The sequence below is a fragment of the Theobroma cacao genome, chromosome 2 (assembly GCF_053813885.1).
Source record: "Theobroma cacao isolate CCN51 chromosome 2, ASM5381388v1, whole genome shotgun sequence".
NCBI lineage: Eukaryota > Viridiplantae > Streptophyta > Magnoliopsida > Malvales > Malvaceae > Theobroma > Theobroma cacao.
Window position 1 is genome coordinate 39183260 of NC_142640.1, and position 72089 is coordinate 39255348.

At 33.7% G+C, this 72089-nt stretch overlaps 3 protein-coding genes and 1 pseudogene across 5 annotated transcripts; 2 read left to right on the forward strand and 2 right to left on the reverse strand.

Annotated features, from left to right (window-relative positions):
• The first annotated feature begins 10378 nt into the window (after positions 1 to 10378).
• On the forward strand, positions 10379 to 16028 carry LOC18609319 (transcription factor BHLH094-like; annotated as a pseudogene).
• A 15232-nt stretch (positions 16029 to 31260) lies between these two features.
• On the reverse strand, positions 31261 to 32759 carry LOC18609320 (protein SHORT HYPOCOTYL IN WHITE LIGHT 1; the record flags this gene model as incomplete). The annotated part of the gene is given in 3 exon segments (XM_088803565.1): positions 31261 to 31601; positions 31954 to 31998; positions 32536 to 32759. Coding segments are annotated over 3 exon segments (411 nt in total), but the record flags the coding sequence as incomplete, so codon positions are not given.
• Positions 32760 to 34439: 1680 nt separating this feature from the next.
• Positions 34440 to 53298, forward strand: ALA3 (aminophospholipid ATPase 3). Of its 2 annotated transcripts, none has more exons than XM_007044365.3 (27): positions 34440 to 34923; positions 36968 to 37033; positions 38507 to 38568; positions 39443 to 39524; positions 39740 to 39850; positions 40524 to 40601; positions 40739 to 40835; positions 42123 to 42229; positions 42562 to 42627; positions 42980 to 43101; positions 43214 to 43298; positions 43382 to 43459; positions 43544 to 43660; positions 43760 to 43909; positions 44019 to 44123; positions 45785 to 45927; positions 46694 to 46795; positions 46882 to 46945; positions 47040 to 47252; positions 49471 to 49636; positions 49752 to 49831; positions 49968 to 50207; positions 50707 to 50928; positions 51088 to 51255; positions 51343 to 51705; positions 51791 to 51897; positions 52712 to 53298. In XM_007044365.3, exons 1-27 carry the CDS (start codon positions 34747 to 34749, stop codon positions 53016 to 53018), a joined length of 3678 nt encoding a protein of 1225 aa, XP_007044427.2. In that variant the 5' UTR covers positions 34440 to 34746; the 3' UTR covers positions 53019 to 53298. The 2 variants fall into 2 exon arrangements, with proteins under 2 accessions (XP_007044427.2, XP_017970758.1); XM_018115269.2 differs by having other exon boundaries at positions 34756 to 34923; positions 38512 to 38568.
• A 4559-nt stretch (positions 53299 to 57857) lies between these two features.
• LOC18609323 (transmembrane receptors / ATP binding protein) lies at positions 57858 to 65966 on the reverse strand. Of its 2 annotated transcripts, none has more exons than XM_007044368.3 (5): positions 64663 to 65956; positions 61881 to 62994; positions 60587 to 60889; positions 58784 to 60352; positions 57858 to 58586 (listed from the first exon to the last, which is right to left on the reverse strand). In XM_007044368.3, exons 1-5 carry the CDS (start codon positions 65142 to 65144, stop codon positions 57906 to 57908), a joined length of 4149 nt encoding a protein of 1382 aa, XP_007044430.2. In that variant the 5' UTR covers positions 65145 to 65956; the 3' UTR covers positions 57858 to 57905. The 2 variants fall into 2 exon arrangements, with proteins under 2 accessions (XP_007044430.2, XP_017970757.1); XM_018115268.2 differs by having other exon boundaries at positions 58518 to 58655; positions 64663 to 65966.
• Between the last annotated feature and the right edge of the window lie 6123 nt (positions 65967 to 72089).

Genomic DNA, 72089 nt, shown 5'->3' on the forward strand with positions numbered 1-72089 from the left:
GTGTGGTGGAGATTTAAAGCTTAAAAGATAAGAATTTAAAAAAATAGACCAATAATGTAGTGACATGTGGCAAGTTTAGATTGTTATATTATTTAACTATAAAAATCAGCCCACACCACCATTTGCTCTTCATTTTGGCCGGCCATCGCAAGAAAACAAAGGGGAAAAGAAAAACAAAAACCTAGGTGGAGAAATTCAAGGGAAAATTGGTGAAAATTCAAGGAAACAAGTGATAAAAGGTAAAATTTCTTGATTTTGACTTGTAATCTACCTTTCCCATGCTTTTCTCCTTATTTTTCATGGTTGGATTTCATGTTTTCATGGTGAATTCATGGCTGCCCAAATGGGTATGGAGAGAGAATGAAGTTAGATTAATTTGATTTTAAGTTATGTTAATGTTTTAAGTTAATTTAGCATATTTAGGAACAAAACAATAAGAAAAGAATTTATTTTCCTCCATTACCATTATTGGCTGAATTTTCTAGGGGAATATTGGCTGCTGATCTTGATGTTTATTTGAGGAATTATAATGAATAATGATGAATTATGAGCCTAGAAAAATAATGGGAATTTTCGGAGTAAAAATACGAATTTTTACCCACTAGGGGTATTTTCGTAATTTATTATCGAGACTAATAATTTGCGCCACACTGAGGAACATTAAGTCAATTTGGATGCAATTGAGCTGTAGAAACTGAAAAAAATTAATTTGGGATTAAATTGGACGCGTTAGTATTTTAATAGGGTAATAGGCCGAATTAGGTCAGCACTGCATTTAAGCGGTAATCGGATAAGTTGCATATCATATCATGCATATACACCGAGTTTGAATTGATTTTATAATGGTCAAGCATTAATGTGGTGAATTATGTATTGTACATTATGGATAGGTGGTGAGCAAATTACACTGGTAAAAGTACAGAGATTGTGCTTGAAGACTGGGGTTAGGAGTATATCGACTCCTAGAAATGTGAGTGGACAACTTATCGTCTTAAATATCTAGAGTTGTTATACTTGTTTGATGCTTTTATTGAATGGTGAGTTTAAATTATAAAATATTATGTTTTCTAATTAAAATGTTTTTAATAAAAATGAGATTTATATTGATTTTGAAATCAAATATTGTTTTGGGAAAATTGAGTATATGGAGACTGTTGAAATTTATGATTTTATATGTTATTGAAATTGGGGCTTATGACACTATGGTAGCATGATGGCTAAATTTTTGGGGTTGGCATGAAATATATGAACAGTTTTGGATTGGTCTCGGTAGACTGGATTAATTTTAATTGCCATATTATGTTACTGAAAATTTTATGGGTCTGGTGGTATATTAAACGGTCACAGCAGTGGTGGGGGTTTCCATGGACTGCTTATGAGAGGGATACGGTAACCCAATTATATAATTACCTCCGGAGGGAGATGTTGGATGAAGTATCTCCTGAGGTAAGATTTGAGTGCACCTCACGTTCGGGCCACCACGTGAGTGTAAGACTCAGCCAACGCCAAAGAACGACTGTGTGTTAGATGTGAAAACATATTTATGGGTATGGGACATTTAACAGCCTTGGCGGTGTCAATGGGATACCTTGACGAAGGTACCCGCGAGAATGATTCTGGTAGGGGCCAAGTTTAAGAAATTCATAAGCCGGGAAATTTTGATGAAAAGAAATTGTTTGGTATAGATTGAAATAAATTTTGTGTTATGAACATTATTGAGATATAACGATTTTATATTGTCTCCATCTACTCGACTTTAGATGCTTTTGATGGTAATTGTTTACTCACTGAGATTATGTAATCATAATCTCACCCCTCTCCCTATCCATTTTTCAGGCTCAGGACAGTTTGTTGATAGTTGATTAAGACGGGAATTAATTTCGGAGTGCATCCTAGAAAGTAAGGGTTCGTAGCCCTACACTTTCTTGGTCAATTAGGGGCCTACGTGTCATTGTAAAAGTAATTTTATACTTTAGTTATTTAATTTAAAGTATGTATGAATATATTTAGCTTTTACACCATGTTTTTGACGAGTTTCGGTATTTTTGAAGAAAAATGATGAAAATGCCCTTATGAGCTAGAAAATAATATTTTATTATTTTGATTTGGAAATGACTTATGATTTTTTGAAATGTGAGATTTAATAACTGTCGCTCACTGGGGAGATGCGGAAGCTGATGCTAAGCTTTGCTGGTTTTCGATCGGCATTCGGGGTAATGAGTGCCTATCGGGACGTCGCGGTGGTTGTCACGGGCTCAATGGGAGTTCCGGGTCGTGACATTAGGTGGAAGTTTGGTTCCCTTAGGAACCCATACATATCTACCCACTTTATCTCTTTGTATAACAATTCTATAAGAGCAAGATAAGGTCGAATGTCCAAATTTTAAACATGAAGTGCATTTGGAAAAACTATAATATTTTTTATTTTCTTTAATAAAGAAATTCTTAAGACAAGTTTCTTTTTGTGTAAAGTCATAGCCTATCCCTTCTTTGTTAAATAATGCTCTTTGTAATACCAACATGTTATTCAATTTTTGTTAGCTATTTTGAAACCAAGAAAGTTTGTCATGCAAATTATCATCTTTCTTTTTCAACAAGTCAATTTCATTTTGCATATTTTTCATATTGTTTTCTAGCTCAACTTGAGCCTTAACTAGATTCTCATTATCAATTTTAAGTTTTATTATGATGTTTTTGTTTTTTAAAATTCTTTCTTCAAATTCAAACATAAGATCATCATAAGCATCTTGAAACTCATCAAATGTATAATCATTCTCTTTGTGAGTACTATTGTTGATTTCTCACGTAAGTGCACGTATTGTAAACAAGTAATGTAGTAGAAAGTTGAATTCGTTCTCATGTTGAATTAAATTAATTCCTAATGTTAACTACTAAAATTAACACACCTTAATCTTATTCAAACAACCTAATTATTAAAAAGAAAAATTAAAACTAATAACTAAAGCTAATCTAAAATGTAACATCAAAATTACTTTATAAAATTCGAGTGACTACTAGACCTAAAGTTATGATGTCCCTTAATACTTCATCTGAATATCGTTTTTCTCTCTTAATTTAATTTAATGGATTAAGTTGTTAACTTAGAGTCCTAAATTATTTACAAGTCTCTATCGAGTTTCTAAAAAAAAATCTCTCCTAATTAACTTGCTATATGTCTATGCAAATTAAATTGAAGAAAGATTCATTAAGTTCATACTCTAATCCTAGCTAAGTATAGCTTATAGGTATATGTCTACCTTATATGCAAATCAAAATACCTAATCAACTAAGTGTATTCAATCATACGTTATTTTATTCAAGGTCTACCTAAATCTCCTTTGCTAAAGTTTAACTTAGGTTTTCAATTTAATCTAATTGGTGATCAGGCAATCAAAAGCATTAAGAACAAAATAGAATAAACAACTTTTTTTTAACAACTTAAATCCATCAAACATAAGCAAAAGAGAGATAAATAAATCAGACTATGTATTGAGTTTAATTATAATCTTAGATAAATAATTTAGTTCCTCATCAAGTCACAAAACATCATCAAATTAAGTTTAATCATTAAACCAAACCAAGAAAACAAAAGAATAACAAAAAGGTAAAAAAAACCCTAGAGTTGTAATCTTGATCCCCCAATCTTCTTGAATCTTTCAAATCTTTCTCAACTTCAATAATACTTTTTCAATAACTTTATGGCTTGATTCTCAGCTCTCAATCTTGGTGTCCCATTATTTTCCCTAAAAGTCCTCTAAAAGGTTATTTTTATAAGGCTTTAAAGTTAGGCTAAGGTGGGTGAAGAAAGAAGTCAATTCTAATTAGGATTTCCTTCTCAGACTACATGAGCCATGACCAACCTCCACCAAGGCCATAGCCTAGACTATTTAATTAGTAGAAATCGTAATTGCTCTAGGACTACTACAGTAATTTAACTTTGACAAGATTTTTTACCACCTCCCTTAGTGGGAGCTGCGGCCTACCCCCTCTGTTTTTTTTTATATTTTTTTAAATGCATGGTCTTTAAATGTACTTGTAAAATAAATAAAAAAGTTTATTAGTAAATAAATAATTAAATAAATAAAAATAACTAAAAGTAACTAAAGAGATTAAGTTAGAATGCTTGGGTTACCTCTCAAAAAGCGTTTGATTTATAGTCTTCGGCTTAACTTTTTCTTATTCAAATTACGTCGATAAGCGTGATTAAGGACCTTTAAAGATCAAAATCACCACTTCAATAATGCTTTAATCATTGCCTGTTCATCTTGAAGGTTGATTTATCATCAACTACGTCTACTGTTCCATGAGGATATACTTTTGTCACAATGAAAAGCTCAAACCAACTAGACTTCAGCTTTCCAGGAAATAAGCTTAAACGAGAATTATATAGAAGAACATGTTTGCCAGGCTCAAAGTTTCTCTTTATGATTTTTTGATTATGCCATTGTTTTGTCTTGTCTTTATAGATTCTTGCATTCTCATATGCTTCATGACGAAATTCATCCATCTCATTGAGTTGCAAAAAATGTTTTTCTCTGGCTGTTTGAAGATCAAAATTAAGCTTTTTAATTGCCCAATATGCCTTGTGTTCAAGCTCAACTGGACAATAATAAGCTATTCCAAACACAAATCTATAAGGAGACATCCCAATTAGAGTTTTATATGCCATTCTATAAGCCCATAAAGTATCATCTAACTTTTTTGACCAGTCTTTTATAAAAGGACAGACAATCTTCTCCAAAATTCTTTTAATTTTTCTATTTGAAACTTCAGCTTGGCCACTTTTTTGAGGATGATAGGTAGTGATTATTTTTTGCTTGACTCCATATTTGGCCAAGATTGCCTCAAAATTTTTGTTATAAAAGTGAGACCCTTTATCAATAATTATGGCTCTAGGTGTACCAAAATGTGTGAAGATGTTCTTTTGCCAGAAGTTTGTCACTACCTTAGAGTCCTTCCTTATCAATGCAACAGCTTCAACCCATTTACACGCATAATCAAAAGCAACCAAGATGTATTCATTATTGAAGGATGGAATGAATGGACCCATAAAATCAATCCCCACACATCAAAAATTTCAACTTCAATGATGTTGTTGAAAGGCATCTCATGTCTCTTAAATATATTAACTACTCTTTGACATTTATCACATCTTTCAACAAAATTATGAGCATCTTTGAAAAGAGAAGGCCAGTAAAAACTTGATTGTAGAACCTTTGCAGTAGTTCGTTTTCCCCCATAATGTCTTCCATAATTAGATGAATGGTAATGATGAAGAAAATTTTTGAATTCTTCTTTAGGAAAACACTTGCTAATTATTTGATCTCCACAATGTTTGTAAAAAAAAAGGCTCATCCCACGTGTAGTATTCAACATCACTCAAGAATTTCTTCATTTGTTGAGAATTAATCTAGAAGAGAAGAGTTTACTCATAAGATAGTTTAGAAAATCAACATACCATGGTAAATTTTTCTGCTTTTCAACATGAAACAATTGCTTATCAGGAAAGGTTTCATTGATCGCTGTTGAATTTCCAACTTGTTCTCCATTCACTAATATGGATAAATGATCTATCACTTAATTTTTTGTACCTTTCTTATCTCGAATTTCCAAGTCAAATTCTTAAAGTAAAAGTACCCATCTTATCAAGCATGGTTTTGCATCCTTTTTCTTGATCAGATATTTAATGGCTGCATGGTTAGTGTAAACAACGACTTTAGTACCAACAACAAAGGAGCGAAATTTATTAAAAGCAAAATCAATAGTAAACAACTTCGTTTCAATTGTAATGTAATTTGCTTGAGTCTTGTTCTATGTTTTGCTAGCATGATAAATAGAATGCAAAATCTTCGTTTTCCCTTGGCTTAAAATTGGGCCAACTGCATAATCAGCAGCATCACACATTAGTTAAAAAGAAAGATTCCAATCAGGAACAATGATTATAGGAGTAGAAATTAAAGTCTTTTTGACTTCAACAAAAACATCATGGCAAGCATCATCAAAATTAAAAGGAGTACAATTTTCTAACATATTAAAAAGTGGTTTAGAAATTTTAAAAAAATCTCTAATGAATCTCTTATAAAATCTAGCATGTAGCAAAAAGCTACGAATGCTTTTAATAAAGGTGGGAGGTGGAAGTTTTTTGATCATTTCAATTTTTGATTTGTCTCCTTCTAAACATTTACTAGAGACTTGATGGCCATGATGCCTTCTTGCACCATAGAGTAACATTTTTCCCAATTTAAAACTAAATTAGTTTCTTCACATCTCTTAAGTACTCTAGCAAGTTTAAATAAACAATCATCAAAATTATCCAAAAAAAAATGAAAAATCATCCATAAATACTTCCAAAAACATTTCAACCATATCAGAAAAATTGCCACCATAAAGTGGCTGGAGCATTGCAAAGTCCAAAAGGCATTCTATGAAAAGCAAAAGTTCCATAAAGACAAGTAAAGGTGGTTTTTTCTTGGTTTTCAAGAGCAATAACAATTTGATTATGACTAGAATAACCATCCAAAAAGCAATAAAAATCCTTACATGCTAATCTATCAAGCATTTGATCAATACAAGAGAGTGGAAAATGATCTTTTCTAGTGGCTTTGTTCAATTTTCTATAGTCCATACATACCCTCCATCTAGTCACAGTTCTAATCGGAATGAGCTCATTATTTTCATTAGAAACTACAGTCATATTTCTTTTTTAAGGGACTCATTAGACTGGACTTACCCATGAACTATAAAAAAATAGGATAGATAATACCAGCATCTAGCCACTTGATAATTTCTTTCTTTACCACCTTTTTCATTATCGGATTTAGCCTTCGTTGATGCTCAATGGTTGCCTTGTGATTTTCTTCTAAAAGAATTTTGTGCATGCAAATTGGTGGACTAATTCCTTGATGTCTGTAATGGTCCACCTAATTGCTTTTTGGTAGTCTTTTAAAACTCGAAGGAGTTTATTTTCCTATTCATCAGAAAGAGAAGAAGAAACAATTATTGGTAGTGTAGAAGAATTTCCCAAAAAAGCATATCTTGAATGATTAGGCAGAAGTTTAAGCGCAAGTGAAAAAGGTTCTTCCATTGAAGGCTTGATTGGTTAAGTTGTAATTGAGAATTTTAAAGACTCAAATTGGGATTTAGGAAGACGTGATGGGGCATCGAGATGGTTAGCGTATTGAAGAACGTTTTCATCTATAATATCACATGAAAAAAATTAAAGATGCTTTTAGTGGATCATCATAATGATTCTCAATAAACACATTATTAGTAATGCTATCTACCTCATTAATCGAGAAACATTCATTATGATAATTGGAAAATTTTAAAGCTCTAAAATACTAAATGTTACTTGTTGATCTTCAACCTTTAAGGTAAGCTCACCTTTTTCCACATCAATTAAAGCTCGAGCAGTTCTCATGAATGGTCTCCAAAGAATAATTGGTAGTTCACGATCTTCTTCCATATCAAGAATAATAAAATCTACTAGAAAAATAAACTTACCTATTTTTACCAAAACATCTTCCACAATACCATAAGGATAGGAGATGGATTAATCAGCAAGTTCTAAAGTAACAAAAGTTGGCTTAATCTCTTCAAAACCTAATATTTTATAAATGGACAAGGGCATCAAATTTATATTTGCACCTAAATCACATAAAGCTATAGCAAAACAAAGAGCACCAATAGTGCAAGAAATAGTAAAACTACTTGGATCTTTAAGCTTTGATGGAAGCTTATTCTAAATAATAGCACTGCACTCTTTAGTAAGTGCAACAGTTTTAAACTCTCCCAATTTCCTCTTTTTAGATAGGACGTCTTTCAATAATTTAACATATCTTGGCATTTGTTCCAAAGCTTTAGCAAAAGGAATATTAATATGTAACTTTTTAAACATATCAATAAATCTCTAGAATTGTTTTTCAAGTTTTTTCTTTTGATAGCTTTGAGGAAAAGGTGGTAGAGGAGTAGGAGCATATTTTAATTGTGATTTTTCTTCTTTTAAATTTTCATTAAATTGTTCAACCACAATTTCCTTTTTTGCATCGTTTTTAGTTTCTTTCACATCAGATAGAATTGAAATTTCAAAATTTAAATCCTTACTACTTACCTTTTTTCCATTATGGAGATTGATTGCCTTACAATGTTCCTTACCTTCTCTTCCTGGGTTGGGTTCAGTATCACTTGATAAAGTACCATGAAGTCTGTTATTTAGAGCATTGGCAAGTTGGCCCACTTGTGTCTTAAAATTTCTTATTGATGTTGTTTGACTTTGAATGAATGCATCAGTCTTTATCATGAATTGCATGAACATCTTCTTCATTGAAGGCTTTTTCTCTAGCATGGGAACTTTAGATGGAAATCCAAGGGGAAAGTTTGACTTAGATGTTGATGAAGACCCTTGGTTGTAGCTTCATCAGAAATTAAGATGATTCCTCCAACCACGATTATAAGTGTTGGAATATGATTGTTCCGTTGCCCATTTCCAACAAATTGACAAGAGTCAGAATAGATGGGACAATTATCATTGGAACGTCATTCTCCACAAAATTCACATGTCACAAAAAAGCTCTGAATAGCATTAACACTTAATTTATCTATTTTGATCAGTCATTGTCTTACTTAAAGCAGAAACTTTTTTATTTTTCCTCCTAAGTCTTCAAAAAGTCTTTTCAATTTTTGGATCAAAATGAACAATTTCTAAATTTCGGACTCTTTGCATACAACAACCAAAAGTACCTGAAAAATTAAGGAAAAGAAATCTTTGAATTAAGATTAAGAATGCTTGGTATTAATATTAACAAGAAAGAATTAATAATCAACTCCTCAGCAATGACACCAAAAACCTGTTTTTGATTTCTCACATAAATGCATGTATCGTAAATAAGTAATATAGTAGAAAGTAGAATTCGTTCCCATGGATAATTGAATTAATTCCAATTGTTAACTACTAAAATTAACACACCTCAATCTTATTCAAACAACCTAATTATTAAAAAGAAAAATTAAAAAAATAAATAAAACTAATATAAAATCTATCAACAAAATTACTTTATAAAATTCGAGTGACTGCTAGACCTAAAATTATGATGTGGCTTATTGTTATATATATTTGCATGTATCTATATGAATGATATAAGATATTATTTGTATACTTGAAAAAATGTCATCTAAATCAAGAAGGAAACATGACGAGGATAGGCCACCCTTCTTTATACATAGCCAAAAGAAAAAGGTTACAAGTGAAATTTTTTAGGATAATTAATGTGGCAAAAAACTTGAATCATTCATCATAACATACAACCATACATTGATCACATCAAGATAGTTCAATACAAGGCTCTTAAATTTGAGTGGGTGATGGAAGAAAATGAACACATGAGAGACATGTTTTAATGATAGGCCAAGGCATACAACTATCAAGGCAAAAAAGGCCTCCAACTTCCATTGTCCTCATGCTGCACTTGTTTTATTTATTAGTTGGATTGGCACGTGGAATTACGAATTTTGGATTTGGATGAAAGGTGAAAAAAATGTACTGAGTAGTTTTTTTGGGATTAGACATCAGTCATTAGTCAACAAGCTTTCTCTTTTATTTCTAGTTTCAAGTTACCAAAATATTGCATTGATAAAAGCTTCATTTAATATCATTTTCTCTACCTTTCGGCTAAGATGATCCAACATCATGCTAGTGTGACTTATAGTATAAGAGGAAAATGAGTTGTAAGCAAGCCAAATAGTCAATGTGAATAAACCTTTATCATACTAGTACTAGTATTTGTTGGGAAATTGGATTGATCGCATTCATGCCGACTATCTTGCCAAAAGTCCTCCATCACTCATCTATTTTGGTGGAAATTCCTTTTCTGGGCATTCATGACATTATTCATTTTGTTTGGATTATTTGACTTATATTTTAGTATTTTACTTGCTTTTTTTTTCTTGTTAGATTTTGGTTTTTTTACCCATTACAAAAAGGATTTGCACAATTTTAACATTCAAAGTATTTGATAATTTAGTTAAGTAATTAAATAAAGAAACAATCCAAATAGAAAGAAGCAATATGGACAAATTCAATCAACGTGTGATTAGCATAGTATGAAAAACTCCACATCCACTTCATCAAATGACATTACGCATAAATCCCCTCATCATTATCCATTAACTTTCCAACAATTTGACACTTAAGTCCAATCATTTGATGACAGAATAGAGAAAAAATAAGAGATGACAGAATAGAGAAACTTAAAACAAAAGAAGGAAATGTAGTTGCAAACCAATCTCCATTGTCTAAAGAGATCAACGCACTTCAAACAAAACAAAAAAAAAAAAACTCATCTTCTCTCACTTTTCTGTTTTCTTATATTAAACCCCCCACCCTTATAAACCATTAATGACTACTATAATTTAAAAAAGTTTACCTTTTTTTTTCTCTTTTTCTTTTTGGGTTTTTTTTTTTTTGAACTTTAAGAGTGGTTTCTTTTGATGGATCCACCAGCTATGATTAGTGATAAGGGGTACAATTTATGGGAGATTTGGCAGTATCCAATGAGTAAATCTAGGATAAGAAAGTGTCAGTTTGGACCCAAGTTGGGTCAGTTCGAAAACCCAAATTGAAAGGTTTTTGGTAATGATCCAATGAGCTTGGAGCACCAGCAACAGATAGGGGGTGGTGTGAAGAGAAGATGTGATGGGGAGAATGAGGCAACTAGGCTTGTCTCCACTAGTAATGGCAATGGCATGGTACTCATTTTCATTTTCATTTCACTTGTTGTTTCTCTTTAATGAATTACCTTTTTTTATATGAATTCTAATAATTCAAATGGGCACCTCTAATTTTAATTTAACATTTTGCTTGTTCCTATCGATTCTTGTTGCTTTAATGGGATTTCTTCTTTCTTAGTTTCTGATGATTTTTATTATATAGGAATGTTGAGCAGTGCCATTGAGTATTGATCTTGATTGGTGCTAAGTGAGTAAATTTACCCAACTAATAACTACTGTTTTTGTATTTTGTTTGTGATTTTTATATTATGTGTTCACATAAAGGAAAATCAAAATTTTGATATGTCTATGTAGAAATGATGGAAGTAAGCATTGAAAGTAAGCTTTGGATTTAGAATTATAGTTTTGTTAATAATTTGGGTAGAATAATGGTTGTGGGAAGAGACTAAAAGCATTAAAAGGTAGAGATGAGAATCATGATTCTAAAGCTAAAGTAGCACCCAGTTCAGGCAAGCTTGTGGAACAAAAATTGCAACCACCCAAGCCACCTAAACAAGATTACATCCGTGTGCGAGCAAGAAAGGGTCAAGCAATTAACAATCACAATTTAGCGAAAAAAGTAATTTGCTTCAAGATAGGCCTAAAATCATTATGAAATCATTAGGACGAATAATGACCAAAAAAAATTTGGTACAAAGGACAAGCATTTTGATTTTGGAACTTATTACTAACCTTTTTATTTTATTATGTGTTACTATTTTTACCATCATTATGGAGTTTTGGCATTTTGGTCAAATATCATAGCATCTGACAAACTTAGAGGTTTTGAATATGTTTCACTAATCTGAATCATTTCATAGGCAAGTTAAGAGAGAAAAGGTTCGTGAAAGAATGAAAATTCATCAAGATTTGGTCCCTGGTTGCAATAAAGTAAACCATGGAATTTCTAAATTGAATATTTTCTACCAATTATATGCAGATTTGTTCAATATTTTGTGAATAAGAAAAATTAATGACCGGTGTCTTGTGATCTATCTCTATTTTTTAGTTGATAACTTATTTGGTAACCTGGTCTGGTATTTTTCTATTACTCATGTAAAACTCGACCTTATAAATACATGTCATGACATATATGCACTTAGTAACATGTTATTACGTTAGGAAAGTCCTAAGAATAGACGAAATCCGGTATTGTACCTAACGGTACACTTGAGTTGATTTAACCTCGAACTAGTTCAAATAGGAATCGTAGGATGAAATTTAATATTTTACAGTCCAGGAATGACTAAAAATGATTGTTTGGAGTTCGAGGGTTCATTAAGGGTAAAATTGAAAATTTTGATGTTCAGGGGTAAAATCGTAATTTTACCACCTAAGATAATAATTTCATAATGGAGTGAAATTTTTGATCAAGATTAACTATTTGGAGTATAATTTAATGATAGGAAGTGAAAAAGTTTAATTCTGGTGATCTTTGGAGTGTAGGGGCAAAATCATAATTTTACCACCCGCGGACAAAATTTGAGATTTTGAGAGAATTTAGATCAAATTCGACAAATTGGAGAATGGTATGAGTATAAGGGATAAAAACTATGTCTATGGGCAATTTTTCAGTTTTTTGGGTAAAAATGTAATTTTTCACTTTTAAGAGGGTAAAAGTGTAAATTTTAAAAATTACTCCACCGAGACTTTGGATAAGTCTGAGAATTTTATCTAAGCTATGAATATGTGGGACAAGTGTATGGTGAAAATTTGGAAACAAATGGATGAAATTTTAAAAATGGGCTAATGAAAAAGTGACACGTGGTATTTTTTTAATGATATAATATTATTTTAATGAAAAGTCAACCCATTTAAATCCCATTTTAAGTGCTGGCCGGCCATAAGGAAGAACAAGAGAGGAAATAGAGAGGAAAGGAAGAAAAGAAAGAAAACAAAGGGAAACTAGAAAAATTCAAAAGGGAATTCGCGTTTTTCGCCCGTTTACACGTCTAACGGTAAGATTTTTCGACTTTAGCTTGATTTCTACCTTTCCTATGCCTTTATTTCCATTTAGCATGCTTGAGGAGAGAGATCAAAGAGTGACACCATGTGCTGGCAAAAATTATAGGGGAGGAATTTTGGAATTTTTAGGTTTTGATTTTTAGTTAAATTGATAATTTTAGTTAGTTAAATGTGTATAGAAATTAAATTGGGCAAGAAAACATGAAATTTCCACAATACCCACTCTTGGCTGAATGTTCAATGATGTACAATGATGATGAATTGATTTTTATTCTATGGGAAATGAAGAGAAAATGAAGAAAAATGGTTAAATGTGATAGAAAAACAAAGTAGAAAATTAACCGAGTTAATGTCTCATTTTTGGCCGAATTTTCCAAGGAAGAAAGTGAGCTAATTTTGGTGATTTTAGAGAAATATTGGCTGATAATTAATGGTTAGAAATGTTGGAGAGAGAATGGGACAATTTAGAGCTAAAATGGAGTGCGTTAGCAATTTATTGGGTAAAGTGCCAAAAATAAGTTAATACTGCGTTTAAGCCGTTTTTGGCTATTGCATTTCATACCATGCATTAGTATAGGATTTAATTCAAATATATAGTGATTTAGCATTAATGTGATGAATTGAGTAAATTTTTGCAATGTGTCTATGAGGAGAGCCTTCCGGTAAAGGCAAGAAATCGTACCCGACGAGTAGTTATCAGGGCACCTAGAAAGCTTTTAGTTTGTACAAACGATGAGTAAACTTATTATTATTGTAAATTATCTAGAGTTTATTTTTAAATACTCTTTATGTATTTTATGAAATGAAAACGAGATTAAAACGGGATTTTTGATGTTTTAGAAATAAATGTGACAAATAAAAATATATTTTGTTGATTATGAAATTGAGTAATTGGAGGCTGTTAACTGTCTTGAAAATTATATATTTTCCTATGAATGGCTTATGAGATATGAGTATATGTGGCTATATTTTGTAAGTGTATTGGGAAATTTATGTAAGTTGTTTTTATTATGCAAGTTGGATAAATAAATAAAAGCCACGTTATACTGTCGAAATTTTATTAAAATTGGTGGGTTAGTCACTGCAGTGACCGGTTTCCGTGGACTGCCTATTAGAGGGGCACGGTAAACTCGGTTATATAGTTACTCCAGTTGTAGAGGCGAGGAGGGTAACTCCCGGGGTAGTATTAGAGCTCACTTCACGTCGAACCCCCACGTGAATGTGTAACTCGGCCAACGCCAAAGAACGGCTTGTTTTAAAAATAAAAATGTGTTTCACATGTAAATGTTATAACAACCTTGGCGAACTCGGTTAGATGCCTCGGTCAAGGTATCCCCGAGGATTAGTTTTAGCTTGAGCCTTATTTTTAATAAAAGACATAAGCCTTAACAACTGTTTTGGTAAATTACAAATATTTTATGGTTTAACAAATAAATTGAAAACATTATGAAATAGTTTGTGATTTGTTGTTTAAACTTGCCTCCCTGTTACTCGCCTGTAGATATTTATGATAATGTCTGTTTACTCATTGGGATTACAAAATCTCACCCACCTCCTTTCCAAACATTTCAGGTCTGTGGTAACTTGTAGATACCCTATTTTGTCGAGGATTCCAGTTGACATCTCTACCACACAGACAGTAGGTTTCTAGCACCAACACTGAGTGTATTTTGGGCCACTTGTCATTGTAACCATTATTGTACATTATAACTTAGTAAATTTTTGTATGTATGAATTTATTTTACTTACACATTACAAAAGATTTCTTACACGTGTTTCTATAAATATTGTTTTATATAAAAATGCTATATTTTAATCAATATTTTGAATAGTGATATTTGTCTATAAATTCTTTTAAAAAAAATTTTCTTTAGATTTATTTGTGCCGGAAACAACCGGTAATTGTTTTAAATGGAATGTTTAACAACGATTGCTCATAGGAAAGGAAAGAAACTGATATGTAAGCCTTGCGGGGTTCCGGTTGGCATTCCGAGTAATGAGTGTCAATTGGGACGTCGCAGAGGTTGTCATGGGCCCGAAAGAGGTTCCGGGTCGTGACAACTCATGATATCAATTATTTTCAATTTCCCTGACTATGGCATATTTTAAGCTACTTTCTAAGTTGGTTTTTTTAGACTCAAGTTATTGGCAAAGCACTTGTCCTTTATGATAATTAATTATATTCACTCACTACAAGGTCAGGTTGAGGTATGAGTCCTTCTAATTGTGTATTACTGTAATTATTTTAGATTATTTGACTAGGACTTGCTTTCTGATAACTTATTGGTGTTGCAGTTCTTGTCAATGAAGCTTGAGACAATCAATTCAAGAATGAACTTTGGCATTGAAGTATTTCCTCCTAAAGATGTAAGTCTTTGTTTTGTTGTTGACTGTGTAGTTTTATTTTAATTAATTTGAATAAAAAATTTATCACATTCCCTTTTAATTGCTATTATAGACAATACCATGCTTTCTACGTTGCGTTGTATTCATCCAAAATTATGTAGAGGTTCATATCAAACTTGATCTATATTTGGCTTAGAATACATGTTTGCTTGAGAAAGAGCCTTCATTGACAATTAGTAGCCTAAAATCAAAGGGAAGGGCACATCCAAACTACTTGAGGTAATACATTATTATAGTTTTATAGATTAGTTGGTGGGCAAACATAATTGTCTATAATAAGGGTAAAGTAGATATGGCTTGGAAAAGATTTGCTAAAGATAACAAGTTATAGCATCATTGTCCCTTATTCAAATTCTTAGCTTTCGTATTCCTACATATACTTTTTGGCTTTTAGTTTCTCAGTATTTTCATATGTTGTGTTGATAGTTAGTCAAACTAATAGCTTACTTATATGCTAATACATCTTACCTAAAGTGCTGTATTGATTGCATGTTTCCCACTTAAGGATTGACAAAGCTCAGAAAGAATAGATGAGTATCTTATACCATGAATCTACCTCATGAATAATCTTTCTTTGAATGAGTAATCTTAAATAGTCTATAAATTCTTTGTGAACTTTTCGTTGCTATTTTCATTTAATGAAATAATTTTGGACATCATTTAGCATTGCATTAATTATGTTAGGGGAAAAAGTTTGGAGTGATTTATTCAAGAGATTCTCTTCTTTTTCTTCTAGCTTATTGGTTATAACAATTGATTTGGCATTTCAGTATGGCCAACAAACATTTGATACTACTAGTATGGCATTTGGTTCACAAGCAACGAGGGAATAAAGCCGTGGTACATCACCATAATGGTTACATATTGGTGGTGGTTTTGAAAGAACAACATAATTTGGAAAAAACCCTTGTCAATTAGTAATAAGAGCATTAATTTGCAATGCTTCCTCATCAGTCATTGCCAAAGAAGTATACTGCATTGTGTTAAACCAAAGAAACACTATATTTCTATTCTCAACAGTCAACACGAGGCATAAAGCTGCTATTGCTATCTAAATAATGCTAAACTTGAACATCTTCATTGTTGTATTTAAGAGAATGTGTTCTTTTACTCCATATATCAAATGGTAGGCTTCATTTCCTTCTCTGTATTAATAGCTGAACAAAATCTCTTAAAATGATTATTGCTCTTATACAAGAAAGTTGCTTGTTTAGAATTACGAATGCCTACATGTTGAGTCAACTTTGTTTAAACATTGGGTTTGTTAAAAAGTTAAAATTGTCATCAATAAATAAAGCCAGTTTACTGTTATCAACTTTTTTAATTTTCCTTAAGCTAACAAAGGTTATATCCTTCTTTAAAAAGGACAAGATAGATAGCTGCTCCTTATCCTTTTCTTTCTTAATAACATACAAATATTTCAATACATTCAAATTTAAAGTTTTCTTGAATGTTAATGAAGTGCTCTGCATATATGGAGATCATTCTTTTATAGCACACCTTAAGTCTTTTAGTTGAGCATCATACCCTGTTACAGATTTGGCAAAGCATTTCCACTGTTGTGCTTTGTAGTGTGTTTAGATATTGGATAATGATGTTGGTCCTAAATAAATGTACTCGATGGGGGGTGAATAGCACTTTTTGGCTCTCACAAGAATTACCTTCTAATTGGGGACAAATGCAAAATAAAAGAAAGATTTAAAGATGAATGAAAAACTAAAAACAGAGTAGACAATCACACCAGAATTTATAGTGGTTCGATTCAAGACCTACATCCACTACCTTGATTGTTCAACCAAGGATTTTCCAAACCAATCCATTATGAAAGGTGAAATTCACAAGCTTTCACCAAGTTTTTACAATGGCTTTTACCAGGCTCAGCCAAAACCTTTCACAATGGTTTTTACCAGGATCAACCAAAACCCAACAACTAACTTTTCTAGGCTAAGTTAGAACCTATACACTCAATCAAGCAATCCAAACTTGAATAAATCCCTTAGAGTGTCTCACACACTCTAAGTGTCACGACTTGGTACTCTCCTCGAGCCAGTGACAACCGTCGTGACATCCTGATAGACATTCATCGTCCGGAATGCCAACTGGAACCTCGTAAGGCTTTAATATCAGTTTTCGCACCTCCCTTGTGAGCAACAGTTGTTAAGTATCATGTTTTAAGAGATTATAAACTATTTTCAAATCAAAACAATAAAAAAATAATTTTTTTTCTCACATGGGCATTTTGATCATTTTTCCTCAAAAATCTCGAAATCCGCTAAAAATGTAGTATATGAGTACAAAACACATAATTCATAATCAAAAATAAGTTTAAACATCTAAAACCTTCATTTAAAATGAAATTATGATTATTTGGATATAAAAAAATAAAAAAAATATTTAATAAAATATTCTATTTTCTTATAAAACAATATTTTTAGAGTTATACGTAAATAATTTTTGCAGCGTAAAAGCAAAATAAATTCATAGATACTGTAATACAGTAAGCCAGAGTATTTAATTTAATTTACAATAACTAGTGGGCCCCCGAATAACTAAAAGTAAGAAAGACTGTGAATCTACAGTTTGGAGGATGCAAATCCAATTGTAGCCTTCAATGAAATGAGCTATCTACTAACTATCCTGAGCCTGAAATGGGTGAAAATGAGGGTAGTGAGATTATAAAATCCTAGTGAGTAAATAAATACCATCTAAAATATCTAAAGCTAAGTAAATGGAGACAGATAAAATAGTTTAACATATTGTAATTCATCACCTTTCAACTCATTTCAACCAAATAAAATCAATTCATATAAATCGAGTAATCAACATGGCTTATGAATTTCTTAAAACTTTGGCTCGTGCCAAAATCATTCTCATACTCAGTTATTAGGGATACCTTGATCGAGGGCTATCCCAACCGAGACCGCCAAGGCTGTTAAAAAGTTATGTACGCATAAATCATGTTTTTATTTTGAAAACATAGTTGTTCCTTGGCGTTGGCTGAGTTCACCCTTACATGGTGGTTGGGCGTGAAGTGAACTCTAAAGTGTTAACCTCAAGAGTTATCCATCCGCACCTCTCACTGAGGTATGAATATAATAGGATTACCGTGGCCCTCTAATAGGCTGGTCCACGGAACCCGTCCACTGCAGCGACTAATTTATAACCCACCAATTTAATAAAATTTACGATAGCATGACATGACAATTATTTTATTTTACAGCCTTTCAAGGCAAATTAACAGTTCATACATTTTCAACACATTTACCAAATCAACCATTCATGCCAATATTATCATAAGCCATTCAATTCAAACCATGATTTATAACACAGCAATTAGTCTCCAATTGCTCCATTTTCCAAAACCATCATTCAATTTCAAGACAATTTTGTAAAATCATTTCATTTAATCACATTTTGCTTATAAAACATAAAGATTTGCCATTTAAACTCATTTTCCATAAAATCACAAAATTGGATAAAAACCACTCTAGATAATTAAGACGATAGTAAGGTTACTCACTATTTCGAGAGTCGAATTCCAAGTACTCCGATTCTTGATCCTCGGATACTATCTCTTTACTTTTGCCAGAAAGCTCACCACCTAGACATAATGCACAATAAGCCATTTACTACATTTTGCTAAATTGTTATAAAACCAATTCAGGCTTTACACTAATGTATGAAATGGGATGCAAATTGTTCAGATTATTATCTAAACACGGTGTTCTACACAAATTCAATTCAGTACCTAAATAAAATGGTATTGGCCTAATTCAATCTATCTCTCGATTAATTGTCCAATATGTCCAATTTAACTCCAAATAATTCCATTTTTCTCCCAACACTCCAAATCATCAAACACAAGTCAAATAACTTGAAATATGGCAAAAATCATCCTCACATTTTCTCTTGAGAATTTCGGCCATAGTGGGTGCATCAATACTATGATTTTTCCTACTTGATTTTCTCACCGTAATTCATCATTTCCTAACCAATTCACTTGAAATAAAATCAAAATCAGCATCCACACTCTACATGGAAAATTCGGCCAATGATGGGTGATGGGAGAAAATGAATTTTTCTTGCTTGATTTTTCATGCTACACATCACTAACAAACTAAAAACACTAAAATACATTGAAATCTAACCAAATCAAGCATCAAAATCTCTCTAAGTGTTCGGCCAGCAAGGGATTCATCATACTTTCATGTGATTCAACCATGGAAAATAAGAAAAAATGCTTAAGAAAGATAGATCACAAGCTTAATTGAAAAATCTTACCTTTTTTTTCACTTGTTTCCTTGAATTTTCACACTTTTCCCTTGAATTTTTCCACCTAGGGTTTGTTCTTCCTTTTTCTTCCTTTGTTCTTGCTTTGGCTGGCCATATGAAGAGAAATGGGTTGATTTTGTGCTAATTTATAAGGAAAATAATAAATGGATGAGATTTTGACACATGTCACCATTCCATTGGTCCATGTGTCATACTTAGTCATTAAGAAATCTCTCTCCACCACTTAAATTTTCTCAATTATCCATGATAATATTGGATAAAATCCATGTGCTGGACAAGTGTTGGGTGGTGTAAAATTACAATTTTGCCCTTGGGGTGACAAAATGACTATTTTACCTTTATGCTAAAAAAAATGCCGAAATTAAAATTTTTCACTTCTCAAACTCAAATTATACTCCAAATGATCAGTCTTAGTCAAAATTTCATCCAACACTCACATCTTAACCTCAGGTGGCAAAATGACCATTTTGCCTCTAAGTCATGAAAATTCCAATTTGACTCCAAATCGGTCCTCGAACTCCGAATAACCATTTTAAGTCATTCTGGAGTTTTAAAATTCTCAATTTCATCTTAAAATCTCTATTTGGACTAGTTCGAGGCTTAATTCAACTTAATTGTACCATTTGGTACATTATCATCCTTTAACGATTTTCCAGGTACCTAGGAAGCAAACATGCATTCTTATGTAAGAATGGCATAATAAACATATTGTAGAGCTGAGCTTGACACTAAGTATACAAAGAAAAGAGAAATAAAGATGTGCCTATGATCACTAACTTGATCTAAGTGGTACAAAGTGAAGTGCTTTAATTTTTTACAAAGATAAGAGTGAAGTGCAGTAAGAGTGCAAAGAGTTTTTGCTGGTTTTTGAGCTCTTTTAGTTCTTAGAAGCCTTCATTACTTTTCTAGTCATTGGGAGCCTCTTAAATACTTGAAAAATCAACTCTGATATGTGTTAGGCAGTTTTTGATCGTTGGAAACAGTTTGGTAGCAATTTTGATCGTTAATCTGTCTTCTAGTACTCAATTCAAATTTTCTGACAAAATGATCTTACTTGACTAACTGTGCTCTTAATTGACTAAGTTGTTTCTATCTTCTAATCCCAGTTTCTGGCAGTGAGCACTTAGTCGACTAACTTCCTTCTTAGTCAATTAAGTTGTTTTTGTCTTGAAGTCTAAATTTTTGGCAGTAGGCTTTTAGTCGACTAACCTACTTTTTGGTCAACTAAGTCTTCTCTGTTTCTCAAACCTTTTGAACCCGCCAACTTCTAATTTGAATTTTAGCTGACTAATACCCTTCATTATTCAACTAAGAGACTTCTGTTTTATTGATCAATTGTAGCTCCCTATTCATATGATTTTTGATATGTGCCTTTGAATGATTAATTTATCATTGGCATACAATTTTTGTCCTGCACCCTTAAGTAGAAATATTACACAAATGAATGGGAATGTTTTATTATCATCAAAAACTAATGGAGCCAACAATCTCCCCCTTGTTGATGATGACAAAACATTCCTTAATTAACAGCATAGTGTTTATTTATTCCTTTTTATTCTGCAAAAAATGGAGGTTTTCCTCCCCCTAAGTGCTTGCTCCCCCTTAGTGTATGCATATTTTATTATTCATTTCAGCAAGTTCTTATTTATGTCATACAGAAAATGACATGTACAAATTCATACTTTTGGCAAAATATATTTATACGGGGTTATGAAACAATTTACCATGGGTGACAAGATGACAGAATATTCAAATTTCAAATAATTTTCTGTCATCAGCATATTGTTATCTGATTTTATCTAGGCCATAGCATATTCAGCATCCATATACATTCTTCAACCACATTCCACTCACAATCTCATAACAAAAATTAATTATCAGCATAACAACTTAATATTAGTACCAAATCATTAAACAACAGCAGTTAAAATGCCATAAACATCAAGAACATATTTGAATGTTTAACCATTAGTAACAAATTAATATAAGCAACTTAACAGCACCATTTTCATAAACATAATACCATAAACATAAACATAAACAACAACGTTAAATTCAGATGTTCAACTGTCAACAAAACAAAAACAACAATAGAAAAACAGTAGTCATTGTTTTGTTCCCAAACTGGCCCTAGATCATTTTTACCCTCTATTTCTCCCTAAGTTTTCTATAATTCTCCCCTTTTTTGTCATCATCAAACTGAGAAGTGTCCACTAAGTTTCTAAAGAGGGTGAAGGGGTAGATTCATTCGTCCAATAAAAAACATTAAGGGGTTCAAGATATGGTTTTGGAGGTGATTTCTATGGTAACGATTCAAGGGATGATTTATCAAGAATTTCAAGGGGATTTTGAGGAGAAGAGATGGTTAATGGTCTAGCTTTTTCAGCTAGTCTGGAGGATTTCTGTCTCTTGAGGAATTTGGTCTTGGTTGCCATTGTCTTCATGCCTTTACCAGATGGTTTAGACTTGGTTTGTGGAGCAGCAGCAGCTTTTTCTTTTCCTTTCTTAGATTGTTCCTCTGTAAATGAAGCTGGTTCAGGGGATTCTCTTGGGGATACTGACTTTTGTGCTTTCCCTTTAGTTACTTCTTTTTCAGCTTGTTCTTCTCTAACCATTTAGTGGAAGACATCTATTATTGAGACTTCCTCTGAATTGGGAGGAGAAGGCTGCTCTTGTTGAGGTTCATGATGGGATGGAGGAATTCCACCAAGTGAGCCAAGCACTTCAGTACCTTATTCTGATTCTGCTTCATTTTGTGGCTTTGATGAGGGGGATTTCCTTGGTTTATCAACTTCAGGTTCATGACCCTCGGCCTGGAAGACAGAGCCTTCAGCATCCTGTCCTGCTAGTGTAGGGCTTGGAGTGGCAGATGTGTCTGCAGCTGTAGGTTCATGAGGCATTTTTCCTTTTTCCTTCAACACATTTTCCAGTTCTGCTAATTTTTCTTCAATTTTCTACATCCTCACAGCCTAGTTAGTAAACTTTTCATCCATTCGCATGAGCAAATTGAAAACCATTTCATTTGAGAACTGTGAAAGGGCTGCCTCTGACTAAGCAGGGAGAGAAGACTCCCCTCCTGAAGTGACCTTGGGGGTTTTAACAAATTTTTCTCCATCAAGCTTATACCCCATCTTAGGCAGACTCCCAAGGTAAATAGCTTGATGCTCTTTACTTTATCCAATTTATACCTAGAGCTCCTAATTCCCTTTTTCTGTACCAATAATGTGATGATATTTCCATAAGGCAGATTGATTTTTTCCAGTCGACAGACTCCTCTTATTCTCTCAATCATGAATCTACCTAGATTAAGTGGAGCACCATTGAAGGCATGCTCCATTAACCATAAGTCATGAAGACTAATGTAGCTAAAACTGCCACCTCTTCCATGAATATTCACAGCAATAAAGTAATGCAAAATTCTAATCTGTGGACTTTTAATCAGACCAGCATTACTTTTTGATGAATATTTTTCTTTCCTCCCTATAATTATCTCCCACAAAGAAGTGGGATCATAGTTTTCAAGCATCTCATAGTCACCATCTTCAATTTCAATTTAAGCAGATTTCCTAAATCAGCAGTAGTAGCAACAAATTCCTTTCCATTTAAAAAGACATTCAGACCATCATCAATATAATCATCAAAATCCTCAAGTTCATCCTTATCTAATGTTATGCTTGCATAAAATTTTTTCACCAAACTAGCACTATAGGTTTGATTCTTAAAAGTGCTAAAATCCTTCAGTTTCATTTCTTCAAAATAATCTGATAAAACAACCTGAATTTCAGGGGCTTCATTAAAGCTGTTCCAGTCTATGAATTTTTCAAATGTAATTGGAGCATTTTTTATTTTCTTGAATCTATCTTCATGGGCTTTATTCCTAAATTTAGAGGATAGATTATTACCTTTCTTGGAGGATTTACCTTTCTCTTTCTTCTTTGTTTTGTATTCTTTCAAGGTCTATTTTTTTTCCAGATTTCTCGATCTTAGAGGTGGACATACTCTTTTTTTTCTTCTTTTGAGATTCAACTTGTCCACTTTCCTCCGCTGGTCATTTACCTGTTTTCTTTTCCATAATTTCTTTAGTCTGTGATGATTTTGTCATTTGGTTTGAGAGATTTATGGATTAAGATTTTGTGGGTTTGAGAATGAAGAATTTTTGTTTTAGCAGAGTCGGTTTTAGATGAAAGAAAATAAAGTGAGAATGTGTTAAGCGAGGTTGAATTCTATCAAAACCGTCTGTCTCCCCCTCTTTAAATATTTTCAGTAACCTTCTATTTTAAAATTTAAAAAATTCCCTCTTAAATTTTATTTTTAGTGAGGCGGTTTTTCTTTTCTGTTCCATCACCCGATACGTAGTTTCTTTTCATTATTTAATTCCTTCTTTCTTTAATTGACTGAGTCTTATTATTTAAAGAGATAGAATGCTCTTAGTTGATCAAGTGACTCCCTTAGTCAACTAAATGCCTACTGTCTTTTGAGAAAATTTCAAAATTTTTCTTAAAGCTCCTACACACTAACCATTCCTAAATTTCTCTTATTCTCATAAAATCTTTCCTCATTCAGAGGCTTCGTGAATATGTCAGCTAGTTGTTGTAGAGTATTGACAAACTCAATCTTAATATCACATTTCACTACATGATCTCTAACAAAGTGATGCCTAATCTCGACATACTTAGTCCTAGAATGTTGTACAGGATTTTTTGAAATGTTGATTGCACTTGTATTATCACAATATATTGGTATGTTATCCATTGTTATCCCAAAGCCTTTTAGTTGTTGTTTAATCCACAAGATTTGAGCACAACAACTACCTAGAGAAACATATTCGACTTTAGCTATAGAGAGAGCAACTGAAATCTATTTTTTACTTGACCATGACACAAGCATACTACCTAGAAATTGGCAAGTTCCACTAATGCTCTTTCTATCAGTTTTGCTTCTAGTAAAATTTGCATCTGAATATTTAACTAGATTAAAGGATGATTCTCTAGGATACCATATCCCTAAAGTTTGTGTATCTAAGAGGTATCTAAAAATTCTTTTAACAGTAGTCAAATGTGATTCCTTGGGTTAAGATTGAAAACGAGCACACAAACATACATTGAATTGGATATCAGGCCTGCTGGCTGTTAAATAGAGTAGTGATCCGATCATACCTCTATAAAGCTTTTGATTAACATCATTTCCCTTTTCATCAACTTCAAGTTTGGTGGATGGACTCATTGGTGTGCTAATTGACTTCAGCTTCAGCATGTCAAACTTTTATAGCATGTCTTGAATGTATCTTTCTTGGCTGATGAAAATTTCTTCCTCACTTTGTTTAATTTGGAGCCCAAGAAAGATTTTAGCTCTCCCATCATACTCATCTCAAATTCACCTTGCATTTCTTCAGCAAAGCCCTTACATAAAGCCTCATTAGTTGCACCAAAAACAATATCATCCACAAAAATTTGAACAACAATTAAATCATTTAAGTATCTTTTAATAAACAAAGTTGTATCAATGCTCCCTCTGACATAACCTTTTTCAACTAAGAACTTAAAGAGTCTTTCATACCAAGCTATTGGAGCTTGTTTTAGTCCATACAAAGCCTTATGAAGTTTGAACACATAATCTGGTTTTTCATAGTCCTCAAATTTGGGGGATTGTTCGACATAAACTTTCTCTTGAATGAAACCATTTAAAAATGCACTTTTTACATCCATTTGAAACAATTTAAAGTTCATAAAATAAGCAAATGCAAGCAATAATCTTATAGCTTCTATCCTAGCAACAGGTGCAAAGGTTTCATCATCGTCAATTCCTTTCTCTTAGTTATACCTTTGAGCCACTAACCTAGCTTTGTTCCTAATGACATTTCCCTGCTCATCTACCTTATTTCTAAACACCCATTTTGTCCCAACAATAGAGTGATTTAAAGGCCTAGAGACTAATGACCACACACGGTTTCTTTTAAATTGATCAAGTTCCTCTTGCATGGCCATTACCCAACTTTCCTCTTTTTCTACTTCTTCAAAGCTCTTAGGCTCAATTTGAGATATGAAAGCTAAAAACTCACATGTCTCTCTAACTCCTCTCCTAGTTTTGACACTTTGAGTAATGTCTCCTATGATCAGCTCTTGTGGACGGTCCTTTACATATCTCCAGCTTCATGGAAGGTCATTATGCTGATTTTCGATTTTTTGCAATGTTTCTAAAGGTGGAGGTTCAATTTCTCTTCCTAGGGACTTTTTTTCACTATTTTTCTTGTCATCTAAATTCATTTCTTCCATTTGTCTTTCAAGATCATCCGTATCATCTTCATCACCAAGAATTTTCTTTTGCAAGGCATTTGATTCATCAAACACTACATGGATCAATTCTTCAATAGTTAAGGTCCTTTTGTTAAAAACTCTATAGGCCTTTGAGTTTAATGCATATCTTAAAAATATTGCCTCATCACTCTTTGCATCAAACTTTCCTAGAGAATATTTTTCATTGTTTAATACAAAACATTTACAACCAAAACTCTAAAGATGAGAGATATTTGGTTTCTTACCTTTGTAGAGTTCATATAGAGTCTTTGATATCATGGCTCTAATTGAGACTCTATTAAAAATGTATGCTATTGTGTTTACAGTTTCTGCCCAAAAATATTTTGGTAAATTATTCTCACAAAGCATAGTTTGAGCCATCTCTTTTAAGGTTCAGTTTTTCCTTTCTACAACTCCATTTTGCTGGGGTGTTCTAGGTGCAGAAAAATTATGATCCAACCCCTTTTCATTGCAAAAGTTTTCAAACTCATCTCCTTCAAACTCACCACCATGATCACTCCTAATACTAACTATGATCAGTTTTTTTTCATTTTCAACCTTCCTACAATGATTTATAAATGCTGGTAGTGCATCATTCTTATGAGCAAGGAAATACACCCAAGTAAACCTAAAGTAGTCATTAACTATCACAAAGCCATATGATTTTCCTCCTAGACTAGTTGTACTAATTGGCCTAAATAGATCAATGTGCAGCAATTCTAGTGGTCTAGAGGTTGACACATTCTTCTTACTTTTGAAAAATGTTCTAACTTATTTTCCTAGTTGACATACATCATAAATTTGATCATATTCAAATTTAAGCTCAAGCAATCCTATAACCAAATTTTTTCTTATCAATTTTGAAATGGTATGCATGCTTACATGACCAAGTCTCCTATGCCATAACCGACCATCATTTTCAACATTGGCTATAAGACATGTTTCACAATTCACTTCAAGATCTTCAAGAAATATAACATACATATTCTTAATTCTTTTTCCTATAAATGAAACTTTGTTAGTATTTATATCTATCACTTCACATTTATTTGAGTCAAAGCATACCTTAAAACCTTTATCACATAGTTGGCTGATACTCAATAAATTGTGTTGCAAACCTTTAACCAGTAACACATGACTGATTCGAGCTTGAGAGTTCTTACCAATGGTTCCAATACCACAAATTCTACCTTTTGAATCATCACTAAAGGAAACGGTACCTCCATTTTTTTTGTCCAGCTGAGCAAACAGCATTTCGTTTCTAGTCATGTGCCTTAAGCAGCCACTGTCCATAAACCATGGTTCCTTCTCTTTTAGTTGAGCTCTTGAACATGTGTCTTTTAGATTCTGCTCAACCTACAAAACAAATTTTTAGTTTTTCTTAATAGGTACCCATACTTTGATGGGTCTTTGAAGGTTAGTTGTAATATAGGATCTTTTTGGAACCTAAATTTTTTTAGTTTTCTGCATGCTTCTATTTCTATAACAGTCATAAGATAAATGTCCATGTTTTCCACAATTATAACATCTAGATGAAGCATTATTATAATTTTTCTTAAAATATGTGTTCCTCCTTGATTTTTTTTCCTTAAACTTTTATGATCAACATTTTCTTCAATTACCTTTTGCAAGGCTTCTGTTCTATTTTCCAATTCCAATTTTAAAGTTTTAATATCTGTTTTTGAATGCTTTAATTCAATTTGCAGAAAATTTATTTACTCAAAAACAGAATTGAAGTCATGTTTTATTTTTTGCAAATCAGTCTCAAGAGATGCAGTTTTTCTTTTCAAAGTTTTATATTTTGATGCAAGTTTCTCAAATTCATCATAAAGACATTCATGCTCCTCTTGTAATTCATCAATTGAAATATCACAAGGGGATGAAGATGCCTCGAATTCATCATCCCTTGCCATCAGACACAGATTAGCTATTTCTTTCACTTTTTCTTCTTCATCATCAGAACTTGAGGTATCACTATCTAACTAGGTTGCAACCACCATTACTTTCTTCAATTTTCTGTTTTTCTTTAGCATTTCTTCCTTCAGCAAAGGGCATTCTAACCTGAAGTGTCCTAACTTCTTGCATTCAAAGCATATAAGCTCTTCATTCTTATTAGACTCGTTTTTATTTTTGGTTTTTCATGAAGAGCCTTGCTCTCTTCTATGCCTTTTTCTAGCCAATCTCCGATTTCTTTGGCCCATAAGCTTTCTGAACCTTTTTGCAACCATAGCTAGTTCCTCATCATCATCACAAGATAAACTGTTCAATTCTTCTTCAAGGATGCTTGCTTTTAAGGCAATACTTTTCTTCTTTTCCTTTGCTTCCCTCTTGTCTTCTTCTTCTTTTTCCTTGAGTTCCAGCTCGTGAGTAAGAAGAGAACCACAAATTTCATCCAGAGTTATAACATTTAAGTCCTTGGCTTCAAGGATGGCAGTCACCTTTGGCTTACAATTTTTGGGTAAGCTTCTAAGAAGTCTTTTAACGATTTCATGCTCAGGAATTGGTTTGCCTAGCTGACTTAATTTGTTTGTGAGGTTTGTGAATCTATCTAGCATGCTGGTGATATCTCAACCAAGTTCGACCTTAAACATCTCATAATTATGGGCTAAAAGGGCTATCTTAGACTCATTGACTTGTGAAGTCCCTTCATGAATAATCCTAAGTTTATCCCACACTTGTTTAGATGTGGTACAGCTTGACACTTTATTGAATTCAATGGGAGTTAAAGCACAATACAGTGTATTGATTGCCTTAAAGTTTGTTTGGACTCTTTTAGTTTCAGCTTCGGTCCATTTGTCCTTGGCTTAAAAATCATCTCATTGGTTACAACATTTAAGGTTGAAGAAATAAAGAGACCATCAGCTATGACATCCCACATCTCATAATTTATTGCTCTAATGTATATTGACATCCTAATACTCCAATATGGGTAGTTTGAGCCATCAAACAGAGGTGGTATATTTGTTGATTGTCCCTCAGTCACTATTGATTTTTGAAGAGTCATTTGGATCTTCTCAAAGGGTGTTAGACCTTAAGAATATGGAACTTGCTCTGATACCACTTGTTGGTCCCAAATAAATGTGCTAGAGGGAGGTGAATATCACTTTTTGGCTCTTACAAGAATTAACTTCTAATTGGGGACAATGCAAGATAAAAGAAAGATTTAAAGATGAATGAAAAACTAAAACAGAGTAGACAATCACACCAGAATTTATAGTGGTTTGGTCCAAGACCTACATCCACTTCTTTGATTGTTCGACCAAGGATTTTCTAAACCAATCCACTATGAACGGTGAAATTCACAAACTTTCACTAAGCTTTTACAATAGCTTTTACCAAGCTTAGTCAAAACCTTCACAATGGTTTTTACCGGGATCAACCAAAACCCAACAACTAACTTTTTTAGGCTAAGTTAGAACTTATACACTCAATCAAGCAATTTAAGCTTAAATAAATCCCTTAGAGTGTCTCGCACACTCTAAGTATATAAAGAAAAGATAAATAAAGGTGTACCTATGATCACTGACTTGATCTTAGTGGTACAAAGTGAAGTGCTTGAATCTTTTACAAAGATAGGAGTGAAGTGCAGTAAGAGTGCAGAGAGTTGTTGCTGGTTTTTGAGTTCTTTTAGTTCTTGGAAGCCTTCATTACTTTTCTAGCAGTTGGAAGCCTTTTAAATACTTGAAAAACCAACTTTGATAGGTGTTAGGCAATTTTTAACCATTGGAAACAGTTTGGTAGCAATTCTGGCCATTCATTTGTCTTCTAGTGCTCAATTTAAATTTTCTGTCAGAATGATTTTAGTTGACTAACTGCGCTCTTAGTCGATTAAGTTGTTTTTGTCTCAACCAATCCACACCAGAATTTATAGTGGTTTGGTCCAAGACCTACATCCACTTCCTTGATTGTTCGACCAAGGATTTTCTAAACCAATCCACTATGAACAATGAAATTCACAAACTTTCACTAAGCTTTTACAATAGCTTTTACCAAGCTCAGTCAAAACCTTTCACAATGGTTTTTACCGAGATCAACCAAAACCCAACAACTACCTTTTTTAGGCTAAGTTAGAACCTATACACTCAATCAAGCAATTTAAGCTTAAATAAATCCCTTAGAGTGTCTCGCACACTCTAAGTATATAAAGAAAAGACAAATAAAGGTGTACCTATGATCACTGACTTGATCTTAGTGGTACAAAGTGAAGTGCTTGAATCTTTTACAAAGATAGGAGTGAAGTGCAGTAAGAGTGCAGAGAGTTGTTGCTGGTTTTTGAGTTCTTTTAGTTCTTGGAAGCCTTCATTACTTTTCTAGTAGTTGGAAGCCTTTTAAATACTTGAAAAATCAACTCTGATAGGTGTTAGGCAATTTTTAATCGTTGGAAACAGTTTGGTAGCAATTCTGGCCGTTCATTTGTCTTCTAGTGCTCAATTTAAATTTTCTGTCAGAATGATTTTAGTTGACTAACTGCGCTCTTAGTCGACTAAGTTGTTTTTGTCTTCTGATCCCAATTTTTGGCAGTAAGCACTTAGTCGACTAACTTCCTTCTTAGTCGATTAAGTTGTTTCTGTCTTGAAGTCAAGATTTTTGGCAGTAGGCTCTTAGTCGACTAACTTACTTCTTGGTCGACTAAGTTTTCTCTGTTTCTCAAACCTCTTGAACCCGCCAACTTCTAATTTGAATTTTAGCTAACTAATACCCTTCATTATCCAACTAAGAGACTTATGTTTTGTTAATAAATTGCAACTCCCTATTCATATGATTTTGATATGTGCCTTTGAATGATTAATTTATCATTAGCGTACAATTTTTGTCTTGCACACTTAATTAGAAATATTATACACAAATGAATAGAAATGTTTTATTATCATAAAAAACTAATAGAGCCAATAAATGATTCCCTTCTGACTACTTATCCGCGAAGTGAAAATGATTCCCTTCTGACTAGTAAATATTCCCTCTGCTTTTATGTCAGTGTTTTTTCTCCTTCCATTGTAGTTCACTTCTTTCATTATTTCCTTTATTTTTTATCATCTCAAATTTTGAAAGAAGAAAGGAGGGAGGGAGGAAGAAGGGGCAGGGGGATCCTGGACCCAAACCCTTGAGTTGGTGGGAAAACACAAAGGCGAATTACCTCCTAAGCCCCAACCATGGCTAGTTAGCTCCATTATAGGTTTTTTATGATATTAAGCGTATATTTAGATTCTGGAGGAATATCCTTTACAATTCAAGCTAGCTCACGTCAGGAAAGCAATGCGTGAAAAAGCTTTATACACATGGCTTCCTGAGTTAGAGTTGGTCATATAGGTCCAAGGAGTTGCAATATCGACAGTAGGTTTTGTTGTTTACCTGAGGTATCGCAGATATGCCTAACATCAAAATATTTTGAAAGCATATAAATTTGGAAAAGTATGTATTTATTTGAGTTTTACAGTCTTATACTTTGTGAGAATTAAAGTGGTGAAAGAAAACTTAAGATGAAGCCAAGCCATGTCACCAATTTGCATTCCTTTCTAGCCTTACACAAGTGAGGTCAGAGTACATGAAGCATTCAATCAATAGTATAAACAAGTATGCTTGTCAAATTTACACTTTGCTAATCACATTTACAAGAGGAAAAACTAGCACATCCATATAAAATTCAAAATCCATACAAACTTTTGGATTTTACAGCATTCCATCCAGAATCTAGAAGAAATGGCTCTAGTCTTTAGCTTTAGCAAATGATGAGGTTAGGTTCATGGTTGTGCAGCATCGAAGGAACTCTCACCTACGTTAAAACTGTTCCCACTTCATTGGAAATACGAAACAGTAGCCCAAATCAAACGTAAGAGTAGGATAACCACAAACACTGTGCATCTAAGGGTGCAAACCACATGTAATCAATAATTAGTTATTAGGAATTTATCTTTATCATAAAGCAAGCTAAAGATACTTTTTGAAGAATGAAATTGGTGACACTGTCAATCCATAACAGTAAGAACTTAATCCAACTCTCTAAATAATGGTTTGGTTTAACCTAGGCTCTCAATAAATTGAATCTTATTTACAAGAGAGTAAAAACTCCTCAGCTTGCTTTCTATCCTATAGAAAATGATAACAACGATAAATTTAAAGGTAGCATCCACCGTAATCTCGTATTCATGTGTTCATCAAGGCTTAAACATAGTACAAGCAGCACTAAAAAGCATCCAAACTATACAGGATTTAGGAATGTTAAAGTGATGATTACCTCATGAAGAGCTTTGATAATGAAATCGTAGCCAACAAGAAGACCCTATTACAAAAGACACCAAAATTTTTCCAAACACCCAACAAGAAAAAAGGGGAAACAATAAGAGTAAATAATGGCACTAACAAGCCAACAAATTTCGCTAATTTTACACTCACATGTGGACAACAACACAATATTGGCAATTCAAGTTTATCTTAAATTAATAGAAAAGTACTTAATGATAATTCGAATTGTTACACCTAACCAAGGCCTCATTAGCATTTACGAATTGATTTTAGAATTAAGCATAGAATTATCATAAATCTCAACCATAGGTCAATTCATAGCATCGAGACTGTTGTATGAACAACTTATTTCTTTCAGTAAATAAAAAAAAGGGTTTTCTTTTTCCTTGCATTTAGGAGCACCACATGACCACATTTACTTAAGAGGTGTTTGACAAGTATACATAGAATATTAATTGGCTTACTTTAATTAGAAAAAAACAAAGACAAAGCAAAAAGTACGCAACAAATCACTCTTTAAAATACATTAACTAACAACATTTTAATGAAATGCAATGGGATTTGAGTATCTCACCGAGTGGAGCGATATTGCAACAGGTAAAATAGGTGAGAGGCCTTATTGGCACGTTGAGAAACCTTCTTGAATATGCTGTGCAGAAACTTGATCAACAAACCAACAAACCAATATTCGTCACTCTCTTCCCCCAACAAATCAACAAAGAAGGGTTCGTCAATCACCTCGGTTTCCTTCCCAGTTGAACCATCAGACTGAAAAAACACACACGAATTAGAGGTGAATTGTTAATCAGCAAAAGGAATAATGGGAGTTTTCATTGAGAGTGCGAACTGGCTACGGCAAGTGGACAATATGGGGGGTTTTGTGAAGGAAAGAAAGGGTTGAAGGTGGGTAGAGTGAGGAGCGAAGGAGTTTGTCGGTGGGTGCAGGAGTGAAACTACTGCATGACAAAGCTAAGGCTTGTCGCCAATTGGGAAAAATCATAAATAGAAACAGAATTTGTGATCAGCAAAAAGTGAAGTTGTGGATATTTGGGATTAAAGGCCATAAAGACCCATAATTGAAAATTTAGGTTGTGACCCATGATTTAGGAAAAATAAAAAAAAAGAGAAATGTACTGAGTTTTTTTCTTTTATATATATATATATATATATATATATATATATATATATATATATATATATTAAATATTGAGCATTTTCTAACCTTCTCATTCTCCGATACATAATATTTAAAGAAGGTTTTGAATTATTTTAAAAAAATTCTAAAAAAGTATATTTTTTTATTATATTTAATCAAATTTTATGTTTTTTTTATTTTGAATCAAATAAATTTTTATAATTAAAGATTAATTAACTATTCTTGATCAAAATGTCATTTGTTATTTTTATACTACGTGATATTGATGTAAAATATTGACATGTTTAATGGATGATGAATATGATGATTTGACTATGTAACATTTTTTATTCTTCATGTAATGTCATGTAAATGTTACATAAATTTAAAATAATAGTGAGTATTTTGACTAATAAAAATTAATAAACTATTAATAATAAAAATTTATTTGATTTAAAATAAATATATAAAAATTTGATTGAATATAATAAAAAATAATAATTTATTTAAAATTTTTTAGATAATTCAAAACTTTTTTTAACTATTATATCATTGTCTAAACTCATAACAACTACACGAGTTATGTCCAAATAAGAATAAAAATAAATCATAAATGATTGTAATTTACTTGTTAAAAATTATGTAACAAAATTTTGCAAAAATTGAATTGGAGTGATCCAAGTGATTTTTTTTTTTATATTTAAGAAGAGAGGAATTCAAATAATAAAAAATTATACATAAATTATTAAGCTAAATGTTCGGATATAAGAGAAGTAACCTTAAATATTGGTGATTTCTTACAGTTTTTTTGCCGTATGATTTGCATTAACTAACAACCGTCGGAGGAACCACACAAGAATCAAGAATGTAGTGCGCTTGGATTGAGTTATAGTTGGGTTACCGTCCTTTTAACAGCAAGCTTTGCTTCCTAAATTACCTACTGGCTCTTAAAATCCATTTGCCCCGCAAATCCGAGCTAAATTATCAGACTCCATACCCATTCAACTAGCGTCAAATGTCCATCTTTCATTCCCCAGCAACCGCCAATCCTTCGTGGCACTTGCAATAGGACAATCCACGAAATGTCGAAGAAACGCCGTCGTTTGTTTACTTTCCATTCAAGAACCAAGTCCTCTTTGGCGCTTTAATCAAATCCCCCAAATTGACCTTTCCACTCCCACGCGCCTTGTTAAAACGGAGACCAGCCAATTGGCTTTTGATTGACCGCAGTGAAGGCAGCCACGCTCCCTAGTGTCTTAAGCAAAATCAACGCGGTTTGATTGATCGTGTCTTAAACTGCCCAAACACACGGGAAAATGGAGAAGAAATATTAATAAAAAAACAAAAACAAATGTAAAAGTTGAAAAACAAAAACTCAATGGCAAAGCGAAAAATACAAGAAAAGAAAGTAAATTGAATTGAAGCAGGGGTCCTCTCTGTTTCATCGTCCGTGGAAACCAGACCTCGCCTTTAAACCAACTCCACGAAACGAGAAGCCAACCGACATAGCCGGAGAAGCAGAAATCATAAACCGATTGGATATTCAATATCTGAATCTACGTTTTCCAATTTTATTTTAAACTTTCCTTTTACCTTTTTGGGATCGGGTGGGAAGAAGAAGAAAAAAAAAATAAAAAGAAAAGAAGGAAGATGAGTGGATGGGATAGGGTTAGGTCATCGACGAGATCGCAGCAGGACCGGAGTCAGAACTCGACCCAACGGGCGCCTTCTCGGACCGTCACGCTGGGGAGGGTTCAGCCCCAGGCGCCCTCCTTCCGCACCATCTACTGCAACGACCGCGAAGCCAATTATGCCCATCGATTCAAGGTATTTTACACATAATTTTTGATTTTTTTACGTTATTTTCGATTTACTATGTACGTTTTATTTTTTGGAGTTTCGATTTCCAGGAGAATAGGAAATGTAGCGAACTCAGTAGAGTGCGAAATTCTTTTAAATGCTCACGAAACTAATGCTACCATCAGGAGGCGCATGATTAGGTTCCTAAATTTTTTTTAAGAAATTTTTCTCACTTTTTTTGGCTTTATCATCAAGAATGGAAGTTGTTGGGTGGTTGGGTAGCTTATTTTAACGTTTTCTATAAAATGTTAATTTGGTCAGATTCTGCGGGATTAGAAATGTCATTGTTGTTTATATTAGACCATAATCTGGTGGCATTTGAACTTTTTTGGGGCAATGCTAAAGTGAAACAAATGTAAAAGCATGAGAGGAGTAATCTTAACTCTTCCATAAGCGAGTGTATATCTAGGAGTTAGCCCTTTTTTCAGAGTTGTGGCTTGATCTCAAACAACAATTGCTTCATGTCATAAGTAACAAATGTTAATTAATTATAAGTGAATGGAGTGAGATTCAGACTTTAGCTATACTAAATGAGTTAATGAGCTTTACATAAAATAATTTAATTATTTCAATGTGATATTTTGGTTAACATTGAATGCTTGATTTGGAGCCCACCATATCTTTATTTTGTTCTTAAATCATACTAAGTCCTATATCTTGTAAAAATCTTAAACAGAGTACAGTATTGGCATTAACTATAAGTTATAATATACGAAATTTTTTTGGAAATGCTACTAAAGTAGTGAGGAAATAGCATGTTCAGTAAACTGTAAGTTAAAATTCTTTAATTATAGTTAAAAATATCAACATAATTGCGTCTTGCTTAACCTTGTCTATTTTTCGGTGATATGTGCATGTCTTATGTGCATATAGTTGTATTGAACATTTTCTTTCAAAGCCAGAAAAGTATGCTGCAATATGAAAAAAAATGCCTTTGTATATTGAACAAGTGGAAAACCATGTCTAAATTTGCTTGTGTTTGCTCGATGATAGAATTGATCTTTGTCCTTTGCTTTGTGTAGGTCATTTTGTTTCCTTTTCATGTTTTATCTTTTCAAAATTTGAGTTTATGTTAGTAGTTTATGAGAGAGTGCAAATTCAATATGTGGGCTTGGAATAATTTAAGATGCTTCTGAAGATTAGTATTTAAGCAACTTCTCTTGACCTTGATCTAATCATTTTCCAGGACTGTCATGTTTTGTAGCTTAAGTTTCTTATGATGCTATGCCACTTTTTCCACTCCATAGGAGTAAGCAAACATTCAATTGAGTCAAACAGTTATACCAACCTCTAGTGAGTTCTTTTTCTGAGGTGTGACATGTGCCATAGACATCTCTGTATCTGCGGAAGTGATTCCTTTTCTCTTTATCTGTAATAGGTTAAAGTAATGGAAGGTGAAATATATTGTAGTGTTGAGACACAAACTAGATAAATTCACATTTTCCATTCATTTTTTCTCTCGTCTGTGAGGGTTTATCTTTTTTATTTATTGATTATCAAAACATTTATAGGAAATTATACTGAAATTTGAATTTCCTTGATTGTAAAAGTATTCATTTTATTGAAAGTTTAGAAAACTAGTTTGCTATAGTTATTTGATGAGATTCCAGATAGTGATATGACCATGGACTATGATATTTTGTGATTACTCTTCTTACAAGTTTTCTATTTCCTATGTCCAAAAAGCACTTATTGTTAGTTCATGTGCTATGCCTATATGGACGAGTCAGGCAAGTTATAAAAATTGGAAAGTTTAATCAATGATGTATGACTTAATCAAATTAATTTCATTTCTTTCATTGATATTTGCATAGACATAAATGCTTATTCCATATATTCAGGCACATGCATGTATGTAATGTATAAAATTGGTTTGTGATTTAATTTGCATTCCTTGTGTCAGAATGTTGCTATTGTCCAGAAATTTTGTTTGTATTCATGCTTTTTTTGCTTGCATCTGATTCTGATGAGTTAGATGTGGTTCTCATTAGTGTGGTATCTATTCTTTCAGGGGAATTCCATATCGACTACAAAGTACAACTTTTTTACCTTTCTACCAAAGGGGCTGTATGAACAGGTAAAAGTATTAGAGTACTCCAGAAGTAAAACTGGTATGGCTGTATGATACTTTAGCATTTCTTGTGTTCTTATTTTAGTTATTTTTTGCATTTTGGCCTCTGATATAAAATTGGAGGCATTTTGGAGCCAGAAGTAGGCATATATCCAATCACTAAGCATCCTACTATTGCTAGAATGGGTAACTGAACAAATAACTGTTTCCAAATAAACCTAGATGATTGTAATTGAAGCTTGATGGTTATGTTTTTGATTATAGGTAAAAAAATTTATGACTGATTAAGAATGGTGACGGTTATGTTTTAACAATGACCATGGCTATAACTGTATACTTTAGTAGACTCAATACGGACTTAAAGTAGAACTGTTAATTATGTATATAAATATGCTTTTCTGTAGAACTAAATTTTTGCAATTGTAATCAGGAGAAAACGCTTAAAAAAGGCTTTTAAAGAAAATTGTTTTGTTAATTGTTATTAAATTAATGATTAAATGGGTAAATTTGTTTCGTCATCATGTCTTAGGTATAGGTTCTGGAAAAGAAAATTGAGTAAATGGTTATAACTATATGCGTATGCTATTACGGCCATAGATAGGTTATACATTTCCATAACCAAACAATCATGCTTATGACTATGAATTTGGCTAATAGTTATGGTTATGGTACTAACAGTTTTGAAATTGCCTTGTTTACATCTCTAACTGATTATTGGCTTGGAAATTTGTGCTAAAGAGGTTAGGGAACACGATATAAGATAAGGTAGTAATCCTATTCTTACCTAACTCATTGTCTGTGTGAAGAAGAGAGTTTTAGGTTTTAGCTGCCACCTTCTGCCAAAGATTCTCCATTTCTATATCAAATTGTACAACCATTCTAGCAACACATTAAACCGATACAATTGCACTTGCAAGAGGTATCTATGATCATTTTTTCCGTGGCTCCTTACCTTTTAAATATGCTTTGTAGTATATCGATATATTTTTACTTCTAAGATCTAAATAGATTAATGGCTCAATCTATTTTGAGTGCATGTTTGGTGGTCCATCCTATCTTGATGAGGAATACCAAATGCAACATTTAAAAATGTTACCAGATTGTTCAAAAGGAAAAAACCGTTATCAGGTTTAATTTTGAGAAAGCATTCCATGTTGACCATTTCTTGTTAAGGGATTACTTCTTCTCTTCAATTCTGTTAAAAAACCTGAGGATGTTTAAATGTGTAAAATGCATAGTCAAGTTACGCATAAGCATAATCAAATAAATTTTACTAATCTGGATGATGGCTTGATTACTGCCATACCCCTGGCCATAATTGTGATACAGTGACTGCTTGCTGAATGAGCCACTGCGTTTTGCCTTTGGAGTATGAGTTAGAAATCTAACTTGATTAATTTTTGTGGATTTGGTTAGAGTTGAGCACTCCCATATTCTGGCTACATCTGTTCCTGACGAAGTTGTGTTTTATTCTGGCAGTTCAGGCGAGTAGCTAACTTGTACTTTCTTATGGTATCGATTTTATCAGCAACTCCATATAGGTGAGTTTTTCCTACCATATAGGTGAACTGAGTTTTGTTACCTTTGGTAATTCCAAAGAGCATACTTCCTAGAGTACTGGAATTATTCCATTAATTTGTTCAACTGTCCTGTTAGTGGTGTTCACTTGATGTAGGGAATATGGCTTCGGCCACGGGTGAATTCTTTCGTGGACATGATGAGACTTATTTGTTGTCTCAGATCTAACAATCTCCAGCTTTGAGTGAAATATTAATAATATTTCATTGGTCTGATGTACATCATTTGTTTATTTTTTAAAATTGATGTTGGAACTGTGAGTGCTGTCCATGCAGAAACTGTTATGGAAGTTAATATTTTATTGTTAACAATACTCTTTTGAATTGGGATGCGTTCCATTTCGGCATTCATCACCTAAGTGAAACTTTTTCCGATTTCCTGCTCGATACATGTTAAAGTTTATAACCTTCCAAATAAACTATTGATATTGCTTCTGGCGATACTAAGAGTTACTTATGCTTCCTCATTCAAATAATTTCTATGAAGTTCTCTATAGCACTTTATTATCAATTGAAAAAGAAAAAGGAAAGTCTTAATAATTACTAAGAGCCCCATACAACTGCTTTTGGTACAACCAAATTGAAAGTGCAGTTTTCACACATTATTATGCATATCCTTTTATACATCTTCCACCTTCTTCCGCGTGTTCATTAATTGCATTTTCTTCATGTTCTCCTATTCTCCTATTCTCCTACATGCGGAACCCCTCCTTTTGCCCTCCCTTTCTTCTGGTGTGATCATAAGGGTAACAATGACTATAAGACTGACAAAATATTTTAGCAACTGATATGTGTATTGGTTAGATCTGTTATGTAACAACTTTTTCTATTAATGCAGTCCTGTGCATCCTGTAACAAATGTGGTTCCTCTGAGTTTGGTGCTTTTAGTTTCCCTTGTTAAAGAGGCATTTGAGGACTGGGTGAGTAGTACAAATCATGCTCGTCATGGCATACTTTTTTTTTTCCTTTTGCTTGGGCCTTATTGACTTTCTTTTCTATCTTTATTTCCGGTTCGGGAGGTTTTGGGTCCCAGGGGGTAGGGATCTGGAGGGGTTAGATTGAGCTTTGACTTTTTAAAATTTGGGTTGAACGCTGAACTCCTATTTTTTTTTCTTTCCCTCATTTTTTTCAACAGAAACGTTTTCAGAATGATATGGCAATAAATAACACCCTCGTAGATGTGTTGCAAGATCAAAGGTGGGAGTCTATTCCCTGGAAAAGGTTGCAGGTTGGAGATATTGTCAGGGTGAGTTTCTGGGTGCATGTTGTTGAGATTGCATATGGATATTGGGGAAGCATTCTACAACGTTCTAATAATATTGTTTACATTGTGGTGTGGATGATGGTTGTCTTCTTTTATCGTGCTACTTTCCCCCCTCTTTCTGGAGATGTGTAGAAAAGATCTTCAAATGTATTTTGTTTTACCTTTTGTTGGCATTTTGAGTTTAGATTGATATGCTTCTGTCTGGCAGTTTCATGTTTTGAAATTTGTGATTGATTGGAAATTTAGGTGACTTATTGAGAGATCCTTTATTCTCACTAATTTGTAGTTACATAAATTCAGTCTGATAGGCTGATTATATGCATTTAGGGCTGTATTTCCCCCACGTTAGTTTTCACCAAGAAGTATTTTGATGTGCCATCAGGTACACTTGGTCGAGCCAACCAATGCACTGGCACTGCATATTACTTGGTTTTTTCTTTCTAATGATTTTGCCATCCATTTGGCTGCTTTAGTTGAGGCAAATTAACAATTTCAGATATTATAATACTGAAAATTAAGATATTGGTAGCTTGTGGTAAATTTTCTTTTGTTATAGTATAATATTATCATGATTGAGGCTTCTTAAGTTGATTTACATGAATATCACCACCTGCATAGAGATATGAGAATATAGTGGAATTTGCCCTTGTTGCAGGTTAAGCAAGATGGATTTTTCCCTGCAGATGTGCTTTTACTTGCTAGTTCAAATCCTGATGGTGTTTGCTACATTGAGGTAATTATCTTTTCTGGACACTATTTGGAGTTATTTTTAACTTTTCAGTCTATTTATGAGAACTGAGTGCCCTTCTCGTGTTATGTATGGTGGAGTGCTTTATGGAAAAGTGAAACAATATTGCCTTTTGATTGTAGACTGCAAATTTGGATGGGGAAACAAATCTGAAAATTAGAAAGGCGCTAGAAAGGACTTGGGATTACTTGACTCCTGAAAAGGCCTGTGAATTCAAAGGTTAAGCTATTCTATTATTTCCAATTTTCAATTTTGAATGACTGATAAACCTTAAAAAACTTAATGTTTCTTCAGAGTTTTCTTGATTCTTCATCTGTCAATGTTACTGGACTTTGATGCTATTGTGCTCATTGTATTGAAAGCTGAATTAAAATAATTAATAAGGTCAAAGTGTCTTGTGCTTACGAATCAATATGTCAAATTATTTTCTTAGAAGTTGTGATTCATTTTCATTCTTTTTTTTTTCTCTGGAAATGATGTTATATCTGACTAGGATGGTTTTTTTTATGAAGGCATAAGATTGTTGACAGCAATTATTGCTCATTCTGGATATTCTTCTTCGATCATATATTTCCGCTATAATATGTCACTTTCCATCTATCTATTCTTTCTGTGTTTCTTGTTTTTATTCTTGTTATGTGTGCTTTCTTTATGTGAATATAGTGAAGTGGAAGAAAAAAGGAAAAACTGTGAAAAGAGAACACATAACTTTTCTGTTATTCGGCTACAATGAGGATATGAGTGAGACATGACCAACAAATTGGAGTGTAAGTTAGTGTAGGGGAACCCATTATTGCTATGTTGTGGGGTTTGTCAAAATTTGCTTTGCCTTTTTGCCATGTCTAAGGCCATAGATTTGCTAAATTATTGGTATCTGTTGCTTTTACATCTACCTCAACTTAAGCCCATTTTTTCCCTTTAGTTTTAACTGCTCTTATACACACACACACACAGAGAGTCAACAATCCTTTAATTCTTATGTTCTGCTTTTAATTGTTTTACTTAAGACTCCTACTTCAAATTGAATGCATATCTCTCCATTGTGCAATGTTTGAAAATTATGTCCTCTTTCCATTTTAACCACTTAAGTTACATATGTTTTCCATATTCCATATTATATTTTCATGACTTTCTTAAAAACTTTTTCGGCAATAAAAACCATTAGACAATACTATTGTTGAAATTTTAAAATTTCTAATATAAAAAGCCCAAAGTTGATGAAACATCCAATATATTCAATTTACTTAATATCGAGTAGAATGAGGGAGTCCTTGGCCGGATCACATGGTTAAGTTACTGGGAAGGACTTAGTGTGTATATATTTTTTGTGTTATTAAAGTCAATATAATTGTCTAATACTCATATATGTACTTAGATTGTTAAAGAAGATGTCTTTCATTTGAGTATAATGGTTTTGTCAGAATTTATGCTTTCAAAATCAATTTGTATCCCTTTGTTGTTTCTTCTTCTTAACTTCTAAATAGCAGCACCTTTTATTAATTGCAGGTGAAATGCAGTGTGAGCAACCAAACAACTCTTTGTACACTTTCACTGGCAATCTTGTAATGGACAATCAAACATTACCTCTTTCTCCAAATCAGATTTTACTGAGGGTATGTTATGATTTTCTTCCTTTCATCAACAGCTCTTTACTTGATGTGTTTCCAGCTTATGCTTTTTTTAGAAATTAACCTTCTTATAGCATTTAATGACCTTTGAAGTTAATACCTTCATATGGCTGCTAGAATATGCCAGGAACATGATATTTGTTCTTTCCCCATTTAGTTATTTTTTTTTTTGTAATTAAATGTTATTTAATACCTATTGGCAGGAAGAGTAATTTTTTTTTGTTGTGGTAAATTTTTCAAATTTCTGGGTCTTGTATATGATGTTGTTTCTCAACTGAAGAACTTAAATGTCACTGGTATTGGCAATTTGATTTCAGGGTTGCAGTCTGAAAAACACTGAGTTCATAGTTGGGGCCGTTATTTTTTCTGGTCATGAAACAAAGGTTCGTTATTTACAGTAAATAATGTTCCTTTCTTTTTCACTTGGTATTTCTTATATGCAGTACTCTGAGACAAATAACATGCTGGAATTTTTTGTTTTATGGGAAATGTGCAATTGTGAATGTTTAAATGTGAAAAACCTTTTCTATTATATTTTAAAATCACTTCGACCCTTTGATACTTAGCATCTGTATTATCATTTTGTAAGTGACTGAGCTCAGAAAATTTTGTGTATGTTTATCCACTATAAGGCATAAATAAATGTGTGATTTTTCTTCCCTTCTTTATCTGTTTGACTCTGATCCTCTCTTCTAAGTTGATGTCATTTTGTGGGAATTTGGGATGAGTTTGCAGGTTATGATGAATTCCATGAATGTTCCTTCAAAAAGAAGTACATTAGAGAGGAAACTTGACAAACTTATACTCACTCTCTTTGGTACTCTTTTCACTATGTGTCTGATTGGAGCAATAGGCAGGTGTGGAAATAGCTAGTCTGCGTGTGTATTACATGTTAATGTTGTGGAGTTTATTCAAATTCTTTAGTCAATATTTTTTGATAAAGATTTTTGTCTGCTTGAAATATTGCAGCGGGGTATTCATTGACCGAAAGTACTACTTTTTAGGTCTCAGCAAAAGTGTGGAAGATCAGTTCAACCCTAACAACCGATTTCTGGTACTATATGCTTGTTATTGTTTTATCTCTCTAATGTACATGCACACAAAATTTGAACTCAATTCTGTTTGTTGGTTTTACAGGTTGCTCTTTTGACCATGTTGACCCTACTTACCTTATACTCAACAATTATCCCTATATCTTTATATGTTTCCATTGAGGTTGGCCTTTTTATCTTATTTATGTGATTTCTTGCTTTATCAATGCATAGAAAGGGTCTTACTGGATTTTACATGCAATTTTAGATGATCAAGTTTATTCAGTCCACTCAATTTATCAACAAGGACTTGAATATGTATCATGCTGAAACCGACACCCCTGCTTTGGCTAGGACTTCTAATTTGAACGAGGAACTTGGACAGGTAAGTATATGCAATTTTGGCCAACTTGAATGAGATGCAGCCAGTTTTCTTATTCTCTAAATTGAGCTCTAAATTGTTTTGAATTGCTGCTATGATCAGGTGGAATACATTTTTTCTGATAAAACTGGAACTTTGACAAGAAACTTAATGGAGTTCTTCAAGTGTTCAATAGGAGGTGAAATCTATGGAACAGGTATGACTGAAATTGAGAGGGGTGTTGCCGAACAGAAAGGCATAAAGATTCAAGAGGTATTCTTTTTTATCTCTCTTTATGAGGAAATGAATATTTTACATTATTTTAATAGATTTACCTATGTTGCAAGGGAATAATATTCTTGTTCTCATAAAATTTTTATAGGTGCAAACATCAACCAATTCCATACACGAAAAGGGTTTTAATTTTGATGATGTCAGGCTAATGCGAGGAGCTTGGAGAAATGAGCATAATCCTGATGCTTGCAAGGTATCTTATTGTGGTCTTGGCTTTAGAGTGTGATATATAGTGGTATTCTTGCATTTAATCTGAGATATTTTTTAATAAAAAGCTTTTATTACTTACCATGGTGGGCCTTATTTTGAATCTCATATTTAATCTGGTGCTCGTTAGTAAAGCTTGTTTCCATCTCATTGTGGGTGTCTTTATCGTTTTGTTTTGAGGGGGAAGGAATAAGAATACTATTTATTTGATAATATATTATTATTATTATGACATTAGTATAAATCTTCACGTCATAAATGTGGTATTTGAATAGTATTAAATTGAAGATTAGGAGCTCTACTTCACCTCGTTTTATTTGAGAAAATTCATTTAAAATACAAATGATAGCAAGTTATTGTAATCTAAAAAATGTCCTTGAGCTTGAGCATAGCCTAGTAGTTAAGCTTGATATTTTGTCAACTAATTGAGAGTGAGCTTAATAGTTTCCAGCTAGATTTCAAGTTGGGATCCATAAAAACTTATGTGAATGAGTTTAAGCAGGGCAGTGCGGGGATTTACAGGTTTGCAGCCACCAGCCTGATTCAGCATTTATCAAGGCTCTTTCAATTTTGTTTACATATGATGGTCTTTTGCATCGACTTTTTCTTGCTCCAATGTTGGGGATTGACTCTATTTTAAAATGTCATTTACTACTTTAAGGAATGGATAAGTGAGCGTTACAAATGAATGGTCTAATTCTTATGCAAGACCATCCTTAAATGTGGTGAAGAGTGATTCGAAGAATTACAGATTGATTTTAACTTACACCATTGTCTAGGGGGAGGTTTTGGTGGTGTTAGTGTCTCCCTCCCCCTTCTCATTTTAGGCAGTTGTTTCTTTTTGTGGTTCTCGATGATTCTCACTTTTGGGTGTTTTTTGTTCAATCTTAAGGTGGGAATTTGTTGACTTCTTGTCCATGTATGGGATGCCATACCATCTGAGTTGTTCTGTTATTAACAGATAGCATAATTGTTGCACTTAATAATTATAGAACCATAGTTCCAAGTCCTGACTTTGCAACGTTTTAAAGTCTTAAGGGAAAAATGGATATATTCAACCAAGCACAGAAAATGTAATATATACTGTTGTTCACTTGTTACATGAGTTTGTATCTATCATACTTTTAGACTCAGTTAGTTAAAGCTGGGTCTGTTTATGGATTTTGAGGAACCCCTTTTTTACCCACTCTTTTGTTACTTCGGCATTTCCTCTATGCTTTTCTGTGATAGTGTGCAGTTCATATGTATGCACTGTTACGGGTGGATGTGTGTGCATATCCTTGTATGCATCAGTTATTTGTAAGCTGTATTGAACCCAGCTAGTAACATATTAGGCAAAATTTTCATTGATAAGTGAGTTTCTGAATGTGATTTGTGGTACTAATGGTCTCAGTCTATATGATATGATCATCAAAGCGACATACAGACACCTATCATGGAAATTTTTCGTATAGATTTTTCAGGTTTCTTTTTTCATATTCCTGCATTGATCATTCGTTAAATGCACTTGGTGTAGTTTAGAAGGAATGCAGAAAACATGATCGACATTTTATCCTTCTTAATTTCCATTAGGATCTATCAGTACAGATTAGAAACCTAGTTATATCATGTACAGCATTTTAAGGTATAGTTTTGTTCTTTTTGCAGGAATTCTTTAGATGCCTTGCCATATGTCACACTGTGCTTCCTGAAGGTGATGAGTCCCCTGAGAAAATCAAATATCAAGCTGCATCCCCAGATGAGGCTGCTTTGGTTTTGGCTGCCAAAAACTTTGGCTTCTTCTTTTACAGGTTAGTGATGCCCTATATCTCATTAAGTGGGAGGTTGTATTTTTTTTAAAAAAAAATTTAAGAATAAGAATATTGGAAATAAATTTAAATTCAATTTGATTCTGAGCTGGTTTTATTCTTTCAAACTCTGTTTGAAACTTTTTTAAATATTGGACTGCATGGATTCCTGTCAGAACTAAAATAAATTGGATTTGTCCCTGATCTTCATGTTGTTATTAGAGACAGTTTTCTGAAGTACAGAATACCTGTCTTGAAGTCAATGGAGCTTTATTAAGTGAACTAAATATTTTGGGCAATCCTATAAATTTCTTTAAAGATGTGATTAAATGGTTTAATTTCCTTCTCTAGATGGTTTTCCATTTCTCAAAACAAGAAAAAAGAAAGTTGTGAAAGCAGCATAACTTGGCAATTAATTGTATTAATGTAATTGATTTTCATTACTGTGAGTTATTGCTACCCTCTATTTGCTGTTTTCTTTTGCTTTTTGGCCTGATAATTGCTGTTTTCTAGAGATCATCACATTAGTGTCTTTGACAAATCAGATGATCTCTCAAATTTAGCAAGTAATTTGGATTGACTTCTGGTTGAGAGTTGGTAGCAGGAAGTGATTGCAAAAAGTGCCAAGTCGTACTTTGTGACATAAATTCTAAGCCAATATTTTGTAGTATGATTGTCTGTTTCTGTTTTTGGTGCAAGTTAGTTGAGGAGTTTATCATTGCTGCATGTGTTTGCAGCTTGATTTGAGGCTTTTTTTTATTGTTGGCAGACGTACACCTACCATGATATATGTTCGTGAATCTCATGTGGAGAGGATGGGTAAAATCCAAGATGTGTCTTATGAGATTTTAAATGTTCTTGAGTTCAATAGGTTTGAATGCATCCTTTCCTCGTATCTCTTTATTTATGAGTTCCTTTTGGTTGGCACTAATGTCTATTTATTTTTTAATTAAATAGTACTAGGAAGCGCCAATCTGTTGTATGTCGTTATCCTGATGGCAGGCTGGTACTATACTGTAAGGTAATCAGTCTTTGGAACTTTTTAAATAGGATGAGTATTATCATTAGTTTCTGGAAAAGCAAATGACACTGGGCCAGAATCGTGCTTTTCACAGGGAGCTGATACTGTCATTTATGAGAGATTGGTGGGTGGAGGCGATGATTTGAAGAAAGTGACCAGGGAACATTTGGAACAATTTGGCTCTGCAGGATTGCGTACTCTTTGCCTGGCATATAAAGATCTAGCTCCTGACATGTATGAGAGCTGGAATGAGAAATTCATCCAAGCCAAGTCATCTCTACGAGATCGTGAAAAAAAGTTGGATGAGGTATATAGTTTGTTTTGTGATGGTATGTTTATATAATTATGTTAACATGTTTTGCTTAGAGAAACTTGATTTACATGTTTTCTTTTGGTATATGTTCATTTGTTATAATCTCTTCATTAAAAGATGAATATTAATTTATCATTTGAATGATTTTATGTTGGCTTCTGTCTGAATAGTGCTGTAGTAATGATTTTTGTTTAATGAGAGTTTAGCGGTAATCTGTTGTTCATGTTATTCTCTCCTAAGCATGCTTTGTTGTCAACTTATCTTTTGGATGATCCGCTTCATTGAAATGGGTATCTCCCCCTTCCCCCTTGTTTATTTCTGCTTCTGGGAGAAAGAAATAGAAATAAAACCACCAAATCGGGCCCTAAAACCATTGAATTTTTCTTCAAAATTCTAGCTCTCGTCATTTGCCCCAAAACAATGTGCAGCTATACCAAACACCTGTTATATAGAATATGAAACCTTTCGCTTTTGTTCCCACCGAGGATATTTCTGCAATCTGCCTCTGAAGTTATATTTTCTTGCTTCACCTGCCTGTTTTATGCGAATTTTCTTGCTTCGCTTGCCTGTTTTATGCTATTGTTGCTATTTTATTTGATGATACAATCTGGGGTTAGTTAATCATACATGATTTGTATTTTGAGAAGAGGGTAGATTGTGCCTGATAGAATTGTACTGATGGAACAAGGAGAAATTCAAACTTCTAAAGCACATTTGACTGAGATGTCTTTTTGCATTTACCTGTAGAACATTATTTAAGTGCAAAGTCATTGTGGGATACTATAATGTCTGATGTCTCTGTTTGAAACAAGTGTTCTGTGTTTAAATAAGTAATTTTTTTTTATAAGGCTGTAGATTTCATGTTGATAGCAAAATTGTTCGCTAGACCTCGTACGTATTTAATTTCAATGTTTATCATCCAAGTTTCTGTAGCTAAGATGGTAGGAAAACTTTGGGAGGTACATCTTGTGGGATGGCCGGTTGGTCAACTGATGTGATTAAAACACCCCTTTTGTCAAGTGACTAAGATCAAGACAATTGACTTTTATCATTTGGATCCTTTTGGGATGAAGGTTGAAGGTTTGGATCTGATAGGTGGTTTTCTTGAGGCATAATATGGCAAATGGTGCAAAGTTAGGCTGATAAGGTTGCATTAAGTGAAGCTATAGGGAGCATATTTTCTGCTTTTAGTGGAAAGGGAATGGCGTTTTGAATTGGATAGATGTTTGGTCAAGAAAATTTCATTTATGAGATGCTTTTTGGCTTTCATTTTATAATGCAATGAGTAGGGAAGTTCCTTCTACAAGCCGTCTAGATTGGTTTGGACCCATCTCTCATTGTTAGCTGTGGGAGGTGGATACCCTTTACCCTCTAAGATGTCTAACGAACTACAAAGCCTGGGTGATGAGGAAGGATGTAAGTGGTGACATACTAGTGTAAAGGATTTGTGATTTCTTTATCAGCAAAGTGAGGGGAGTGCTTTTTTCCTTGGAAAGGTAGATAGTAAGCTTGAAGAGTACTTTGAAAAAGTTGTTCTTAAAATGTTTTGACTAAGGGTAACCTTTTTAGAATCCTAATCATGATTTTTTTTCCTAGTTATATTAGGGGTAACAGGGGTGGTGAATCAGTGGATTGATAGCTATTCCTTTGCCTGGTTGATGCAGGTGAAAGATTACATTATTTTCTTCCAATTAGAAATTAGCTATACCATTCCCCCCTCCCCCCCAGCCCCCTCCTCTCTCTCTCTCTCTCTCTCTCTCTCTCTCTTGCTTCCTTTATTTTCCTGGGTGGGTGTTCTGGGGTTGCCTGAAGTAGTTTTTTTAGTGAATGAACTGGAACAGTTTGAAAAACAGCTTTCCTTCAGGGTGCTTTTTGATTGAATGGAGTCACTATTGCTTGGCACAAAGCTTGCTTGGTTTAACAAATTTACACTTATCTGTTTGTTTATTTACATTCTTTACATTGTAATCTTAAACTGGCCTTTAGTGGGAAGGCTGTTCATTTACATTCTGTATTCTGGAGTTTATGAAATCTTAAAAAATGCTCAAAACTTTAGCTCGTAAGCAGTTCACTTCCCTTTTTCTTTTGTGATGAAGCTTTTGAGTTTAATCTGCTTCAAACTTTCAACTTTAGTGCTGTTGGAATGTTAAAAGACCTTCATTTGGATATAATTTTAATGATTATGTCATGCACATAATTAAAACTTGTGCAGGTGGCCGAACTCATAGAGAAGGATCTTGTTTTAATTGGTGCAACTGCTATAGAAGACAAGCTTCAAGAAGGAGTGCCGAATTGCATTGAGACTCTTTCTAGAGCTGGAATTAAGATTTGGGTGCTAACAGGGGACAAGATGGAAACTGCAATAAATATAGCTTATGGTAAGTATTTAATGGGATATTCTATTTTATTCAAAGTTTTTACTTGAACTATGTGTTCTTTCGTCCAATTATTTACAATCTCTTCATTTTCCTTTGTTTTTTAATAATGCTGCAGCGTGCAACTTACTAAACAATGAGATGAAACAATTCATTATCAGCTCTGACACAGATGCTATTAGAGCAGTTGAAGAAAGGGTAAACACTTAGTTCTAGTCTTGTTTTTAGATGCTTGTAATTTAGAATTTATTATGACACAAACTATTTTTGTTTGGGTAATCTACAAACTATTTATCGTATACATGATTATTCTTTATTGAATCTCTATTATCAGGGGGACCAAGTTGAAATTGCACGCTTTATCAAAGAGGAAGTTAAAAAGCAACTGAAGAAATGCCTTGACGAGGCACAGCAATATTTTAACACAGTCTCTGGACCAAAATTAGCACTTATTATAGATGGGAAGTGTCTGATGTATGCTTTAGACCCAAGCTTACGGATAATGCTTCTCACTTTGAGCTTGAATTGTTCTTCAGTTGTTTGCTGCCGAGTCTCCCCTTTGCAGAAAGCACAGGTAGGTTCCTGATGGCAACTGACCTGAAACATTGTTAATTTAGCTTTCAGTAGAGTGTGTTGTTAAAAGGTTTGCGTACAAAAAAAAGTGTCAATGAAGTAAATTGATGACAATGCAAATCCCCTGACATGATTCACAAGATATTAGGATAAAATTACTGGAATTGTTATGGTGTATTATTTAAACAAAGTTTTGCGATGTTGACAGCTTTGGAGGATGGCACCATTACATGTATTTTTCAAACTTTATCAAACTAAATGATGTTTTAATAGTGGTTGCTGTATTGAGCGGCAATGTCTTAAACCTATTTTCTCCAAATTACTTGGAATACTTTTATGATCTTTCTTTCAGAGCTGAAGTTTATAGGAAACTATTGTCAGAATTTCAGCTTTTTTCAATGTAAAAAATTTGTATCTCCATAGCACTGGAAAGAGAGAGGAAAGTGCTTAAATTTTGGAGTTTTTAAAGTAACATCTAAATTTTCTTTTGCTGTTTGCAGGTAACGAGTCTGGTGAAGAAAGGTGCACGTAAAATTACACTTAGCATTGGTGATGGTGCCAATGATGTTAGCATGATTCAAGCTGCTCATATTGGTGTTGGAATTAGTGGGCTTGAGGGAATGCAAGCAGTTATGGCTAGTGATTTTGCAATTGCTCAGTTTCGCTTTCTTACAGATTTGCTTCTTGTGCATGGACGTTGGTCTTATCTTAGATTATGCAAGGTTTGAGTTTACTCTTCCTTCAAGAACGTTTTAAAATTTCTGGTTGGTGATATGCATGAATGTTGGTGTTATCTTGGATTATGCAGGGTTTGACTTTTCTGTCCTTCAAATTATTTTAAAATTTTTGGTTGGTGATATGCATGGCATCTCTTTTTGCAGGTTGTAACATATTTCTTTTACAAGAATCTTACATTCACTTTGACTCAATTTTGGTTCACCTTTAATACCGGATTTTCTGGTCAAAGATTCTATGATGATTGGTTCCAGTCATTGTATAATGTCATATTCACAGCACTACCAGTGATTATTGTTGGGCTTTTTGATAAGGTAGCCCATTCTTCCCATTTATATCGTATAGAATCTCTTACTGCCTTTTCTATGCTTGATTTATGTAAGACCTTGCTTGTTATCCAGGATGTCAGTTCTTCCCTTTCAAAGAAGTATCCTGAATTATACAAGGAGGGAATAAGAAATATGTTTTTCAAGTGGAGAGTTGTAGCAATATGGGCATTCTTTGCTGTCTATCAATCTCTAGTCTTCTACCACTTTGTGACTGTTTCCAGTTCTACAAGTCAAGGTTCATCTGGTAAAATGTTTGGTCTTTGGGATGTCAGCACAATGGCCTTCACTTGTGTTGTAGTGACTGTCAACTTGCGTCTTCTCATGATCTGCAATTCAATCACAAGATGGCATTATATTAGTGTTGGAGGAAGCATTCTAGCTTGGTTCTTGTTTATTTTTCTATATTCTGGTATTATGACTCCATATGATCGACAGGTAAGTCATGAATCATGTTTCATATTTTTTCTCATTCCCTTTGGAGTGGTGGGCTTCAACTTATTGAGTCTATTGGCTACTGCAGGAGAATGTCTTTTGGGTCATATATGTCTTGATGAGTACATTCTATTTCTACATCACTCTTCTGCTTGTTCCTGTTGCTGCACTTCTGGGAGATTTCCTTTACCAAGGGTAAGAATGAGAAATAACTGAAAGCACTCCTCTGCTGAAGTATGTATGATGCATGGAATGCTTGCTTATGTTCATTATCACTTAAAAGGCTTTTAGGTGGGCAGTTTTTGGTTGGGCAATGGATGTCCAACCTGTGAGAGTAAGCCATCCAACCCCGAGCAATTAAATATGAGCTACTTGACCCTAAAATGTGCCAAGAGGTCAAACCATGTGGCCAGTTTCAATCTGGGTTAGAGTGAGTGGCCAAAATTGGAGCAGCATAAGATCATAGCAAAAACTTCATTAGCTTAATGCTTAGAGTTTGTGACATTATGTGGGAAGATTTTCGAGGGTTTCCTTTGTCCAATATTGAGACGGGGAGTTCTGCTTTGTCATTAAATGTACTGAAGCTAGTTCTGTAGTAAAGTGTACCCCTTCTGATTGCACTAATGTCACCTAGCCAGGTGTAAATGATACAGCAGTAATGTTGAGTGCTTGAGTCCACTGTCTACTAAACCATGTTACATGTAGTCTTTTATCTTTTCAATTAGTTATTATCTTGTCATGCTGCATCTGATAAACATGTGACATGGTGGTCTTATATACCTGGAAAAAGGATGAATAATATACGGTGTAATTGATTTTATAGGAACAAGTGTGACATGCAAGTTCATTCTCCCAAAACACCATCTGTCATCCACTGCGTGTTGATTGAGTGACTTTATTTGTATTCCTCAGTAATGATTTTGTGGTCTTTCTTTTCTCAAGCACTACTTTATATGAATCTTTTGAAGTAGTATTTTGGTTTGTTTTTAACATTTTTCTTTCTTTTCAGAGTTCAAAGATGGTTCTTCCCCTATGATTATCAGATTGTTCAGGAAATTCACAAGGATGAAGCTGATGATACCGGACGTACAGATTTACTTGAAATCGGAAGTCAGCTTACACCTGATGAGGCAAGAAGCTTTGCAATTTCCCAATTGCCACGGGAAATATCAAAACACACGGGATTTGCCTTTGACTCTCCTGGGTACGAGTCATTTTTTGCTTCCCAGCTAGGCATATACGCACCGCAGAAGGCATGGGATGTTGCTCGGAGAGCTAGCATGAGGTCAAAGCCAAAGACAAACAAAAAGAATTAATTCATAGGAACATTGTTGTACAAATATTTTTTCGTTTTTCCTTTTTTTTTTTTTCTTAAAAAAAGTCGATCACCCCATTTTGATAGTCTAACCTTAGAGAAATATGTAAAATTAGTCGATTTGCTCTAGTGTTTTGCTTTCTTTTTTTCTTTTTTGGTTTATTATTAATTTTAATTTTTGTACCATCATACAGCTTGTTTTTAGGAACCAAATTGAGAATCAAGGATGTCACGGATGTACAGCTATATGAATAGACTTGAATGCGAATTTCATATTCCAATTTTAGTTGTTTATTTATTGCTTGTAGACAGGGTCGACTCTATCCCAAAACAATAATGCCACACATTGTTTTATTGCTTATTTTCTAATTTTCCATTAATATTGTTTCAAGTTTTTAACGTACAATGACATTAGAAGGTGCTTTATGATTTGTATGGCATTTGCATGAGCATAGAATAACTACTATTTTAGAGTATTCATATCTTTTGGAGGTAATGAGATTTATGAATTTTAGATTGATATTTAAAATTTATGACTTATCAAATTATTTCCTTAGAGAGTAATGATTTCTTTAATAACATAAAGGATTTAATCCAAGTTAACATTATTCACTTAGTATGTATGTCAAAGTTAGTATTGGAGCCAGAAATTATAAGAATTGAAGTAAAAGATATTTGCTAACTTGTCAATATAATGAAAATTTATTATAATTTATTCTTAATTTCATAATAATAAAGTTGTGATGGTTGATTTCTAAAATCATTTAAATATCAATCTAAAATTCATAAATCTCATTACTTCAAAAAGATATGATACTGTAAAAGAATGTCATAGATAAATAATAGTCTTGTTGAATTTAAAATTATGATGATTAATTGGTTTGAATGCTTAAGTTGAAAAAAGATCCTGACATTTTCTAACTTTTTTTATATATAAAAATCTTAATAATTTTTTTTCATTAGGATTGCTTCGATTATTTTAAATTTCAAGTATGTGTAGTCTACCATTCCTACCTAGGATTGAATGACATGCAATCGGAAAAGGAAACTAGATTGCATTAGGTCTATAAATTTGTTATTGGGGTAGATTTATTCTTAAGTGTGGACGATTTTTAACTTAAAACAAAAAAAAAAAAAAAACAGAATTTGAGTTTACTCTGAAGGGTTCTCTTCCTTTTTATAAAACAAATCACAACAACAGAAAATAATAAATTAAAAAAAAAATAGGGTGATAGCTTGATAGACTATCCACCTTAACACTCACAATATATGATAAATACTTGGTATTCATATTAATTATATGACTTATACCTTTATATAATATGAGTTAAATGATGGATTTATATATGTTTGTGTGTACGCACGTGTACGTATATGTATCACACTAGATGATTGATTAATGTTCATCCAATAAAAAAAAACATTCTAATTAAAAGGGATACTCTAATGTTCATCCAATAAAAAAAACATTCTAATTAAAAGAGATGCTCAAATATTAAAAATACTTCTCACACTAAAAAAAATTCTGGTTTTCCCAATAGAGTGTCACTTATATCTCATTAATTTTAAAATTTGTTATATTTTATTTTTAACCAACAATAATAATAACAAGTCCAAATTGATTGAGTAAAAGTTTTTTAATATATATATACATATATATAAAAGCAACTATTTGATTGAAGATGAGGTATATTTTTAATTAAGTCCAAGTGCATTATACATGTCACGAATTGGAACTTAAACACAACTTCGTGGGATTTTAAATTTTGAAAATAAAGTTTTAGTAAGCTTATAAATCACATACCTACATTTCCAACGCAAAATACATACTTGATAGGTGGTGAAAGACCCATCTTTACATACCCAAGACTTATTCCATCTCTTACTAATATGAAATCTGGTAGCATTCTACTCTACTCAATTGTGGACTTTTACACTAGTCCGAGTTGGCATCGACCTTTATTTCTCTTATGGGGGCCCACGTCAATTAAAATTCGGATCTATTCTAATACAAAATATCATGGACTGAAACTTAAACCCAACCTCGTATAGCCTTAAACTCTAAAATAGAGTTTGAGTAAACCTATAAATCACAAGTCTACATACCCAACCCAAAAGACATACCTGATAAGTGGTGGAAGATCCATGTTTATATATCCAAAACTTACTCTATCTATTGTTGATGTGGGATTCATAATATTCTACCACACCCAATTGTGCAATACTCCCTTGCTCTTTACCCATAGAGGATAGAAACTCTTACACCAGTCTAAGTCTACCTCGACCCTTGTATCTCTTATGGGGCCTCGCATCAGTTAAGATCTAGGCCTACTTTGATACCAAATGTTACGGGCTGAAACTTAAGCCCAACCTAATGCGACCTTAAACTCTGAAAGTAGAGTTTAAGTAATCCTATAAATCAGGAGCCCACGTTCATTACCCAAAAGATATGCTTGATAGACGGTGGAAAATTCATGTCTATATTTTCAAAGACTTACCCTATCTTTTACTAAATCAGGGATTCATAACATTTGTTTGAGAGACAATACCTCACAAGGGTTAGTGTTGATTATGACAATTGATATTAGAGTGGATTATGAGGTACTTGTGATGTGCCACTAAAGACAGTGGGCCCTCATTGAAGTGGAAGAGAATGGCACAATTTTAGCGTGGACCATGTGAATCCCAGATCATAGAGATATGTCCCCAACGGGTAGAGTCGTGAGTCTCATATCGAAGAGAAGCTTTCAACGGAGAGTCAAGGAAAGATGTCATGGTCCTAAAAAGAATCCATGAATCTCACATTGGTTTGTGTACTAGAGTGATACTAGGCATATAAGAGTTCACATCACTTTCAACCTGTGAGGCACCTTTTGTGGGACAAAACTATGAGACCTACAAGTTAAAGTGAATAATACCTCACAAGGGTTAGTGTGGACCGTGACATTTGGTATCGCTCTCATGAGAGATACAATGGTCGATGTAAACTTGGACTAACGTAAGAGCCCCTTTCTTTTACGGGTAAATAGACAATACAACGAGGGCGTTATACAATTGGGTGAGGTAGAATGTTATGGATACCACATTAATAAGAGATGGGGCGAGTCTTAGGTATATAAACACAAGCCTTCCATCACCTATCAAGCATGTCTTTTGAGTTAAGAACGTGAACTCGTGATTTATAGGTTTATTTAAGTTCTATTTTCAAATTTTAAAACCACACAGGGTTGGGTTTAAGTTCCGGCTTGTGACAATACATACTTCGCTATAAACATAACCTTTAAAATATCATTTAATAACTTAATTTTTCATTAAAGTACAAAATCTAACTTTCTTCTCTATAAAAAGAGAGATTCTAGAATAAAAATAATCTTTCTACCAAGATAGAATCATTAGAGAAAAAGTTTACAACTTAAATTTTCTATAGCCTAAAAAATTAATGTGAAAAAAAAAACCTTATGGAGTTAATTTTTCTTTCAAAAACTAAAGTTTTATTATTAATTTAGGGTGATTATTACTAATTGAACAAAAATGATTTACTGAATATAATAAAATTAACTTTCTTCAAAAGAGGTATATTTTTTGGTCTATTATTATGTAGAAATTGTACGAATAATTTAAAAGGGTTAATTCTTAGATGTTTAAATTTTGTTAAAATGTTTGGAAATCAACTAGAGATAAAATTTTGTTAACTTTACCCTTTTTTATTTTAATTATATTGAAATTGAGAACACTGATAATTTTCTTTTGTAATTGGAAAAAGGGAGATTCAAACTTTATTCTTTAAATAGAAAGATCATGTACTAACTAATAAATCAAATGTTCAAGTGCGAGAACAATAGTAATTTGTTTTTCTTTTTTCTTTTCAAATAATAACTAAATATCCCATTTGATTAATATTTTTTTAAAATATTTTATTATTTATTATAAGATAAATTACACTTATAACACATTATGGATTTTTTCTTCATGTTTATAGTTTGTAATTCTATGTTTTTCTTAGAATATGTCACGTCATTAATTTCATCCAAAATAATAAAAACAAAAAAAATATTCTTATTGTAAGATATTTTTATAAGTCATATGTTAAATTTGTATAATTAGTGACTTTTTAAAAGGTCAAGATTTTTGTACTTATTGGGTAATTTGTTGATACATATGGTATAATATTTTGCCATTATCATTGTACCTAAATAACTAATTATTAAGTAAAAATGTTTAATGGTAAGTGCACACAACTTCCTACTTAAAAAGTTGAGCTCAAATCTTCCTTTAAATAAAAAAAAAAATACTAAATTACAATGAATTTCATTTTTTATTTTAAATTACTTCAGAACTTTTTTAGAATGTGATTATAAGTTAATATTTCCTAATTAGTGGTTAGAAAATTAAGTTTCATACTGTATATGTTTTCAATAATTAATTGTGACATATCTTAATGAATATTAAAAATTAACTTATACCATTTTCTAAGTTCGTAACCTAAGTCCACAGCTTTGGTTGATAAAAGGATTTATGTCAAAATTCATGTAATATTTTAACTTTTATGATCTCAAGATTTATTTATTAAATATTGATTGGTCATTATATACTATTTTCTAAGAAGGATAATTCATTTTAAATACAAAATTAATTTAATATTAGTATTTTTCTTGAAAATACATTTTTTTAGTTCACGTTCATATACTTCAATATTAATTGACGCGAGAGAGATTGATGATGAAATCATAATATATACATATATATATATATATATATATATATATATATATATATATATATAAATGTATGGTTTTTATCATTATAATTATTATATATATTTACATGTTAAAGCAGCAAACATTAGAACAGAAAGTAAGCACGTACGTCGTCTTCAATTTGACATATGCTATTGAGTGTGCCAGAAGCGTAGGCCAAACAAACTCAACAGCAAAAGGGCAAACGGAAGAACAATGAAGAGAAAAACAAAGTAGGCATTTGTGCCGCTTGGTACGACTTTTTCTTCCTTATTACTTTGTAGTTGTTGCATTCCATAGCTGGGTGGAGGTGGAGCATCTTCTTCAAAAGAGCTGAAAAACTTTGCTAATCTTTGTGACACAGTTTGCTGGCTCTCGTCCAGTGATTCTTCATCTCCCTCGTAGTCATCATCATTTTCGAAGACTAAATAAATCCCAGCCTTCTTCAGCTCTACGCCCTCAACATATGGCGGGTTTCGCCTTGTCACCTGAATCTTAAAACCGTCGTTCAACATAAAAACCAACTGATGAGTCGCCGGAAATCGACACAAGTGAACATGATCTTCGTTCGTATTGGGTACTCCCATTAAGGACAAGGTGGTCGTATATATTTCTCCATCACCATTGCTGATCTTTGCTAGAATGTCCACAACAGAAGGTAGTTCATATCTCATTTTATCTGGTATCTGATGGTTAAGGGAAATAACTACCGCTATCATCACACCTTTGAGGTCAAGGTTCTTGTGCCTTGAAAAGCGGACCATATCTCGAGAAAACCAATCTGGAATTTTACTCCCAGGCATACTTAGATTTCTCAACTTCTTGAGATAAACCTGCAACAAAAAGTTGCCATGCATCATAGTGTGAATGTTCCTATTAAGAGGTTACAGATGAACAATTTCCTGAAATACATATAATGTGAATGTATCATAGTGTGAACAATTTCCTGAAATACATATAATGCTTCATAGTGTGAATGTAACACATGCATCTGTTATGAAAGAGAGAGAGAGTGAGATAGAAAACCAACCTTGGAGAGTCTTTTCTTTGCTGCTGAAGAGCATGTAATGCAGTTACCCATGTACAACTTTCTCAAGGACTTCAAGGACTCGAGGCCCGGAATATCCACCAATTTCTCACAGTTTGTAAGGTTTAATTCTTCTAAGCTCTTTAAATTGGAAAGATCAGATATACTTTCCAATGAAATACAGTTTGCAAGATTCAACTCCTCCAAACTTGAGGGAAGTGGAGGGAGGGACTCGAGATTTTCACATTGGGACAGCCGAAGCTTTTTGAGAAGCGAGAGGCCCCTTAGGCTGGATGGAAGTTTAGAAAAATCATTTTGACTCAGATTCAGGAACTCTAATGCCGACAACTTCTCAAAATCATCTGGAATTTCACCAGTTATTCTCCATGCACGAGCATCAAGATCTTCTAGCAACGAGAGATTTGAGAAAGATGTTGGCAAGAGTGTAAATGACTCGGGTTGCTCCTGTGTACTGTGTTTCTTTGCCATTTTCAGTACCATTAAACATGAGAGCATGCCAAAGCTTTCTGGTAATTTGGCCACTGCAGTTTCCTCCATATACAAATGGTGCAAAGACTTCAAATTTCCTATTGAGGGTGGAAGTTTACGGAGCCTTCTACACTGATTCAATCTTAACGTAATAAGATTTTCTAACATCCCAAAGGACTCTGGCAACTCGGTAATGCTGGCTTTGAATATGTTCAGATAAGTAAGAGCAAGCAAGCTGCCAATCGACTCTGGCAGAGATTCAAGAGAAGTACAATTCCACATCCGAAGCTTCTCAAGTGATCTCAAGGCACCAATCTGACTAGGGAGACCCGTAATTGGGGTCCCATCTATCTCAAGATTCACAAGAGAAGCCAATCCTTGAATCGAATCTGGCAATTTGCTCAACTGGCTGCCTCCAACAAATAACATCTTCAGATATGATAACGAGCCAATAGAATTTGGTAACTCAGTGATTGCACCACCCTTAATTAACAACTCTTTCAATAATTTGAGATCGCCAACAGTATCAGGAATTGCAGTGAATGATTCACAAGATATCGAACTAAGTTGTTCAAGGTTCTCCAAGGATCCAATAGAATCAGGCAATTTTTCTAATGCAGAATGATTAAGACGAAGTTCCTTCAGAGAAATAAGCTTCCCTACACATCTTGGCAGCTGTTTAATACGTTTGCAACCATCTAGGATCAGCTTTTCAAGTTTTTCAAGACGGTAAATAGAATCAGGCAGCTTCTCTATGCCAGTTTTATCAGCATAAAGTTCTTTGAGTGATATCATGCTGCCTATGCCCTCTGGCAATTCCTTCAATTTATAGCAACCGCTGAGAACAAGGGTTTGAAGATTTTTCATCCCCAAAACATCACTTGGGAATTCAACAAGGTTTGAACAGCCTGTCACGTCCAAGTGACGTAAGGACTTTAAACTACCAACTGATTTGTGAATGTTTATCAGACTCACACAATTCTCAAGAACAATCTTTTGCAGCTTTTCATGTCCAGATAGATCAGGAAGAGAGGCCAGCTTGGGGCAACCACGCAGAATCATAACCATCAAGTTCTCATCCAACTGCAACAAACAAAAACCCAATTAATAATAAATTGCCATAAATTAGTTAGGACCAGCAGAAGAAACGGGCATATGTGAATTAAAGTGACAGAAAGCAGGTAGTGTGTAGAACGAAAGCTTCCTGAGATTTCCTTGCAGTCGTACTCTCATAGTTAAAATTGATTTTATCAGCGATAATCAGCTGAACATCATGGTGGTTAGCTGCTTGTGCTAATGACAAGTATATATCCTTACCTTGTTAGGGTAAGAACTCCACACCCGTTCGATTTTGCTTTCCGAGAGATCAAGGACAGCAAGCTTTTGGGGACAAAAATCAGAAGGAAGAGTTTTCAAAGCACATCCTTGCCATTGAAGCCACTTGAGCTCACGAGGAAGAAGTTTAAAATTTCCTTCCAGCTTTACATGATTGATTTGAAGCAGTCTTAGATTAACCATCGATTCAAAGGATTTTGTGTAGATTACCACCTCTTTCCCAGTCCCGGGTTTCTTTACAAACTTCCTTTTGTCCATGACAATACCCTCGATGCTTCTTGTTCCCTGTATATGGTCAGTTATGTGGAAAATTTAATAAAAAGTGGAAATAATGCCAAGCAGGAGGATTAAAAATAGCCAGCACTATATAGAGTATCATCTAGGAACTAAGGTTAAATTTTGTCATTATATTTCTATTTTATTGAATTTTATCATTATACTTTTAATTTAGTTAAGAAACAAAAATTAATGATAATTTATCACTTGCATTAACAAAACATTCAATTACTTTTTGTTTAAAAATCAACGAAATTAAAATATATATTAATATTAAAATTTTAATAAAATTTAAAACTTGGCAATTAGATCTACATTGAAGCTTTTGTTAATAGCTCTAAATGGTAAGGTAACCGAAATATAGCTAAGGATTAGATTAATATATCCTCCAGGATTCGGAACAAATAGTTTTGCTCAGCAAAATTGCAACTCAGTAACTAAGACCAAATTATAGTGATTGCCTTACTGCTCCACTGTTACACAACAAAGAGGAAGATGGAAATTCATGAATGAACTGTAATTAACTAAGGGGTAATTGTTTATGAAGTTGGTGGAGGTCAGCAATACTCCTCCACCATATATATACCACTCACCACCAAACCCCTTCACAGAGAGGATTCTGGTTATAGAAAAATAAATGCATTTTGGCATCCTGGCTTCAGACAGAAAAAATTGGAGACACAAGAAATAAGTTGGTTTTGTTAGCATCTTTCCTAGATGGGCTTCTGTCATATACAGGACCGCTAGCTAAAGAACTTTCCTCTGGTAGATTTCCAATAAAATTAGATGGAGAAGGGCGTTGTTGAATCCTAGACCTTGAAGAAATTTGACTAAGCTTATGCATTTTCCTTTTTTGGCAGAGAAGCAGACCAAGCGCTTATGTTGGAAACCAAAGAAATTTGACTTCAAACTGGACACTAGTCATGCAGCCACTAATGCATGCATAAGAAAAAAAGTCCAAATATAAGACGAGGCAAAGCACTCTGATCCATATATATACCTTGTAATTTTCCAAGACAGTCATGATGTCATTGCGTGCCCATAGTCTGCTGCGCATTCCAAGATCTCCAGAGTCCTTATCTTTAACAATTTGTCTTCCCATGTCCCTAAGTTGATCATGCATCCACAAAGAGTCATTCCCAGTGAACTTAATCAGAGATTTTTCTTCAAGAACTCTTATTGCTATTTCAGCTTTAAAATCACATCCTTTAAATATGTCAATCATATCCTCTCTCTTCATTTCCATGTTGACAAACAAGCATGCTATATCAAGGAATATGCATTTGTTTTCCCTGTCCAGCCCATCAAAGCTTATCTTTAACACATCCTGAAGCTCGCGAGGACGAATGTCTCCCAGCTTCTTCAAAGCATCTTCCCATTCTGTTACCTTCCTTTTATCAAGCAAAAACGAACCAAAGACTTCCAGAGCCAAAGGTAGATTCCCGGTGAGAGATACAATTCTCTTGGACAATTCCCGAAAATCTTCCGTCGGTTCCTCTCTTCTAAGTGCATGATAACTGAAAAGTTGCCGTGCCTGGTCAACATGCAACTCCCTGACCTCATAAAACTGATTCACATGATGTCCACGTAGAACTCCTGTGTTTCGAGTTGTAACAATAATTCGACTTTTTCCATCATTTTGCCCTTTGAAAGTTCTAGCACCTAGTGCATGAAGTTGGTCTCCTTGGTCAACATCATCCAGGACAAGTAGAACGTTGTTGTCGTGAACAATCCTTGTGATTGTTGAGGCATTAGCATCAACGTCATTCAAGGAAAGCACAGCACCAGGGGAAAGGTCGCCAATAAGTTTTTCCTGAAGGGATACTAAACCATCTTCTTGTTTTGAAAGTTCTCTAACATCTGAGATGAAGCTGCGGAAGCGGAAGTGTGGGAGGATCTTGTTGTAGACGGCCTTGGCAAGGGTTGTCTTACCAATCCCACCCATGCCATGAAGCACCACAACCTTAATGCCATTGGACTTCACGTCTAACAAATTTATTAAGTCTGTCACGCGGCTGTCCAGTCCAACGGCATAGCTGGCCACTTTCTTTGGTGTGTTGTTCAATTCTTTCAGAACCTCTCTCAGCACAACCCGAATCAAATGCTTTTCGTCACTGCAAATAAACGAGATTGCACCATATTAGTGAGAAGAACGAAAATAACCTGATCAAACCCAGCCTCTTAAACAATTCTCGCACGTCTTACCTATTAATACCATATTCAAGCCATAATTAGTGATGAATATTTGTTTCATTAGATTAATTGTTGATATTTTTAATAATTAATGAAACCAAGGGCTCAATATCCTAAGTGACGCCCATGTGCAATAACCAATTACAATTTACTTATAAATGATAAAACAAATTATATGACTTTTGCCCCACTTAACAATCAATCATAAATTCATCTATACTTTTTTTTTTTTGGAAGTAAAAAAAGTTGAAATTATACAAGAACCTGAGTGATAAAAAGCCCCACAAGAGAGGGAGGGCGGTTGTTTATATGTACATTCAAAAACATTAAAAATTAAGCATCTTCTTTATTTCGTTTTTTATTTTGCTCAAATATATATGATAATCAATCAAAAATGATGAGTGTGAAATAAGATCCATTTATCTCTTGATAATTAGTCTAATAATAATTACCTATTTGATCGCTGAAATTTTTGAGTATTTTTTTTTTTGGTTTAATCACTCAAATTTCAAATATAAAATGTTTTGTTGTTTTTTTTTTATCAACCAATCTTTAAATTTTGATTGGTTTATATTATGACATTCTACATCATCATTTTGTATCAAGTGGCCGCATCATCATTTTCTGTCCAGTCATTATTTTATTGTACAGATGTGGAATGGTGATATATATGAATTTGGCACTTGATACAAAATGATAACGTGGAACGTTAGAGGGTGAAGTTGTTAAATTTTAATGATTAAGTATGCACGACTTATGTAAAGTTGAAGGGCAAAATGTTATTTTTCAAAATTTAAAAATTAAAAGTAAATAAATAAGTAATTTACTCTCTAAAGATGTTTATATTAAGTTATGTAATAAGTGGAATTTAAAAAATCCTTGAAAGAATAAAATAATAGAAATTGTATTGAAATTTTTGGTGTTTCGATACAGTTGAATTTAATGGAAATTAAAAGATGAAGATTCAATTTGATTTTTGAGTTTGTTTTCTTCATAATCTTTCGAAAGCAAAATTAAAGATGATAAGAGGATAGAATAAAACGTTTTCTTTCTCTTGTGCTAATAATTAATAAAAGGAAATGTATTACAGGAAGTAGGATTTGAAGAATTTAGAATTCCTGCACCCCCTGCCAACGGTATTAAAATTGACAGCACAGATATAAAATGCAAATAGAAATGGAAGAAGCAGTCACGTTAAAGTGTCTTAAAGTAGTCTAGAGAGGAACCAAGCAGGATTAATAAACAAACTCCATTAGCCATTTAAAGAAGATGTACCTTCCTCTGCCGGAGTCATTCAATTTCAACTCAAACTTCTATGCATCCGTACCCTCGCAATAATCTAAAACATTTTCTTTTTCACCACTATTCACACTTTTACTTTACCAACACCTTAATTCTCCCATCAATCTATCTCATGGAAACATCAACTGTTAATTCAGCAGGCTTATCCCATATAGTGTTATAATAAATTATTTGGAAAATATATGAATTCAACCCTTGTCTTCAAGCACCCATAGTATTAATTACTAGCAATAAATTAATTGTCAACAGAAAATTAACTAGATCTGATCAGGTAAGGAAGGCATAACCTGTTGTCAGTGAAAACCCAACCAGCAATACCGCCAACTGTCTCCATGGCTTTCCTCCATTCCATCACCTTGTCGATTCCAAACCTGTTTTCGTGGCTCCGAAAAGCCTCCTCGAAAGGTCCTTTCTGTTTTCGAACATGAGACGGGTCAACCCCATAGAACACGGGCAGAATCAGCCTCCGCAACTTGCATATCCTGGCGAGTTCTTCAAGGCACCAATGGGAGGAAGCGTAGTTTTGAGAGAGAATCACAATTGAAGCAGCCGAGTCTTCGATGGCTTCGAGCAGACGCGGGGAGATCTCGTCTCCACGGTTCAAACCGTCGTCGTCTCGAAAGGCTCGGATACCTTTTCCTGTAAGCAAGCTGTAGAGATCCTGCGTGATACTGTGGCGAGTATCTTCGCCCCTGAAACTGAGGAACACGTCCCATCGGAACCTAAGAGCCGCTGGAGTAGTTGTTGAAATTTCGCCGTCGTTCACCATTTCTATTGGTTATTTCTCAAAGCTTAGCCAGGAATGAAATTGCGCATTCCTTAGAAAGATTACATAATAATTACACGAAGGAGGTTAGATTCGTAGAACCATCAATTTTAGTCAGTACAGTTGTGTGTTTAGAAAGGGCAAGAAAAGTAGTAGCAAAATACGTATTTTTGCATCTTTTTCTCTTTGTGGTGTGCGCATGCCAAAAGAATTCTAGCTGCTCGACAAACCGTACGGTAATAATAACAACCCTTCCCTAGGGCTGTTTTTTCATTCTGGACCAGGAGAGCGCAAAAGGTAAGGTGAAAGCAAGCAAGGTCTCTGGTGCTGCCACGTTTTGATAGCTAGCTTCCACTAATCCTGAGTTGCGCGTTGCACCAATTTCTGGGTGGCTTAATATTCTCGCTTGCGTGATGCTTTAAAGGGGAAATGGTATAAATGCAAAAGTGTGCTCTAAGAGTGAAGCTAATTAAATTGTGTGTTTAGAAAGGACAAGAAAAGTAGTAGCAAAATACGTATTTTTGCTTCTTTTTCTCTTTGTGGTGGGCGCATGCTAAAAGTAGTCTTGCTCCCCGACAAACCGTACAATAAATAAGAGCAACCCTTCCCTAGGGCTGTTCTGTCATTCTGGACCAGGAGAGCGCGGAAGGTAAGGCGTAAGCAAGCAAGGGCTCTCGTGTTGCCACGTTTGGAGAGGTAGCGTCCTGAGTTGCGCGTTGCACTAATTTCTGGGTGGCTTATTGTTCTCGCTTGCGTGATGCTTGAAAAGTAAAATGGTATATGTGCAGAAGGTTGTTCGAAGTTCGAACCAGAGAAAACCTAAAGAGCAGGAAAAGAACTTTGCGGAAATAAATATATTCCCTCTCATCAACACGAAAAAGTTTGCCTACCCCTATTTATTAGACCGGAATGAAAAAGTGACTCTGTTATTAATTCCAACTAACTACTAGTCAGCAACTAACTATTAACCACAATTAAAGAGTAATTATAGAAAATAACTAGACAGTAACTTGTTAAGGTAAAAGAAGCTTAGACTAAATGCTGCGTTTGGCCTCTTCAAGTTGTACGGTGCGTTTTTGCTTCTTTAATGTAGGCCCATATGAGAAACATGCCAGCTCCTTTCTTCATCAGTCCCTTGTATCTCAAGAAGAAATTCCAAATTCTAGCCTTCAGTTAATACTCCCCCTTAAGGTGAATTATGAATGTTATGAGCATTCAACTAGCCTAACAACAGATGAAATCGTTTAGGTTGAAATGCTTTGGTAAACAAGCTTGCCAATTGAAACTCAGTTGGAATGTGTATTGGTTCAATAACTCTTGCTAAATCCTTTTCATGCACAAAGCGACAATTCTTTTCAATGTGTTATGAATGTTCATGAAAAATTGGATTTCGACATAAATAAATGACAGACTGATTATCACAATAAAGCCCTACTAGAATTTCTAACTTTTCTCCAAAATCACCTAATAATTGTTCAACCAAATAATCCACAGTAAACAATGGTCATGGCTCGATACTCTGCTTCTATAAAGCTTTTTGCAACGTTTGCTTTTTGCATTTCTAGCTTACTAAAGAATTGCCAATGAAGATCGTATATCCAGTCACCAATCTCTATGTCTGGGTAACCTGCCTAGTAAGGTTGCCCAAACATTATTCGAGAAAACTTTAATATGAAAATTTGAATTTGTTTTCAATAACACTCCTTGACCGAAAGCTCCTTTCAAATATTTCAGCACTCTTTGAGCAGCTAACATATGAATTTTTCCAAGCTTATCCATGAATTGGGATAAGACTTAGACAGCATAACTAATATCAAGCCTAGTAAATGTAAGATATAAAAGTTTACCAACTAGCTGCCTATAACTTGTTGAATCTGCCAGTTTTTTTTCATTAGTGAGTTTCTTTAATTTGTGATTGTAATCAATAGGAATTGTTTCTGGTTTTGCCCCTAGTAAACCATATTTTTCCAGTATATCAAGGGTATATTTGCGTTGACAAAGTGAGATTCCTTCATGTGACTTGCCCATTTCAGTGCCAAGGAAATATTTCACTGTACTAATATCTTTCAACTTGTATTGTAATTGAAGGTAGTACTTGACATGATCTGCAACTTGAATAGGAGAGCCGCTTACCAAAATATCATCAACATACACTAGTAGAGCAATGAAATCCTCACTTTTAGTGCCCATAGTAAACAATGAATAATCTGCCATAGATTACTTAAAACCATATGCTATCAAGCCAGTAATAAACTTTGAATTCCATTGATGAGATGCCTGTTTAAGTCCATATAGAGACTTTTGCTGCTTATAAACCAGTTTAGACTTGGTAGAGTACTTACCCTTAACCACATAACCAGGAGGAAGATTCACGTAGACTGTTTCATCCAAATCTCCATTTAAAAATGCATTGTTAATGTCAAGTTGAAATAAATACCAGCCTTTGGTTGCTATTAAAGCAATGAAAACTCAAATTGTGGTTTGATTTGCAACAAGACTAAAAGTTTCTTGGTAGTCAAAACTTTCCATCTAGCTATAGCCTTTAGTTACCAATCTTGCCTTGCATCTCATTAAGCTTTTTAATCGCACTATTGGCAACTGCCATGTTTTTGAACCTTACGAACCCTATCTTCTTTCCCCTCATGCTCTTTATAATAGGGATAAACACAATTACAAGCTCTCCATATCGTTGACAAACCACCCTTAATTCTCACTATGCCACTTTTGGTGGTAGATCTTTCACAAACACTATCACTGCTCCTCCACGTTCTCCTCATAATCTCCTCCATTCATTCCCCTCGTTTCTCCTCACCTGAATATCATAATCTCTAATATTTATGCTTCGGTTAATTCTTTCATCGTCGTAGTGCACCACCTGACCACCATTCCTAACCCCATATCCACCGTAACTACCATACCTATTAGATAGCTAGGTTGTAAGCTTGAGGAAACAATCTTGAGGAATATGAGAGTTGAGAGAAAATAGGAAGAGGGTGGTTGGATTTTTAAGGAAAAATCAAGTTTTTAACCAAATGGGGAAAAATTTAAGGATTTAAGGTTTTAAATGAGTGCGTGTGAGACCTCGACCTCCATAGACACGTAATTAAAAGTAAATGCGATAAAACGGACTAGGGGTAATTTCGTCATTTTCCTTAGTGAGCTCCTAGCAGTAGGTTTCAAACAATATTAAGGCCTAAGTAGGCCTAAGGTATAAATGAATGATGAAAATAAGGATAAAATGACGAAGGAAATAGAAATAATGATGATTTCCAAGGTAGGGGCAAAATGGTCATTTTTCATCTCGAGTTGAAATTTTAAGTTTTCGTGAACTCGAGTATTTTTAGACTATTATGGACTTTGTCCCAGTGTCAAAAGGGTAAAAAGATTGTGCAAAAGGATTAGAGGAGAACAAGCCAACTTGTTAAGGGCATTTTCATAATTTAAGTAGAGTTTGGATAAGCTTTAGCTATAAATATCATTTTTTCCAGTAGCTTCTTCATTTCTCTAGCAACTTATTCTTCTTCTCATCCCAACTCACATTTCTTTCATCCTCCATGAAAGCTTCTCTCAAAGCTTCCATCACCTTCTCAAGTTAACCTCAAATTTCATGCTTTTACATACCTTGTTATAAGGTTTTTCATACTCTTTTACTCTTTCACCTTAAAAACCCTCAAAAGTCTTACTCCTATACTTTCTCTCACTAGCTATGGGTTTTAGAAAGAGAAAGAGAGAGCTTCTACAATAACTTGAAAACTCTTAAAAAGGGATTCAATTATAAAGCTACCAAGGTGAGTAGTGAAGTAGAGTTGATTTTTAAGTGTTAAGAATGACTAGTGATTAGACTTGTCAGTGTTTTGTAGTTGAGGTTGTTTATTCATTTTAGAGTGATTAGGATAGTGAAAATAGATAGCCACTTAATGGCAATTGGAAGCTAGTTAGGAGATAGCTTTTAGAATTTATAGTTATGTGAATTGAGTTAATTGTGATGCTATTGTGATGATAGGTTCCAACGAAGCCCCATCGCCCCATTTGGACCATTAGAGGAAGTTGGAGTTGGGTAAAGATTTAACAAATACCAGTGAGTAAACTTGCATTTCAAAATATTTTGGAAAGTGCCTACATGTTTAAATAAATCATTTGAAAGTTTCATTTGTTTTTGCTTTAAAAAAATATACTTGGGGAACAAGCCCTTGATGAAATGTTTCTATCTTGTGAAATGTGCAATATGAATAGTTCATGCTTTATCACATTATATTGATATGTATATTATGCTTTGGATGCTCCTTTTGTGTGATAATGATGACCCAACTATGTGCGGTGTGGGAGTGCACATGAGCTGATGATGACCCAGCTATGTGCGGTGTGGGAGTGCACATGAGCTGATGATGACCCGACTATGTGTGAGTACGGAGTGCACATGATGATGATATTGCATTGTGTGTGTAGAGAGTGCACATGAGCTGAGTGTGGCGGGATGGTATGCATGATGATGTATGTGTATATATATATATATATATATATATATATGTTATAGAAAGTTTATAAAAATATTTGTGATTGTGTTGTATGTTGGCATTGTTAATTGTTCCCAAATTGCTTTTCATTTCAGCAAGAAAATGGCTTTTTGATGTAACAAGACCCCTTCAACTAAATTGCTCTATTTCTCACTGCAGCGAGATTCATTTTTGCTGCAGCGAGAAACTCTTTGGTATGCAGCCTTAACCCATGCTCTGAATTTCGCTACAACGAGAAACTCTTGGGTGGTTCCAAAATTCTGGTGCAGTGCTTTCAATTTGACAAAGATTTTGACCACCTTCTGTTCAGAACTGGGCAAATGGTAAACATAAAAGTTGTAGCTCATTCTCTTAGCTTTCTAATGACCTAAAAATCATGTCAATTGGACTTTTTTAGTGGGAGATATACTTGAAAAATCGAAGTATATGCAAACCAAGAATGCCTTTTCGCTGCAGCACGAAAACCCTCTGGTTGTTTGTCTTGCTTGGTCATTGCTGAATTTTCATTCTATTCAACTTTATGGTTCATCATGGATCTTGTAACATTAAGGGATTAAACATTCAAAGTTTGAAATAAGGGGCTTTAACCAAAAATTAGACTAAATTGTATGGTTTATTGTAAGTGCGTCATGTTTTTTAAAACATTCCTTGTCATTGCTTGTTCCCTTCTTATGTTCACTCACTGAGTTTATACTCACTCTTTTAAATTGCATGTTTTCAAATCCACAGCTAGTGGGGACTGAGATTAAGGATACCTCTCGTATTCACCCCTTGGTAGCTATATGGCATTCAATAGCTGTGCCCTCACCCAAGTCACTCCGCTGGTCTTCAAGAATTTTGCATGTGTATTTACACTCGATGTAAATCGCTAAGATTTAGGCTACAAACAATAGATATATATGTGATATGATGATGCCATTTTGAGATGGCAATGAATGACAATATTTTAGATTAGTACAAATATAAATATTTTGTTACCTTGTCTATTATCGAAATACGTATAGTTGAGAATAAAGATTTGTGGTTAGAAATGATGGTGGAAATGATGAAATAGAATTTTGTAAATAGGCTTGCTTGGGCTTAGTGGGCTATGCCCATTGGGCCCTTTGCTGGTCATGGCCCGAAAGTTGGGTCGTGATAGTGAGAAAAGACTAAAATAACTTAATTTTTTCAAGTTTGTGCTTCATCTATTGATAGATCAAGAAAATCTATTGATAAATTTGGCTTGGGTTTCCATTTATCGATAAATGATGAACATCTATTGATAGACGTTCATCCTAGGTTTGATTTATCAATAGATGATGAACATTTGTCGATAGTTGTGGTCTAGAAAGAAATTTTTAAGTTTAAACATCCTTTTTTGGAACTTTAACAGTCCCAACTTCCAAATAGAGATGTATGTTTATCAGAACATGAATTTTCTAAGTCAAAATAATCCAAAATTTAAGTTTAGAAATGTCACATTAATAACTCACCAAGTTAGGTTACAAATCTAACCTTAAATCGAAAAATGAGGTTTCATAGTCCTTGTTTGATAGTTCAACAAAATAATTTTTAACAGGCTTAACAGAAACAAAGGAATCTAAAGAGCAAGCTACATGATCTATTTCCTTAGTGTCAATGATCCAAGACTCTCATTTAATCATGACATTAAATGCATAGTTGGCTTGATTAGACACACTACGAATAGTAAAGGAACAAGAATTTTTAATGATCATCCTGATAAGGTAGAATTTACCAAAGAAAATTATGCCTGCTAAGTATTTGAAATAGCAATTTTATCACCATCACCATTCAATCCTTGCTCATTAATGAGTGGCATCAGCTTATGCATTTGTTGCTTTATGGGTGACATCTAGCACATAGAACCAGATCTAGTACCTTCATTTTTATGATGAAAAAATGAAACATTGTTTGTATATGAGCTAGGTGTGACTACAGGAGCTGTGACACCATTAACAAAGAATTATCCTTCTTGAAATTACCTTTCTGTTGGCAAATTTAAAGTCAACTAGAAAATCGATAAGCCTAAAACATTTTTCCTTTACATGACCTGTAACGACCACTCCTCGATCGCTACCAACGTTTGAGACTTACGAGAGAACTCGTTAAATCTCGAACAAGCCTACACAGTTATCATTTATCAAACTATCACACATCCATTGGAAAATCTCATAACCATCACCATCTTATTAATAGCAAATATTTTCTATACATTGTATTTCATCATCATATAAACATAAGTTTATAGTGTACACCATTATTTACTTCCGAAACAAAATATACTATAAATGACCCGACCTCTAATAGTGGAGTGACTCGAAATGGAATGCTATGAGATGCCTTTACCTATGTTACAGTAAGTCTCAATGTGCTAAGCGATGCACTTGAACTGATTACTTATCTGCAAAAGGAAATAAGGGGGTGAGTCTCA

Bases quoted from the DNA above. Each gene is read 5' to 3' on its own strand.
- ALA3 (XM_007044365.3), top strand. From the start codon at position 34,747: ATGAGTGGATGGGATAGGGTTAGGTCATCGACGAGATCGCAGCAGGAC. The intron at 39,525-39,739 runs GTGAGTAGTACA...TTTTTTCAACAG, and splicing joins AAGAGGCATTTGAGGACTGG to AAACGTTTTCAGAATGATAT. The intron at 45,928-46,693 runs GTTAGTGATGCC...TATTGTTGGCAG, and splicing joins TTTGGCTTCTTCTTTTACAG to ACGTACACCTACCATGATAT.
- LOC18609323 (XM_007044368.3), bottom strand. From the start codon at position 65,144: ATGGTGAACGACGGCGAAATTTCAACAACTACTCCAGCGGCTCTTAGG. The intron at 60,890-61,880 runs GTATATATATGG...GACCATATACAG, and splicing joins CTGTCTTGGAAAATTACAAG to GGAACAAGAAGCATCGAGGG. The intron at 60,353-60,586 runs GTAAGGATATAT...TGTTTGTTGCAG, and splicing joins GGAGTTCTTACCCTAACAAG to TTGGATGAGAACTTGATGGT.